General features: G+C 43.6%; 1 protein-coding gene and 1 long non-coding RNA gene across 6 annotated transcripts; one reads left to right on the plus strand and one right to left on the minus strand.

The window, feature by feature from the left end:
• Positions 1-2247: 2247 nt before the first annotated feature.
• LOC310704944 lies at positions 2248-20501 on the minus strand. 2 transcript variants are annotated; one of them, XR_014525106.1, is made up of 3 exons: positions 20377-20480; positions 13017-15037; positions 2248-4122 (listed from the first exon to the last, which is right to left on the minus strand). It is a non-coding gene; the product is annotated as an uncharacterized lncRNA (long non-coding RNA). The 2 variants fall into 2 exon arrangements; XR_014525107.1 differs by lacking the exon at positions 2248-4122 and adding an exon at positions 16735-17365 and having other exon boundaries at positions 14078-15037; positions 20377-20501.
• Positions 20140-55158, plus strand: KATNAL1 (katanin catalytic subunit A1 like 1). Of its 4 annotated transcripts, none has more exons than XM_083498934.1 (12): positions 20266-20470; positions 21479-21583; positions 25905-26080; positions 29080-29240; positions 30422-30587; positions 35056-35183; positions 36787-36892; positions 42941-43099; positions 44774-44900; positions 46352-46486; positions 51009-51135; positions 52605-55158. In XM_083498934.1, exons 3-12 carry the CDS (start codon positions 25919-25921, stop codon positions 52801-52803), a joined length of 1470 nt encoding a protein of 489 aa, XP_083355060.1. In that variant the 5' UTR covers positions 20266-20470; positions 21479-21583; positions 25905-25918; the 3' UTR covers positions 52804-55158. The 4 variants fall into 4 exon arrangements, with proteins under 4 accessions (XP_083355059.1, XP_083355060.1, XP_083355061.1 ...); XM_083498936.1 differs by lacking the exon at positions 20266-20470 and adding an exon at positions 20594-20668; XM_083498933.1 differs by lacking the exon at positions 21479-21583 and having other exon boundaries at positions 20140-20470.
• The last annotated feature ends 16756 nt before the right edge of the window (positions 55159-71914 follow it).

Genomic DNA, 71914 nt, shown 5'->3' on the forward strand with positions numbered 1-71914 from the left:
TCATGGCGAATCCAGATTTCACTCTCTCAAATTCATATGTAGGTAACACAAGCATTCAGCCGACTGAATATCCTGAGGACATGTCAAAAATGGTAGCTTCCTATGCTCTTGTCTCAGCATTGCAGTGTCCAACCAGAAAATCACTTTGGGGGAAATCCAGATACCATCCCTCCTGGGAAAGGGACACTTCCATGATCACTGTGGGAAGCCAACCATTTAGACCGCACAACCTGCTCTCAACACTGTAGCTTTGTTGCCCAGCAGGAGTGCCACTCAGTCTGTCCATTGGCACAGCAGGGAGTGGAAAAACTAGAACCACAGACCATCTGATCCCTTGAAGTCCTTTAAGGTTAAGGTTAGGTATTTTGTGGGTTTATATTTTGATTTTATTCTGTGAACTGCCCTGAGACCTCCGGGTATTCAATAAAAAATAAAAATAAAAATCCCCTCCCTACTTGGATGTTGTTTCCAGAGGGCGATGCTTGTGGAGCGTTCTTTGGCCCCATGGAGCCTCAGGGTTCAGTTTTATCCCCTGTGCTGTTTAACATCTATAGGAAACCTCTGAGTGGAGTTATCCTCAGGTCTGGAGTACATTGTCAGCAAATTGCTGATGACACACAGCTCTGCTTCTCCTTTGCATCTGCAGGTGAGGCAGTGGATGTGTTGGACCATTGTCTTGCCTGGGTAATGTACTGAATGAGAGCCAATGAACTGAAGCTCAATCTGGTAAGATTGAGGCACTGTTAGTAGGCGGTTCCCTAGACTTGATAGATGGGAAGGGACTGCTCTTGATGGGGTTACACTTCCTCTGAATGAGTGGGTATGTAACTTTGGGGGTACTTCTCAATCCATTACTGTTGTTTGAGGCTCAGGTGGCCTCAGTGGCGCAGAATGCCTTCCACCAGCTTTAGCCGGTGGTCCTCCATTGCCCCTATCCGGATAGAGATTGCCTAACGTCTGTCCTCTATACTCTGGTAACCTCTAGCTTAGATTACTGCAACATGTTGCACACAGGGCTTCCTCTGAAGATGGTTCAGAAGCTTCAGCCATTGCAGAATTCAGCGGCCAGGCTGCTGACCGGTCAAGACAGTTTGAGAATGCTACACCAATCCTGGCCTGACTGCATTGGCTACCAACTGGTTTCCAGGCTCAATTCAATGTGCTGGTTTTGACGTATAAAGCCCTGAACAGCTCAGGACCACAAACCTCTCTCCATAGGAACCAACCCAGATCCTGCAATTGAAGGCCCTTCTTTGTGTGCCTCCTCCACAAGAGCTCTGGAGGGTGGCAACACAAGAACGGGCCTTTTCTGCAGCGGCTCCTTGCTTGTAAAATGCTCTCTCCAGGGAAGTTCAGCTAGTGCTTTCATTACATATCTTTAGGCGCCAGGTGAAAACATTTCTCTTCAACCCAGTGTTTGGCTGATAAATATTCTATGGCTTTTAAAATGTGTTTGTGGGAAGGGGTTTTTTGATTTGTTTTTATTATGCATTCTGTATTCTCATTTTGTATTTTTCTGTCGTGAACTGCCCTGGGATCTTCAGATGAAGGACCGCATACAAATTTTTACAACAAACTCAGTGACAGAAGTAATCTGACCTCATGAGTGAATGGCCCAAGAGCTGCAGCCAGTGCAAACTGCAGTCACTAGGCTGTTGCACCCATCTGTTGCCATGTAACACCTTTGCTGAAAGACCTGCACTGCCTGCCAATTTGCTATGAGGCCTGGTTTAAGTTTTGGGTATTAACCCACAAGGCCCTAAACAATTCAGCGCTGGGGTACCTCAGGACTCTAGACCTGTTTGGCCACTTTGGTCATCGCTGGAGTGCCGCAACCTGCAGATGTCCAGATGGCAACAACCAGGATGTGGTTGGTGGAGTGGGGGTATTTGCCTGACCCCTTATCACCAGTGTTTCCAGTCTGGCTGCGCCAATCTGGTGCTCAGTGCCAGTGTGGTGTAGTGGTTAAGAGCGGTAGACTCGTAATCTGGTGAACCGGGTTCGCTTCCCTGCTCCTCCACATGCAGCTGCTGGGTGACCTTGGGCCAGTCACACTTCTTTGAAGTCTCTCAGCCTCACTCACCTCACAGAGTGTTTGTTGAGGGGGAGGAAGGGAAAGGAGAATGTTAGCTGCTATGAGACTCCTTCGGGTAGTGATAAAGCGGGATATCAAATCCAAACTCCTCCTCTTCTTCTTCTTCCTCTTCTTCTTTCCCTCCTCCTCCTCCTCTTGCCAGCGTGTTTGCACTGTGCTGACCTCTGCCACTTTCTCCCACTCCCTCTCCCTCCCAGTAAGCTGCAGCAGTGCAGCTGTCAGTGGTGACAGGGGGTCGGGTAAATGCCCCAAGCCCACTGGCCACAACTGGGGCCTTTTCCAGGGTGGTGCTCACACTCTGAAACAGCCTTCTCCCTGTGCCGAATTCGTTAAAGTTTTGGCAGATGCTGAAAACCTTTTTGTTCGCCTTCGCATATGATGGCTCGTGATACCAGCTGCTATGGCGTTGAATGCCTGCTGTTTTTACTTTAGATATTTTGGCTGCTGATTATGTTATACTGCATTGTTTTTACTTACGCTGCATATTTGTAACTGTTGTGTTGTTTTTCTTCTTGTTTATTGCCTGGATATGATTACATGGCAGGCAGTATATAAATATTTTTTTATATTGGAATACATAGAATAAAATACCCACCCCACCCCCCATTGCACAGCTAACACCAGTGAAGCTAACAATTGGAAGATTGGACAGAAACACCAAGTGAAATATTATGGAATGTATCTTTGGCATATTGAGGCTATTGTATTCCACAGAAAGGAAATATTTCTTTCCCTACTCTGCACATAGCTGCTTCGAAAATGCTTCTTTTCAACACGTTAGTGCTGGCAACTGAAGAATGAAAGAACTGTCTCTATAGCTATAAACACCACTACAACTGCTGCTGATTTCTGCATCTAAACCAACTTGGAAATTAAATGTCTTCCTTCTGCGGGAGAACCTCTTAAGCCTCAAACTGTTCGCCCACAAAGAGCATTATTGGACTCCTTTAAAACATACATCAGAGGGAGAGTAATGAGTCCTATAAAAATAAAATCCGGAATTTAATTAAATTGAAAGAAGAGAAAACAGAGACCATTATAAGCCCGTGCTGCCTTCACCCTGCCTTGAACTACTGAAAGACATACAAAAGGCAAAATTGCAAAATTAATCAGAAGTCTTTAGAGATGAAGTTGGGTTTGCATTATGGTGTTAAAAAAGAAATGTGCTGGAGGAGAAGGAAAAAGGTTAAGCTATTCATTTACCAATGAGGCAAGCATTCAGGCATTGCTCACTATAAGAACTATCACAGATACACCAGAGCTGTGAGACCACTCATTCAACTCAGCCCACAAAACCAGCAGGCCTCTCATGTGGTAACGTGAACCTCTGAAGCATGGCTTCTGTATCTGTGAAGGCTTCCCATGAGATTAAGACCCCTGGTTTTGGCTACGAACACATTAACATTTACTCTGGCTCCAGTGGGCTCCCACCACTGGTGTCTGAAGCAACGTACACATGGCATTAACCACAAGGCATATCTCTCCTGTAGTTTCTTGATAAATACTACGGTTTGATGTGTTTTCCCTCAAATCAGCTTCCATCCAATTTGAAAACGTAACCCACATTCACTTGGCAGTTAAGCTGAGGTGTGTGCATTTGAGACTACCACTGTGCATGCACAGATGGCTGCTTCCTTAAATGGGAGTTTGGGGGCAGAGTTGTTTGCAGGGGAAACCCAACAGGTAATGTGCGTCGATTTTGAGCATCTCAGAGTTGTGCTCCTCCAAGCTCACATTCCCAGCACATTCGCACTCCTATCTCAGCGACGTCTACGCTGGTTTGGTCATGTCCACAGAATGGAAGATGGTAGGATCCCCAAGGATGTGCTCTATGGGGGGGGGGGGCTGACTTCAGGCACCAGGTCTGTTGGCAGACCAGTTCTGTGTTACAAAGATGTCTACAAATATGACATGAAGGCTGGCAAAATCCACCCTGCCGTGCGGAAATCCCTTGCAGATGACCGCAGTGCCTGGAGACCGTCAGTCAGATCTTGCATCCACAGCAGTGACCAGAGGAGGAATGGCCGCTGGGAGGAGCACAAAGAGAAGAAACGCCATGGTGCAGCTGCAGCAGCACAACCAGACGCCTTCTTCTGCCCCAGCTGCAACAAAACATGTCTCCCATATTGGTATCTACAGCCACAGCAGGAGCTGTAACTCTCCAACGGTTTGACTTCACCCTGAAAGGCACACCCCTCCAATGTCTCCTGAGAGAGATGGATGCCAACCAAAAATGTGCATTGAGTGAAGACATCCCTGCCCCCTCACTACCTTGAGATACATTCTCCACTCTCCTCTTTATGCACTCCTTGTCTGAGGGGACAATGAGGATTATCAGAGGCTGTGGGGCAGTCCTGTTGTTTCCACAGCTCCTCCCAGCCTTCACCCTCGCTTTAGGCACTGACATTTGAGACCAGGAAGCCTATGGACATAGGAAATAAATCCATCAATTCCCTCTGCCTGCCACTTGTATAAAGGTCTACTTTTACCTTTTGCCAGATGGTTAATGTAGCAAACGCTGCAAAAGTTTGTTAGCTCCTGGAAGTTGAATAAAACAACTCCCACTGACAAGCCTTTAAAAAAAATTTTTTTAAGACACTGGAAAGCAAGACACCCCATGGGCAACATCAAGCACCACAGCTCACTGTGTAATGTGCCAGGGCAGTGTGCTGCACTTACATGTTGCATACATGTTCTTCCAGCAGGCAAGGTTTTAATCATTCTGCCTGAAAACAAGTAGTAACAGCTCAGTGTCAGCCTAACCTAAGCCACGTGGCACAAGAAGCAATGAAAAAACCTGAACTGTTTAAAATAAAATATCAGGCAGGAGCAATAACAACTGAGTGAACAAGGGGTGGCATATTTCGTATTTTCTAATTCTAGGTAACTGCACTCTCCACTCAGTTCCTTATATTCTGTTAGAGAAGAAGAAGAGTTTGGATTTGATATCCCGCTTTATCACTACTGTAAGGAGTCTCAAAGCGGCTAACATTCTCCTTTCCCTTCCTCCCCCACAACAAACACTTTGTGAGGTGAGTGGGGCTGAGAGACTTCAGAGAAGTGTGACTAGCCCAAGGTCACTCAGCAGCTGCATGTGGAGGAGCGGGGAATCGAACCCGGTTCACCAGATTACGAGTCCACCGCTCTTAACCACTACACCACACTGGCTCTTTAGAGGAACATAGGAAGTTGCCTTATACCATTGGTCTATCTAGTTGTCTACATTGAAGGTTAGCGACTCTCCAGGATTCAAAATAGAGGACATTCTCAGTTCTGCCAGGGATTGAACCTGAGATCCGCTGAATGAGAAGCAAGGGCTGTAAGACAGCGCTATGACCCTTCCCCATGTTGTGAACATCAGACGTCCGTGATGTGTGTCCGGACTGCAGTTTTCCAGAGCTTCACAAGCTAACACCAATTCCCAAATGCTTTGCAAGGTTTCAGTTACAGATTATGCCCTGAGGCTCCCCTTCTGACATGAGCTGGCCTCACTGCCTCCACTCCATCACTTTCAGCACCAAGGACATTCCTGAGCATCCAGACATCAACTGTGTGAATTAAAGCGCTCGGCCCTTTCTCCAAAGGGAGACCTTAGGCGGTGTGTCGTGTTGGACCCACACCTTAGCTTCTGCCTAGTTCTGTCATGCTTGCCGACTGTGTACCTTATGTCTGGGTGCCGTAGTGAATTTTGGAACAAAGCTTTTAAACCCAACAGCTGAGTTGAGAGTCCGAGGAGACCCAGGTCTGCGAGTGGGAGCCAGGATGGTTGGTGCACCAGATGTACCCAAATGCAACCCTGCTGTCGGCTTGGACCCGCGAGGCTGATCCTGATAAGGATCTGCTCTGTAGCGCCAAAAAGGTTCTCCACCCCTGCTCTAAGCAAGCAGCTCTTTCCAGCATGGGTGGGTCCAACAATTAGGATCCAGCTGTGGCTGCTACTGTATGGGGCCGAGACCTAGTTTGTTTCTTGCCAAAGCTGTGTTTGGAGCTCTGCGTTTCTAGAATTCTGCATCCAGCCTGGACCCCTCTCTACCTTGTCTTGTCGCAGTGTGCCCTACACCTAGCCTGAACCTCTCCCTTCACCCAGTCCGAGTTCTGCCTTTCCATGCCACACTGCAGAGCAGGACACAGTTGTTTAATTTAAACACATGAACTGGAACTAGCTGTTTTACGGTGAAAGGAACAAGCTGTGACGAGCCTCCGGTATACATGCTCCCCTCTCCTGTGAGGCTGCGAGGAAATTGGAAGCTTCCTCTTCTGTTTTTAGTTAGCTACAGTTTAGTGTTACGTCAGAATCCTAACTTGCAGTTAACTATAACTGTGGCTTATTGAAAGAAGCCGGCTTCATAATTCATAGTTTGAAGTTGGCTTGTTTCAAGCAAACCACCGTTACAACCAAGCACGGTTTGTCAGGTTTGGATGAAATGGCAAGCTGCGGTTCATCAAAAGAAAAGTGGAAATGTCCAAACTCCTCATCATGCCACCCTGCAGGAGGGAGGGCTGGAGGGGCTGGATCTGCTGTCCCTGTGGATCTTGCCACCCGAGGCAGTCGTCTCAAGTTGCCTCATGGGCAGGCCGGCCCTGTGTATCTGCCATTTTCATTACATAGCTTCTAGTGAATGCTGAAGGAACACACCTTTGTGTGCATTTTTTAGGACCCACCTCATTTTTGTGATTGTAAGCGGCTTTAAGCTGCTTTTAATATTGCGTTTTAATGTTGTAACCTGCCCTGAGACCTTAGGGTGAAGGGTGGGTAATAAATAAATAAATAGGTAAATAATAATTAGTTCCAGAGGTCATATATTGGAGCTGTTTCCACTATGACCTTTTTTGGAGGGGTGTGTGTGTGCAAAATCCTACAGAAATACAAAAATATCTTAACAATGATTCCAGTTGAAAATTGCATGTAATATCTTTTCAAATTGCTTCTAATTTCAGGGCTCATAGAACAAAACTCCCTAATCAACAAAACATAGTAAATAATTGTATGTAGATATGCATACTGTTTATTGTTGTTGTACACAGTATTTCAAAGCTGTTATCAGAGCCAATTCCCCCCCCCCCCCCCGAATACAAACAGCACATCCATCAATGATATTCATTCATTCCTCATGAACTGGTTTTCTTTCGTTACTGTATAATTTATTTCTATCAGTGCCATCATTCACTAAATGATCTTTATTGAAAATTGCTCAGATTAAAGATCCATATACTGTATTTAATTTGCTATTAACGATTGATTTAATTGTACTCATTAAGCCATGTAACCTTGTTTATTTTCTTTGTTTCATTAAAATCCCCTCCCTACCATGAATTAGTTTTCTAATTATGTTTCCTCAACAGGTTTTATATCCATAACTGCTTCTTATTCTTGTTAAAGGAAGGCTGTGCTCGCGAGGTTTCTTTGTGTAACAGACTCTACACACTTAATGCTCCAAAGTATCATGTTTCCAAGGCTTAGCAAAGACACAGAAATAAAAGCAAAGCAGCCATTGGCTGAAAATCACCTTGCTGATGAAAACCAGAACCAAATAAAACCTTGCTATTTCATGAGCAGTTAAATGTTGGGCAAAGGGACTGCAGCTCTTGAATGAACTTGCACAGGAACAATGGCTACAGACAATAACAGCTCCTCGTGTTATGGGTGAGAATTTTTGCCAACATCATCGCTCCTTACTCATCTCCTGTCCTGATGGGGTGGAAACCCTTTTATGATTTCCTTTTGATAAGACCAGGCAAAGAATTAAAATGTACAGACATTATTGGGTAGGATCCAAGTTATTTCACATGGTGCTTCTGCAATTTGAGTGGTTTTTATGTTCGGGAAATTCCAAACATATGGCAACCCTACATTAAGGCCCCGTCTGCACCATACATTTAATAATAATCTTAATAATTTATTACTTATACCCCACCCATCTGAATGGGTTGGTCTAGCCACTCTTGAGCAACTTCCAACAGAATATAAAAAACACAATGAAACATCAAACATTTAAAACTTCCTGATACAAGGCTGCCCTTAGATGTCTTCTTAAAGTTGTATAGTTGTTTATCTCTTTGACATCTGATGGGAGGGCATTCTACAGAGCGGGCACCACTACCCTCTGCCTGGAGAAGGCCCTCTGCCTGGTTCCCTATAACTTCATTTCTTGCAGTATCACGCCACACCACGCCCCAAGAAATCTGGGAACTGTAGTTTGTTAAAGGTGCCAATAATTGTTAGGAGAACTGTATTCCCCTCACAGAGCTACAGCTCAGAGTGGTTTAACGATCTCTCTTCCCAGGGAGCTCTGGGAATTGTAGTTCTGGTCCATGAATGGTTATGCAGGCATGGCCAAACTTGGCCCTCCAGCTGTTTGGGGACTACAATTCCCATCATCCCTGACCACTGGTCCTGTTAGCTAGGGGTGTTGGGAGTTGTAGTCCCAAAACAGCTGGAGGGCCAAGTTTGGCCATGCCTGGGCTACAGTGATAAGATACTGTTTAACTAGGGCCCTTTGGTTTGCGATATTACAGCTGTTTCTATCCACCTGCTGGTTAATACATTGTGTGCATTCATAATTAAAGCCTCCTGCCTAATGATACCCAAATATTCGCTTTAGTGCAGGAGTAGCCAATGTGGTACCCTTTCAATGTTGTTGAACTCTAGCTGCCATCATCTGTCTCTGCCACCTAGCACAGCCAATGGTCAGGAAAGTTGGGAGATGTTGTCTCACAAAATTTGGAGCAGTGGCAGACTTTGGGCTCTTAAATTTCAGTGGTGCCCTGAGAGATGTTAAAATTTGGCACCCCCTGCCTCTCATGCTGCATTCTATCCACAGCATTGCTGTGACACCCCCTGCAGCACAATGACCAGCGCAACCCAGTTCCACCTGCTTTTGTACATGTCCTTGCTGTCCTCACTGATGGTTAGTTGTTTTCCATCCTGCCTGCCTGAGGAAGTGCTCTATATAATTCTCTCCCCTTGAATGCCCTCGCTTGAATATTAGACAGCTGCCGTCTTTTGGGCAATATCTTCCTCTTTTCAACAAGTTGTTTAAGTTGAGATCTTTCCAAGTCTGCAGCTGTACTGGAATTGTTTTTAAAGATGCCGTTAAAAGTGTTTTTACCGTTCTATCACTAGTTGTTTGCCTCCAGGGGCTCCTTTGGGAAGATTGGTGGTGGTGGGGATATAAATTTTATAAATAAAGGATCAAAATCTCGCATAAGCAAATATTTTGGCCCAGTAACAGGCATCGACCCTTCAGGAAATGCTGAGGAACAGCCCCATTTGGAGTATACTACAGTGGTACCTCGGGTTACATACGCTTCAGGTTACATATGCTTCAGGTTACAGACTCTGCTAACCCAGAAATAGTACCTCAGGTTAAGAACTTTGCTTCAGGATGAGAACAGAAATCATGCTCTGGTGGTGCAGCAGCAGCAGGAGGTCCCATTAGCTAAAGTGGTGCTTCAGGTTAAAAACAGTTTCAGGTTAAGAACGGACCTCCGGAACGAATTAAGTACTTAACCCGAGGTACCACTGTATCAGCTTCTCTCCTGCAAGGCTTGTGCACCCACTGACAGACATTTCCCTCTCTTTTCAACTCTCTTGTGTCTCAGAAGACTCCCTGTCTGATTTCTTGCTCTGAGGAGAATAGTGTCTTGGGGGAAATACACATTGCTCAAATGCGCCACCCCCACTGCTTCAGAAGCCTTAAAAAGAAAAAAAGGAAGGAAACTTGAGGTTGGTGGCTTGGCAGGTGCAACCCTTTTCAGGCAAACATCTGTTTTAGTGGTAGCCTGGAACCAGTGCATGAAAGCAGAAAGCCTGCCTCCACTCCCTTCCCTTCCCCTTTTCTTACTGTTTTTACAGACATCGAGGTTCCTGTAGAGGAGAGGCACTCCTGCTGCAATTTCACTCAAGCTTGCACATTGAGACTTTGCACTGTCATACTTGTAGAGGGGGGTTACCAAGGGTGAGGACGACTTCCTTTTAGACCAATAACTGTTTAATGCAGCTGTTATTGTTCTACATAACAGCCAGACTTTAGTTACAGCACAAAACTGCTGTAAAAAAAACCCTAAGCTGGGAAAACTTTGATCACATTCGCACCATACTTGAAAGCTCTATGATACCGCTCTAAACAGTCATGGCTTTCCCTAAAAAATTCTGGGAGCTGTAGTTTGTTAAAGGTGCTGAGAGTTGTTAGGAGGCCCCAGAGCTACAATTCCCCGAGTTCCCTGTGCATTGGGGGAAGCCGTGACTATTTAAAGAGGTATCATAATGTTTTACATGTATGGTGTGAATGTGGTCTTTGTGAAGGCTGTTAACTTTTTTTTTTTTTTAAGGATACAGGTACAGTTTGGTATAGTGCAGTAAAATTGGTTTAATAATTACAGTTTGCCTTAAGGGGCTAGAAGGATTACTTTGGATTACCAAAGACGATGTCAGATGTTGGAGATGTTGCGCCTGTAATGTAGGACTCCATTAAAAGCATTTTGCAGAAAGTACTGTAAAAGCAAAACAGCTGAACATGCAAGATGATGAAAATGGTTGCTATGTCCATTTAAACACATGCAAAAAACAGTAAAATTAATAAGTGTAACCAATACAAATGCATGCAGATAGGAAAAATAAAATGAAGATACAATGGGGAGGAAAACCTAAAAACAACTGAGAATACAATACAGCATTCAACTATCAGATATTTTAAGTGAGTCAATTCAGTTCTCAATAAAGCCTCTTTACAAGTTTATCTGTAGAACAGGTGGTTTAGTGGGCTGTTCAACTGAGTTAAAGTAGGAGAAAAACTTAATAACATGTTGAATAAAAAATATGTATTTAATGAACCATTAAGGATTCTCCATCCTGAAATATCTTGGTTGATTTCTATTTAACACAAGTGGAAAAGAAACACAAAAAGATTGTTTGGGCAACCGTATCAAACTAGGAACATAGAAAGCTGAATTATACCAAGTTAGATTATTGGACCTCGTAGCTAAATGTTATCTTTGCTGATTGTTAGGTTTTCAAACGGCACATTCCAAGCCCGTCCTGAGGAACCAACCCTGTAGATGCTTTCCCACTGAGCTATGTGCTTCCCATAAATGGCCCCTTTAAAACCTTTATGTAGCCTCTTCTTTTACTACCTCTATTTATTACCCAGGCAGCTGACAGTTTAAAATCATGGCTTAGATTTGCTCAGCAGTATTTCCAAATAGGCACGCCAGCCATTCCTTCACAGATGCAGGCTCCACACCTATTCAAAAATAGATTTTCCCATGAGAAGGTGCCCCAGCTTGTTGCTTCATGTGGCACATCCATAGCACATTTGCCTCATTTTCCTCACAGCTCTTTTGTGTGTGTGGTATGGGCTGCAAATACGTGATAAGTTGTGGAACGAGGGAGGGAGAAAAAGAGATTCCAAGAGGCCAGTCAAAGAGAAATCCACTGGAATGAAGAACCTATGAAGCAGAGTAACCCCTTATGTATGAAAATAAAGTAGATCTTCTCATGCTGCAACTTGAATCTCTACACAACTTGCTCTGTGTAATTTATTCTTCACAGATTGTATGTCTTCTTGAAGTCACTAGGTGGCGTTTGACTATGACAATTGGTTGAAAAATTCGACTAACACCCTATCCTACCCTTTTTACATGGGAGCCAAGGGTTAAAGTAACTAGATGTGAGAAATGTATAAATGCAACTCAAATGGATAAAGAGACATAAGAAGAGCTCTGCTACATTAGACCAAAGGCCCATCTGGTCCAATATCCTGTTCTCACAGTGGCCAGCCAGATTATTTACTTATTTTATATGCCACTTAAATGTCAAAATAAGCTTCTTAGCAATTTACAAAGTATAAAAAGCAAGTTACACAAACCATTGAAATATAAATATCCTTAATTCAAATACACAATAAAGCAGCATCATTAAAATAATACAAAAATAAAAAACTAATGTCAGGAAATCAAGGGAATAGCAGCAAGCGTCTCTTCAAATGCCCGTGAAATCTGTTGCTCACATTTCCACAGTAGGTATATTTTATTTTTTTAAAGGAATTATTCAGTAAGTTCACATCTAACTTGGCCCTTGGTCCCATTTATTTCAAAGTGACTTCCAAGTGATTAGATTTAGGGTAAGGATGCATTTATTGTATTATCACGAGTCATTTTTGTGATTGCAACAAATTTCCCACTGGTTTCTGAGACTGGCTGATGAGAGAATGGCTCTTTCCATGTCTTGAATGAACCTCCACTTCTGTTGTTGCTGAACAATGTCCACTTTGACATGTTAAGCGGAGATCACCAGGTTGGCATCAACAGGCACCAATATGTCTGCCAGTAATTCTTATGGCACCCACAAAAGGCCTCCGTAAACATCCTCTCAAAAATTCACACTACATGAGAGGTTTGCATTGGCTTGGCCTGACATGGAACATGCATCCTTAAATATGTCCATATTTCTTGGATTCCAGGACTGGACAATCATACTCATTTTGGAGAATGGCAAAGAGCATTTCTCCATGAGTGTGCGTGGCAGTGGCTGATGCAGGTGCCTTTCCCCATATTGATGGGCTCGGGGAACATGTCAACACCATTTTGTGGTCCTGCCTCTTTTCCTGCTCTTTTAGATGTGGCAGCCATTTAGTGTTATGCCACAGACACATACCACCCCCCGGCAGCCATTTTGTATTTGTTACCTATGGCACTATCTCAAAATTCCAGATATGCCCACAGGTCCCAAACGTTTGGTGACCCCCTGGTGGTAAGGATATGTGGCTCAACATAACACATTCTTTCTTAATTAGTTAATTAATTAATACCTACTGGCACAAACAGTTGTTTACTGACATTAAAAGAAATAACATCATTTTGGGTGGCTACGAAAAACCAGCAGGGAAACTGTGTTTGAAGAGAGAGTAACAGAGTATCATACCTCTGAAACACTACATCCACATAGGTTTCTGAGCTCAGAGCTCTGAAATGACATGATGTGAGTTACAGCAAAGCATGCAATCCACTTTTGTCACTGGGAAAAGCAGAGACCAACCACTGATCACCAAGAACAGCTGATGTCTTTTCTTGGCCTAGAGAGTGCATTCACTGGACTCATATGGCCATATGGACTCATCAGGAGAATGTGATAAGAAATTCCACTGTTCTTTGCACTGCAAGGGAAAACAGGTGCCGTGAGAGCCTATCTTTGGGTAACTCTGTGTCTGTGTGTGTGTCTGTCCACCATAAAGCATGTATGATTTTCAGTGGGGAAAGGGAACTTTAATTGCGGTTATTCATAATCCAAGTTATTCATAATCAATACTGGAAAATGTAGGCTATAAAAACCCAACTCTGCTCTCATCTGCACTTGTATAAATCAGCCACTCGCTTGTTGTCCTCATTTTATTATTGATACCTCAATGTTCCAAAATAATCCATCAGGTCCTAAATCAGGCAAACAAAAAAAACACACTTCAGATGGACACCGCTTGCTTTCCAGGCAGGCTTTCCAGGAGGTGATGAATGTTAGGCAGCGTTGCCAGATTACCCATTTAGAACATGCTGTCTCAAATCCTCATGTTTCATTTTTGTTTAGTTTATTCAGACTGTTGCCTCATATTGCCATCCTCTTTCTTTCAATGACCCAGACGTATTAGCTGCTGCCTCTCATACATAGAGGCTTGCAGGCCCATCCCCCTTGTCTCCTGCCCATCTGTTCTCTTGCAAACACTCTTTGCCTTTTTCCACTCCCAGAGGGAACCAGCTGACAATCCACATTGACAAACTGAGGGGGAGAGGAGAGAGGAGCAAGGACAAGGCAGCCCCCACACTCTGTGAGCAGGAGGGTTTTCACAAACATAGCAGCAGCCTTACAGCAGGAAAAAGCAAATCCTGTCCATCAGCTCGTTCTCCCACTCAGCCATTTGTTCGAGTTTCCTGACTGTGATAAGAAATCCTAGTGTGCAAGTTAGCGCCGCGTGGAGCATACCTAAATTCTTCTTTTTAATTATTTTTTTAATGGGCTTCCAGTTTTCAGAATACAGTGGTACCTTGGGTTAAGTACTTAATTCGTTCCTGAAGTCCGTTCTTAACCTGAAACACCACTTCAGCTAATGGGGCCACCCGATGCCGCACAATTTCTGTTCTCATCCTGAAGCAAAGTTCTTAACCCGAGGTACTATTTCTGGGTTAGCGGAGTCTGTAACCTGAAGCGTATGTAACCTGAAGCGTATGTAACCCAAGGTACCACTGTATACAAACTTAGTTGCATAACAGCATAGTGCTTACATCAGTATAGATAACAATAAACGAATAAAAACCGAATAACATTAAAACCCAGGTCTTGTAAAGTGGATGAGCAGCCCGAAATTCTTGTATCTTTTTGTTCAAAAGTGCAAAGCAGTTTTTGCTGCCTGAGATGGGACTGAATCCCTTCCTCTGTTCTTCCACACCGCCAGCAGCCACAAGTCTAATATAGCTTCATCAAGTCAGTGGTGAAAGGCTTTGCCAAGTCTTCTGAGGCTTGGCCAGGCGAGACTTGAAGGAACCTGTAGGAGGGCTGCTGACCAGACCAGTCCTCTGCTGGAAGTGGGGCAGTTGCTGCCCTTCGGTCAAACAAGAAAGGGGCCCAGCAGCAGCTCCCCATGGCCTAGCTGGCAGGCAGAGGTTCCAGTGGTGCAGTAGTCATGCCTCATGGCTGTAATGATCCAGCAAGGCAAGAGTGGGAATTCAAGCAGTGTGGTGGCAGAGACTCAGGCAGGTGGTGACCACAGAATCACTTGCTCAGCTTCCCCCCTCTCAGTCTTATCATCTGAGACGAAGGATCGGGGAGGAATTTGATTCAGTTCACATTTATAGCTGAATTTATCAAATCAGCACTTTCTGAAACCATAGGAGAACTGAAACACAGCCAGCCTTCCAGATTCACACCGATCTGAATGTTGCGATGGAGTTCAGCAGCTGACCAATGTGTACAAAAATCAATGTATTAGGTAAAAGTGCATAAAAAGGAATATATTAGTGAAAATAACAGACAAAAATGCATTATATTGGGAATTTTCTTTTGCAAAAATGTGTACATTAGTCAAAACAGAAGTAGCTTTTATGTTGTGTGAAAGAAAACTCAAAAAGCAGAAATTAAAGGGAACATTGGGAAAACGGAAAAATGTGCTGTCTGGCATGCCCACCACAGAGAGGCTTGCCAAGCAACAGACTTATGAAGTTTTTGGTAAAATATGATTTCTTCTGCCACTCCTACAGAGATAGTTACCAATACTGTTGATGTGAATTTTATAGTGTTCTTACCTTAAGATATTCCATTGCTGAGGATGTTTTATTGCATTGCTTTTATGTGTTTTATTGTACAGTACATTATTGCAGCTGCTTTTGGAGAGACTGTTTATAAATATAAACAAACAGAGTGGCATTTGGCACATACTTCCGGATAAGTTGCCTAGGACTGAAACAGATGTGACACCAAAAAAAGCCATTTAAAACTAGCCTCAGAGGGATTTTAATTTATGTCAAAGCAGACTGGGAGAAGGGAATGTTAACCCTGCTTATGTGGCATTATGAAGCTGCTATGAGATCCATCAATGTGTGGGGGGAAGGGGAACACACACAGGTACTTGTGTGTTCATATTTTTCCACCAACAGGGCCAATAGCTGCATGGGAGTGGGCCAAACTGAACATAGTTTTTCACCAGCTGATGGTGGTATGCACCACACAGGTACCTGATGCACATGGCTTTATTTTGCTTTATTCTGCCTTACAAAGGGGCCTGTCTACTGAATGGAAGTAGAGAGTTGAGAAGCCCCATTTTCTCTGGGAAATAGCACCTAAGAATCAAACTACATGTGCTGCGACCAGATCTCCTGGTGACCTTTTGGCTACATATCCACCATACATTTAAATCACACCTCCCCAAGGAATCCTGTAAGCTGTAGTTTGCTAAGCATGTGGGAACTGGAACTCTGGGGTGGTGGTAAACTACAGTTCCCAGGTTTCTTTTCTTTGGGGGAGGGGAGTGTTCTTCAAATGTCTGGTGTATATGCAGCCTCTATGTATTTGTGACTTGTCTTGGGATAGAACCTCTCTAAGGACTGGGTTAAATACCCAGAAGTTGCTAATAGACTCACTAAGGAGAAAAAGACAGACACTAAACTCGGCGGAGCTTACTTCTAAATGGGAATCCACAGGATTTTTGCCAGCTCATCTATCAACCCATGTCTGTTTATTGTATAACATTTTGCTCATCAGCGCTCCCAACCAGGAAGGACCATCTGCTCAACACCCTCCTCCCCCCTCAAAAAAACCAACCACCCTGCATATAAGAATATGCTGTGTGTGCTTCAGAGATGCAAAAGAACGATATCTTCTGCCCTGAGTGTAGTCAACAGCAGCTTTGAGCTGAGGCGAGGGACGGGGAGGGATGGAGCCAAGTCATTCTTTCCCATATCCACCCACAGTGGCTTTTAAGATTTAAAGAACTTATCGAGAGAGCCAATAATGCATTGCTTGCATTACATCTTACTTGGCCTTCAGGGGCAGCCTTTCATTGGAAGATGACACCCTTAGGAGTGCTGTGCAGCAATGAATAATGGCTATTACATTTTTAGACATTTCCAGTGCCTAATAATGCTGATCTGATACCTACCTGGGAAATTGCCATTTTAGGCCTGGAGCCTTGAATTGAGTCCTTAGCTGCAAGTTACGGCTGCAAATTAATGCTAAGGTTTTCACTGCTATTTTAGATGCTGCAGCAAAATTATGGCGCACTTTGGTGCTGTTCATTGAAAACCCCTTTTTTCTCCTCTTTGCAGATGTTCAGCCGTCTCCAGCTCAATAACTTGAGCTTCTCTCCAGAGAGCTTTAAGTTCTTTAAATATCTTCAGGTTGCCAGATTTCTTATGTTCTCTATCCAGGAAACCAATTTTGTGTCTAAACTCTCGAGATTCGTTTGACAGCATCTTCCGTGTGTTCCATGCAGCCCAATAAAATGCTGCCTAATTGCTGCCTTTGCAGAGTCTGGGGAGTGAGTGGATTTGGCTTTAGACTATCATTGTGGACAATAAATTCTTCTCAGGCTGCCGTTAAGCCTTATTATTGAAATTGGAGCTGCAGTTCTCTAAGTAACCCCAAAGCACCTTGTACAGTTGCTCCCTTCACACACAATGCAAGGCTGTGATTTGCAGGCAACTGATATGATGAATGAAGACAGAAACACCAGCTTTCTTTCCTCTTCAAAATGAAAATCAGTGTTTCTTCAAACACAGCAGTGAGCAGCACTTAAGTGGAAACTGATAGGATTTATGTTAGTAGTGACAAAACTGTTTTGTCACCCACCCACCTAGAGACTTAAACATGACTAAATTTAGTTGGATCTGAGCCAATTTTGTTAAATTTAGTTGTCTATTTTATTTATTTACTCCATTTCAAAGGACTGCAACAGGAGGAAGGTATCTAAAACACCCTGCTTCTGCTTAAATATGTTTAGTATTGTACTGTTTTCTTTCATTACTGCTGCTAATTTTATTTATAATAATTAACAGCACAATCCTAGGCCCGTCTACTCTGAAGTAAAATCCCAGTGAGTTCAATGGGATTTATCCTAAGAGGCTTCAGAGTAAATGCATTTTTTTGTATCAAAAAGCATTGTACGGTAATGATGACTATACAGCTTTAATAATGTACATAAAACTTCAGTTTTACGATGGAGGAAATAAAGATAGGTACTGTGTCCACAATTTAATTTTACCATGATTTGTAAAGTTTAATAGAACACATCTTATTATATAGTCAGAGACTTGGTAAACGCTCAATATGATTTTATTTGTATTTCTTTACTTCATAAAAATTATATACCACTTGATTGTAGGAAAAAAACTCAAAGCGGTTACCGTTTTCCCATGACTACATTAAGGACCCTGGTGGGATCAAAGGTGGGTTATTTAGAAGAGGTAGGGCTGGATCCAGACCCATAGCTGACCTATTGACACTAATGGAACAAGGTAGTCATGACTACCTTAATTCTCATTGATTTCAGCGGCATGACTGTCTGGCTACAAGCCTGAATGCCTATTTTATTTTATGTGTGTGTGTGTGTGTATATATATATATATATATATATATGTGTGTGTGTGTGTGTGTATGTATGTGTATGTGTGTATATATATATATGTGTGTGTGTGTGTGTATATATATATATATATATATATATATGCAGGTTTTGGTGTCTTCGGGTGTCTTCCCGTGTAAGAGTTGGGGTGTCTAGGCGACGTTTCGACGAGGTCTCACTCGTCATCTTCAGGCTGGTGCTTTCGGCTTCTTGTTACTGGAACAGAGCAGGATCTCAGTGTTTGAGTTCCTATAAATACTGTTGAGGGGGTGTGGTGTATAGCCTCCAACGTTCTGGGCAGAGAGGAAGTTCCCAGGTTAGTGTGCCTTTTCTTCTTTTGTTCCTTAATTACTTGAGGGATATCTTGAGTGATTTCTTGAGTGATATTCTGAGTACCACTTAGGTGGGTCATTAAGTGTGGATTAGTTGCTAAAGCTTTCGTGTCTTGATCTCTTGAGCTTGTGAAGAGTTTTTCTGAGAAGATGGCTGTACTGCACTTAGTTGTGCTCTGGCTTGGCTTCGTGTATAGGGGCGAGCTGTGGTTTTGTGCCCTGTGCCAGCCAGATCTGTGTAGGGATTGCAGGGGGGTGCAGCATCCGGAGGTGCCACTATGGTTTGGCTACTGGATGGTGTCTGTAATTTATCTGTGGAGAGGGTCTGGGTTTGGGTCTGGTGTGGTTGATTGGTGATGGCGTTCTGTGTGCCTCTGGTTCTGGTGTCGGTTTTTGTGGGGAGGGCTAATTTCCAGATGTCTGGCAGGCGGGACGTGTCGTCACGCTTGTTCATGTTGTGAGGGTGTTTCTCTATCTCGATGGCTTCCATGATTATTCTCTTGTGGTGATGTTCCATGTTAAAGAGCAATTTGGAATCTGCAAAATTAATTTCGTGTCCTGTTTCTTTCATGTGTTGGAAAAGAGAGGAGACATGAACAAGCGTGACGACACGTCCCGCCTGCCAGACATCTGGAAATTAGCCCTCCCCACAAAAACCGACACCAGAACCAGAGGCACACAGAACGCCATCACCAATCAACCACACCAGACCCAAACCCAGACCCTCTCCACAGATAAATTACAGACACCATCCAGTAGCCAAACCATAGTGGCACCTCCGGATGCTGCACCCCCCTGCAATCCCTACACAGATCTGGCTGGCACAGGGCACAAAACCACAGCTCGCCCCTATACACGAAGCCAAGCCAGAGCACAACTAAGTGCAGTACAGCCATCTTCTCAGAAAAACTCTTCACAAGCTCAAGAGATCAAGACACGAAAGCTTTAGCAACTAATCCACACTTAATGACCCACCTAAGTGGTACTCAGAATATCACTCAAGAAATCACTCAAGATATCCCTCAAGTAATTAAGGAACAAAAGAAGAAAAGGCACACTAACCTGGGAACTTCCTCTCTGCCCAGAACGTTGGAGGCTATACACCACACCCCCTCAACAGTATTTATAGGAACTCAAACACTGAGATCCTGCTCTGTTCCAGTAACAAGAAGCCGAAAGCACCAGCCTGAAGATGACGAGTGAGACCTCGTCGAAACGTCGCCTAGACACCCCAACTCTTACACGGGAAGACACCCGAAGACACCAAAACCTGCATTCCTGTACCCGTGAAAATCTACGAAAGCATATATATATATATATATACACTATTATATTATTACACTTTGTAGCCATGATCGTTATTCATCAACCAAGCTTCCTTGCAATTAAAGAGAAAAGAAAAATGGCATATGAAGGGGGAAAGGGGGCAGCATAGTAACACTCCCCCCCCAAATCTCGGTGAATAGATTTTAAAATGTTTTTTTTTAAAAAAAAAATGCTGACGTGAGCAGAAAACTCTGAACTGAGGAAAAGTTTATTGGGTCGGGGAGGGGGGGGGAGGGGACCAGCAGAAACCGCCCGTTGGTTCGACCTCGAAGATTCAAGTCTCCCTCCAGCAGGGGGAGGAGCGGCAGGAGCTCTGCATACACACGCGTGCGCGCGCGCCCTTCCCCTCCCCTCTCCGCCTCCATGGTAACCAATCGCCGCCGCTACCGCGCGCTCGCACCAACGAGCCGGAGGGCTAAGCCCCCTCCTCTCCCTTCTCGCGTGCGCGAAGAGAGACGCGCGAGCGCTCTCTCTCTCAGGCCGGCCTTTCCATCCTCCCCCCCCCCGCCCCGCGCGTTCTCACCGGGTCGTCAGCCCCGAGTCAGGAGGATGCGAAGCCAGCCCCCTCGCCGCCAGCCGCGAGTCGCAGTGTTTCGTAGTTAGGCGTCCCTCCGCAGGTAAGCCAAGTCCAAAGGGGTCGGGGGGGGGAAGATTTATTTTTTTCTTTCTCCCCCCCTCCCTCTCATTCCTTCGCGAGGCATGATGGGAGTTGTAGTCTCGCCTTCTGGTAGCCCAAGGAGACGCGAAGCTGACAAAAGGACTACAAATCCCAGCGAAGTTCTTGTCTCGGGCTTCGTGCCGCTTCTTTTTTGCCTGTGAGTCTCTTTCAGCGCCCCCTCCCCGTTTCATTTTGAGGGTCGGCTAGAGGGGGGGGGGGAGAGAAAGGCAGTTATGTGGAGGGGAAGGTGGTGGGGAAGCGACCGCACTGTGGGGCGTCGCCCATATAACGGTGTCGAGAGGCCCCTCCCCTCCTCTTCTGGCTGTAGGAGGCCTTAAGATTTCGGGCTCTCAGCCAAGGTTGGGGTGGCAACATTAGGCGGCTAGATCATGATGCTATAGGTTTACGCGACAAGAAGGAGCTGGGAAATTAATGAGATATATTGCCATGGCTGCAAAACCAAAAGAGAGAGGAGGCTGTACTTAGGGCTCTGCAAGTAATGTCTCCTGTATAGATTTCAGTGCAAAGGACAATAAAACCAGATAATTCCTTGCAGCTTTCATGTTGGAGATTGCTGTCCCCCTTCACAACGTGATGGGATGAATTTAACATTTCAGGCTTTATTATTAATAATACTGCCTTATCTCTGCAGGTCTCAGGGCGGTTCACAGGATAAAATTAGAATATAAAACCACAAAATACATCATCAAAATAAAAACAAAAAGAACCCAATAACAACCCACCCCCGCAACGCATTTTAAAAGGGCATAGGATGTCAAACATGATGCCAATCATGATGTAGCAATGGATTCGTTTTGTATTTCAGCTTGTTTTCCTTGAAACACTTAAGATTTTAATGGCAACAATTTAAGGGTTTTAAAAGAAAATCTGTTCAGGTCTGTATTGGATGAAGTATTTTGAAGCATTAAGTTGGGTGAAAGCTAACTGCAGTCTCACCCTTTTCTAGAGCTGTGCCCTTTCAGAGTTCTTCTGCAGTTGCAGTGATGTGGGTTCTCACCTGGATGTGATGCTTTGCATGTTTGAAACTGCCACCATCAGTTGAATGCCACAGGTAGAACACTTGGAGTCTTTCAAACACAGGACGTTCCGATAGAGGCATTTCACACATTGTCATTGTATGATGCTCATGAAGCAGCTATGAGTGGCATCCAAGTTAGCAAGGTGTGCTCAGCATGCTTTCATGTTCGCTTTAAAAATATTATCTCTGTCTCCATGGAGGACCCAGAAGACAAGACCGCATCAATGGGCTTGATGTGGCCAAAAAACGTGCAGAATCCTGGCAAGACTGAGGTCCTATGGGCAAATGGGTATTGATTTGAGAAGCTGCATAGGTAGCCTGTTCTGGAAAGGGTTGCAACCCACCCACAAATATGCAGCCTGGGGCTGTTTCTGTACCCAGCATTGTTACTTGAGGCACAGGTGGCCTCAGTGGCACAGAGTGCCTTTTTCCAGCTCTGGCTGATTCATCAGCTCTGACCATTCCTGGTTAGAGAGAACCAAGCCAGAATGACACATCGTCTGTTAATCTCATGTTTGGATTACTGTATGGCTGCCCTTAAGAACAACCCAGAAGTCACAGTGGGGAATGCTACTGCCAAAATATTGTTCAGGGCAGCATGTAGGGATAATTTAATACCTAACCTGGAAGATCACTTCCAGCTGCTCTATAGGTAGTTAAAAAGAGAAAAGGGGCAGATCTGGCATTCATTCTTAAACCCCCCCAAATCACTCCCTAACATCACCCATGCTTATTAGCATGTGCATCTGTATTGTGGAGCAAAGGAAAACTGAGGAAACGGGTCTAGTAGAGCATAGTGTTTCCTGGAATGGCAGAAAACAGAGTCTGCAAAAATGTTGTATGCAGGTGATTCAAAAAAAGGAAAAGCCTTTCAGAATATATTAGATCATTGGTGTCTTGTTTATAACCCATAGAGAGAACTTTCTTTCTAACCTTGGTTAGGGATCAGCTCAGCTTATGCTGTTAAGAGTGAAGGTTAATATCTTTTGTGACCTCCTTATCTTATCTAGTGTAAGATTTCTAAACCTTGGGCAGGAGCAGCAGCTTTCTGACATGCATATATGAACGCTCTTATGCATGATACATAAATGAAGGAGACTCAAAAGCTACCTGGATTTTGTGATGGACTAATACAGGAGTCAAATTATAGTTTTTGCAAATCATGACAAAACTATAAAAGGGGGGCGGGGCAAGCTGTTGGCATAAATGTAAGTAGCCAAAATGCTAGTTTTAAAGAGCCATGTTCTGCAGGCAGGAAAAAAACATGAAAATGTTTGAAGAAAAAACATTTTTGGTTATATCCTGTGCTGTATGAGCAACATTCCACTAATGCAGTAGGACTTTCCTTTCCTCTTTTCCATGTGCCCCTCAAATTGCTCCAGAGGGTCCCCCAACAACATGAGTTGGGAAAGCATTGCAAGCAGTGCCCCAATGGTATGGGGGCTGTTTGCTTTACATAGCAGAGGTTGTCTTGCATTCATTTCAAACTGAAGAACATTTTATAGAGCCTTTTTGGAGATGGACAGCACTCCTTTGGAGATTTGTGCTCTTGATTTGTGATTTGTGAATACTTAAGACTTAGAAATGTCTGGGCCTGACTTTTAAGACAGGTTTCCTGTTATGTTTGTTATTAGTAGGATACAGTAAGCCTGCAACTTAGGCACATTTTAGTTGTGCACATTCAGCTTTCCACACATGACAATTTAAAAAAATAAAATAAAAAGAGGCAGAAGGGGGCAGAGTTATGAAAAAATGATTTTGGCAATCCCATCTGCCATTGAACCCAGTGAGTTTTGACCACATGTGATTTTGGCTTTAGGCACGACCCCCAGAACATAATAGAAGGTGTGTCCAGAATACTGTCTATTCCTGTTGTTTTGGATGAGTTTCAATTTGGAAGGCTCAAGGATGTGGACAGGGTGCTTGGATCAGTCAGGGCAACCACTTGAGCTCTGGACCCTTGCCATCTTGACTGATAAAGGAGGGGACAGTTGGCTGGGCCTGGGAGGTGATTAATGTTTTCTTGTGAGAGGGGGTGGTCCTTGCCTGCTTGAAGGAGGCAATGGTAAAACCACCTCAAGAAACCCTCCCTGGATTTATTGGTTTGTTTCTGTTTTAGTATATATTATGTATATTGTGTCCTCATTTTGCACTTTTCTGTTGTGAACCTCCCTGTGATCTTTGGATGAAGGCCAGTATACAAATTTAATAAACAAATTGTGTTTTCCTTGTGCCAAAAATAACTAGGTGATATCACCTTCTCTTCAACCATGTTTTCAGAAGCGTCCTGGAGGGCTTTACTGTATCTCAAGTGCATTAATTTGTTTGGGTTGTTGTCTGGAAAGAGGCCAGCTTCAAGTAATCAGTTCTGTACATTGAAGCAAAAGAGCATTGCTTGGCCAGAACCTGCAGTGTAGCCTATGTTTTGACTGCTTTGCAACTGTCATTCAGCAAGGCATCTTTTGTGACGACTAGAATGAATAAAAAACAACATAGAGCCAGCTTGTTGTGTGGGTTGATTTTTTTTTGAAAGATCTGAAGAACCTGCTTCTGTATGGATGAGCAGAGGGTTGGAGACTATTTTTATTGATGAGATGCAGTACCTTTGTAGCAGAAACCCGTATCCTTGCCATTATTGGGCCTCACATGCATGAATACTGCTGTTGGGTCTTCATTGTGTAAAACATTGCTCTATATATTTTGGCCTTATTCACAAATGACACCTTTTCAGTGAATTTATCTTTAAAGGTAATATGTGAATGATGGCTGGGAATAAGTGTACCACAAGATGTATATATCAGAGAGCTTGAATAAGATAAGATTTCTGGTGGTGGTTGGAGGCTCCATAGTTAGCAAACCAGCAATAAATTGTGCAGAACAGTAAAAGGTGAGATTATAGGCCTAAATTGCAATTTTTTAGATTTGTTGTTTTTCACACACAGAAAAATGTCCCAAAGTGACTTACAGCATAAAATACATTAAAATTGTTTTTTAAAAAATGCAGATCCTAATTGTGTTCATCCAAGAATATTCATAGAAGGACAAATTCTACCCACCTCACTAAAGGATGAACACTGAAAAGGCCCAAAAACAACAACTCACTACCCTCCCTACGAGGTCTGGGTAAATGGATGTTTAAGCCTTGCACCTAACACTGGCACTGGGCATAAGTCCCTTGGGAGAGTTTGCTGCAAACAGGGAGATACCACTGAGAAGGCTTGCTTACATATTGTGGATCTCTGCATGTTGAGAAAGCCTGTTGAGAAGAGCCTCTAGTGGCTACCACAAGGTCTAGATAGGTTCAGATGAGGAGTGGTATTGGAGCCCTGAGCCATATAGAGCTTTTAAAGGTCAAAACAGGACTTTGAACTGAGCTTAAGAACTGATCAGTGGCCACTGCAGTTGTGCAAGAATTGGACTCGTGACCTCCGCAATCTTGCTACTGAAGTCTGTTCTAACTGAAGTTTCTGAGCCATCTTCAAAGGCAGACCCATCCATGTATACAGTGGTACCTCAGTTTACAAACTTAATCTGTTCCGGAAGCCCATTCTTAAATCAAAGCTGTTCTTAAACTGAGGCGTGCTTTCCCTAATGAGGCCTCCCGCCACTGGTGCCCTTCCACCGTTTGTATTCCATTCTTAGACCGAGGTAAAGTTCTCAAACCGGGACACTATTTCCGGTTTTGCGGAGTTTGTAAACCAAATTGTTCTTAAACCGGACTGTTCTTAAACCAAGGTACCACTGTAATGTGTTTCTGTAATCTAACATTGAAGCTACCACAGCACAGACAAGAGAAGTTGTACCTCTGTGGTACAACTCTGTACCAGTGGTACCTCTGGATGCGAACGGGATCCGTTCCAGAACCCCATTCTCATCCTGAACCGAACGCAACGTGCGTCTGCGCATGCACGGGTCACGATTCGCCGCTTCCGCGCATGCGCGTGATGTCATTTTGAGTGCGCATGCGCAAGTGGCGAAACCCGGAAGTAACGCGCTCCGTTACTTCCTAGTCGCCGTGGAGCGCAACCCAAAAATGCTTAACCTGAAGCTACTTCAACCTGAGGTATGACTGTATAGGGTCATAGGTGTTGGAAGACACACTATGCAACAAAGGTGGTTTGTGCCTTGATCAACAGTACATAATGGATTCACAAATACCACCAAGCTATGCACCAGTTTCTTCAGGGGGGGGTAGCAGTATTCAGAGCAAACTGAGCCCCACTCATCTGGTCTAACAACACCTCAGGTTTTTTTGGTCTCATCCAGTCCATGAGAATAACTCCAGGTTACTACTTAATGATTTGTTAGACCGCATGCAATTATTTTCTTTTTATGTTTCCATGCTGTGTTGTAGGTTTCTCGAAGAAAATGAATTTGGCCGAGATCTGTGATAATGCTAAAAAAGGAAGGGAATATGCACTTCTCGGAAACTATGACTCCTCCATGGTTTATTACCAGGGTGTCATCCAGCAAATTCAAAGACACTGTCAATCCATCAGAGACCCAGCACTGAAGGGCAAATGGCAGCAGGTATGAAAAAACAATACTTGCATGACTAGATATTTTATTTATTGGGAAATATATATGCTGCTGGTGGTGGCTCATGTGATGGCCAGACATAGAACAAAAAGATTGAAAACATTAAAATAAACAATACAAAACTTCATAACACCAACAAATTAGGAGCGGGGCAGGCTGCAACATCTATGGAATGCCCTTAGCTATCAGTCACATTAAAGCCCCCCCCCCCAAATGATTTTACTCTTTTCCTAAAATCCATTAGTTGATCTGGCTAGGTTAGCCACACCTAGTAAGTGAACCACAAGAAAATGGGAATATCTTTCAGCAATTTTTAAACATATTGATGGTCATGTATGAATTCTGCTAAATTGAAGTTCATAAACATTTAGTTGACATTTGCAGATTCGGTTTTTTTTCTTAAACAATGGTTTTTTACATCTAATGGAATCTGTTTTCTTTTTATTAATAATATTTTATTCATTCTCTTCTCTTTCTGAATGCATATTCATCATTGTATAGTGGTACCTCAGGTTACATATGCTTCAGGTTACATACGCTTCAGGTTACACACTCTGCTAATCCAGAAATAGTGCTTCAGGTTAAGAACTTTGCTTCAGGATAAGAACAGAAATCGGGCTCCGGTGGTGCAGCGGCAGCAGGAGGCCCCATTAGCTAAAGTGGTGCTTCAGGTTAAGAACAGACCTCCAGAATTAAGTACTTAACCCGAGGTACCACTGTATTCCAAAGAAACACCCCTGTTAACAAGCATGGTTAACTCTTTCTACTTCCTCTGCTGCCCCCGCTTTCCCTTTCCCATCCTTCTCCCCCTAACCCTCTTTCCTGTGTCTTGCTTTGAACCCTCCTTAGTAAAGGAGTGGGTGCTATAGTAGGTGCTATTTTGCAAGTTCTTCTCCTTTCCTGTATCACCTAATGTGCAGGAAGCTTAGACGGATAAGCCTGATTTGCTAAAAGCATTAACTTAGCCTGGACATTGTACAGTGCCATCAAAAATTTTGTGGCATATGTTTTGTGTTGATGTCAGATGTTTAATTTTCTACAATTACTTTTTGGTTGGTGTCAGTTCCAGGTAATACAAATTAAGAACAAAGCAAATAAGAGTCATAGAACTTGGTGAGACTATATATGAGGAAAATTTAGAGTTGGGCTACAAGTCACATCTTCAACCACAATTCTGTTTCAGAATTTTGCTTTCTTGGGGGGCGGGGCGGGCGAATTGCACCCTTGTGTATGATGTGCTAAACTAGAACAAGGATAATTTCATTGTTACTGTGTCTTTTTATTTAAACTGGCATTTTACATGAATCCTCTTTTCATATAATAAAAAAAAACCTTAGCAGGATTTCATCTCACTATTTCAAAATAGATTTTTGTTTTGACTCATTTAGCCTTCATATTTGTTGGGTCCATTATGGCAGTTGCTCATTGCCTTGTCATTAATAAGAGCATCAATTTCTCCTGACATATTATCATGACTCTGTGACTGTTCAATGTACAATTGGCCCTTTTAATTCAGGGTTGCATTCACAAATGCCATCTTGCTGTACATGCAAGCAGTCCTAATCATCCGTATACATATACAGATGTAACTTGTAAGGCATGCAATCATGGATACAGTCAGCAGCAATGTCCATGATTGCATCAGCACTTTCCAGGGGCACTGATGATGGGCATTGCTGCCTGCTGGGTCCGTGAATGCCTACTTTTCATGTTACTTTGGCCCTACAAATGTGTAGTCATTAAAGTATCTGTTGTTAAGTGCCCTTGATAAAATCAGAGCTTGAAAAATAATATCTCTCTGATTCAGCAGGTTAATTCTCCCTGCCAAAACTAGAAAGTCCAGTGATTTCAGTGGGTCTATACTGAATGTCACTTCCTTAGATATTGCCCAATGCCAATACACCTGTTTAAAGATTTTTGTGGTGTGACACATTGAAGTCTTTCTTATTTGTTAAACTCATGGAATCATACTGTTGGCTTTCTGTGTGAGATGCTTTGATTCTGTTTGAGGTGTGTGTGGAATTGATCGTTTCAAAGGCCACACATCCTTTGATCGCAACAGGAGCGGAAATAGGCCATATGTTTGCTGTTGATAGATATAAGAGCAGGTTCATTGGAGGTTTCCGGTGCACTGTCTGTTCCATCTGTACTGGATCAGTTTTGATTACTGTGTCCTGAGGTTGTAGACAAGCTGCTTGAAGAAGTGTGTCCGACCACCTGCCCCCTTAATACTTTTCCATCTTGGCTTCTTAAAGCTAGTGTTAGGCTATTGATTGGGTGGCTCCAGGAAATGATCAGTGGTTCACTGGAGAAATACCCAGTGACTAATACCCTCTTTTCAGGCAAGGTGCTCCAGAGGGTGGCAGCGGTTCAGCTTCAGGCATGCTTGGATTGAGACTGAATATCTGGATCCATTTCAGTCTGGCTTTAGGCCTGGTCATGGCACTGAAAGAGCCTTGGTTGCCCTGACATTTGTCAGGAAAGAGATGGGGGGAGTGTGACTCTCTTCATTCTTTTTAACCTCTTGGTGGCTTTCCAAAACCATTGACCATGCATGCTATCTTTCTTGAGCAGCTCAGGGAGGTGGGCTTGGGGGCACTCTATAGTTCAACGGTTGTGTTCCTACCTTCAGGGCTATTTCCAGAAAGTAGTTTTGGGAGGCTACTGGGAAGCCATGGGAGCCTTCCTGTGGTGTTCCCCATGCTATTTGAAATCTATATGAAACGACTGGGAGGTGCCATCAGGAGTTTTGCTGATGAAGGGCAGGTAATAAATTTAATGGTGGTAACATAAGCACATTTTTTAAATAATAAATGATACGATTTCATACAGAAAATTGGGCAAATAGGTGTTGGAGAGATAGACTGCAGTCTGCCTACAGCCAGCTGTGCAGTATATCATTCCTTCCTTATCCTGATGATGAGCTTAATTCTTTTGTAGTTTAACTAGGAATGCTTTAGTCAGTGTAATAAACTCTGCTTATTTTCAAGGTTCGGCAAGAACTGTTGGAAGAATATGAACAAGTAAAGAGCATTGTCAACACTTTAGAGAGTTTTAAAATAGACAAACCTACAGATATTCCTATATCTTATCAAGATGAAAATTTTAGGGATCCAACTGTTTGGCCACCTCCTGTTCCAGCTGAGCACAGGTAATTGGGTTTAAAATAAGTTTGCAGTTTTTATTGGTGGATTAATTACCTGTACTTAATATTTGAGAGTGTATGTAGTATAGTGACTTAGAAATTAGGTTTATTTCAAACCTTGTATTACTTCTTTCCCTGTTCTGGCTTCTTTAGACTGTTTTCTGGTAAGGGTTTCAACTTTACTTGTTGCTGGATCAGTTCAGAAAACACAGCAAACAGCAGTGGTCTGTGTGAACCATTGTTCCTAACCCTAAGTATGGTTTGAGCATATAAACATAGATAAAAACTATGATTTACAGTGAGTCCTGCTTTGGGTAGGGATTGGCTGTGCTTCAGAGTTCCCACTTGGGAACTCCATAGTGTAGCCAGTCCCACTGTGGCATGTTGTCAGTGCTGATCAGCTAATTGGGGCTGACAGCAAGGCTTGCTTGCCAAGTAACAATTTGGAATGTACTTTAAGGCTCACAGTTTTTCCTTTGCAACGGTACCTCTACTTGTCCCATGCCTGACAACAAAATTGGGACCCGTGTTGAGTCTAATTTGGCTTCCAGGGAAGAGGTTCCCCCTCTCTGCTTTACAGAAATACAACCATTATGATTTTCATAGCCGTAGAAGGGGAGACAAGCTAGTATGGGGCTAGGTAAACGTAAAGGGACCCCTGACCATTAGGTCCAGTCGTGACCGACTCTGGGGTTGCGGCGCTCATCTCGCTTTATTGGCCGAGGGAGCCGGCGTACAGCTTCCGGGTCATGTGGCCAGCATGACTAAGCCGCTTCTGGCGAACCAGAGCAGTGCACGGAAATGCCATTTACCTTCCCACCGGAGTGGTGCCTATTTATCTACTTGCACTTTGAAGTGCTTTCGAACTGCTAGGTTGGCAGGAGCAGGGACCGAGCAACGGGAGCTCACCCCATCGTGGGGATTTGAACCGCCGACCTTCTGATCAGCAAGTCTTAGGCTCTGTGGTTTAACCCACAGCGCCACCCGCGTCCCTAGTATGGGGCTACAATGTACTTTAATTCCGCTCTCTGCCCCAAAGCATGGCCACCCACCCACTGGCTTCTCACAGATCAACTTGCATGATCTGAACATCACGTTTTCCCCACCGAATTGGGTAGCAAAACACAGCAGTAAAGCATTTTGTTTCTCTCCAATGCTAGCTGCATCATGTTTCCTTTGCTTGACAGAGCCCCACCTCAAATAAAACGACCCAATCGAGAAGTGAAACCTTTGAGGAGAGAATCGCCAGGATTGCAGCGTGGACCTGTGGGCAGAGCTCAACCAATCTCAAAAAATGAAAAACCTGCCAGCAGCCGAGAAAGGGAATCTAGAGCAAAAGGAAAAGATGAAAAGGTAAGAATTTAGGGGGCAGCTGGCAGGTACCTTTCTTTTGTGGAAAAAAAATGTATATTTTCTGTTGGCAAAAAAGCATGAATGTGTAATGAATGCATACTTACAAAAATATAATTTTCCTCCCAATATTTACAACTGGTTCAGATATTAAGAGAGAGAAAGGAACAGACTGTGAGAGTTACCATATCCTTTGAACAGCTGATACAAGATACAATTTTTAAATCGATGAAATTTAGAATGTTGAAAAGTTTAGTATTATATTCTTTGCTTCCCAAGCCAAAATATGTCTGAGAGACTGAACTCCCCCCAAAAAGAAGAGGGGAAGATATGAACAGTGAATCTGTTTTGCTGTGTCAACACAAGAGAACTGCATTTTAAAAATTACTCTGAAACTATTAAGTTGTATAATACAAATGTAGTCCATGGAGGAAGCGTATTCTCAGATAGCAGTTTTCTGCATGTCTTATGGTTTTGTCCTTGAGTTCATTATTACCTTGACATGAATAACCAAATAATCTAATTTTGGGTTAGGCTACAGCTTTTTAAAACTACTTGGTACAAGCAGAGGATTTTAACACCAGCTATGCATAAAATTGGAAGTTTTGCTCTGCACCAACAGTGGCAAATGAAAGCCTGACAGATTTTTATTTTGGAAAGGCTTTAAAGATAAAGTGAAATTGGCTCAAGGAAGGAAAAGCAATAATGATTTTCTTGAATTGTAATGAATGTAAGGTAATTATAAAGAGGCAGGTTTTTTAGGCTATCTAAATACAGAACAATATTTTTGTATTAGCAAACTGTTTTACTTTGGTACATCCTTTATAGGTTGAGGGAAGTGCCTTTTGTTAATATGATTATGAGATTGTATCTCTGCCACAGTTTCAGGTTTGTAAAAATTCTATGGTAGATAGCTTTACTTTGTAAAGTATTGTTCTTTGTGACAATTTGATTTAACATCTGGAATTTAGAATCACATTTTAGCTTACAGGGTGTGTAAAGGAACACACACAATGTTCTCTGTACTAAGATTTTAGATAATATCTTTGCGGTCAGCTTGCAGAAGTAGGAAGTGCCTGTCTCTATTTCTGGTTTTATGCCAATGATGGCAGTGTTCTTTATTATTGTTGTCATTAGCTGTTTTTCCAAAACTTATATAAATAGTAGGAAATGATTTCCCCACAGATCTAATTCCAGTGTGATGTTGTAGAAGGTAGAGGATCAGAGTTACAGTAGGGCAATCTGAGTTTCAATTCATTCTCATCCATGGAGTTAATTGCAGGACTTTGGGCTAGCAATCTGTCCCTTAGGATTGCTGTGAGGATAAAATTGGCTAGCCCCAGGAATGTCATTCTGGGCTCATTGAAGGTGGAGAAGTATACAAATGGAATAGAATAAATGGCGTAGTTAATCATACATGATGTGTGCGTGCTTTCGCTTAAATGGAAGTGACCTCTGTATAGGAAGACGCTGTATGAAGCAGCCATTAATAGCAGTGTGACAGATTCTTATGCTGAATGGATCAACAGTGCCAAGGTGAAATTAAAGGTTATGGTTAGAATGGAAAAAGACATGATAAAATGAAAATGCTTCGTGGAAGTTAAATGCATACCTGTCATTTGCATATATGGAAGATGGCACTTGTCATAAAACCTTTATGTTCTACTAGGAAAGAGCTAGGGCAAAGAGGGGAGGAAGATTTCCTTTTTCTTTTTGTCCACCTTCTCCACATGTTCATGCACACCCATTTTCTCTTTCATACACCTACATTCTCTTATAAGCATGCAGATATATATTCTCTTTCTCTCTTAATTTACATACATGGAAGTATACATACATACATGCCTTTGTTCTTTCTCAACCCCCCCCCCATGCATTATTTCCCCATTCATCTTCACTGCTGCTGCTTTTCCACTCATCATTCTTCTTCCGCCCTCTGCCAGCAAGATTTGCTGGATTCTCTGGATCTAGGGAGGCTCCTTGCCACATCCCGAGTGCTCTTGGACAGGATAACTAGATAGGACAGAGAGACCCTTTGCCTGCAGTGTTTCTCAAACTCTGGTCCCCAGCTGTTGTTTGACTACAACTCCTATCATCCCTGACCACTGGTCCTGCTAGCTGGGGATGATGGGAGTAATAGTCCAACAGCAGCGGGGGACCCAAGTTTGGGAAACACTGGTAGATGCCTTGGGGCAAAGGGACCCTGCAGCTGAGAGCTCTTAGAGTTAACCCATCAGTGTTCACTTTGCGTAAGATAAGATAAGCCTTCTCCCTTTGGGTGTAGGTCTAGCTCAGGCATCCCCAAACTCAGCCCTCAAGATGTTTTGGGACTACAATTCCCATCATCCCTGACCACTGGTCCTGTTAGCTAGGGATGATGGGAGTTGTAGTCCCAAATCATCTGGAGGGCCGAGTTTGGGGGTGCCTGGTCTAGCTGTAGTCAGGGCGTGGGTCTTGATTTTTAAAGCAACAGGAATGTGTTTTCCTGTAGCCCATCCCCAATATGTTTTTTGTCCTCAGCCAAACTGTTTATTTCTCAGTCTAGTTGCTTCAGACAGTTTGAAGTCATGTTGTTTCCTCCCTTTTTCCACTGGGAAGTGTGGTCCCCAAGCTGAAGGAGCAGCACTTTTTTTTCTACTTCCCAGTAAGCATCTGGCTGGTTCTAGTTGTCAGAAGGCCTTTGAGTGTGCCTTTCCTAGTCAGAGCAATTTATCTGACATCACATTGATGTCATGTAGGAGTTGTTTGCAGAATGTCTAGGGGCGGGGCCTAATATCACCGCAACGTGTAATGCACCAGGATTATATATCGCCCTCCAAGCACTGCTTGTAACCAGCACAAAATGATGAATTCTGGGGGTTCAGGTGCGATGCATTACAGAACTTGTACATGGGTTAAACTTCCACTGATATGCAGCTATTGCTGGGAATAGTAATCCTAAAGCAGTGGCATTGTGCAAAGGACCCTTTATTGTACAAAGCAGTTCTGCTTACCTCTCAGCCGGATATTTTTAATGCAAAGAATCTGGTCACTAGGTGGCAGAAAGGAAATACTTTATACTTTATATTGCAAAATGGAGCACAAAATGTGAAGATGCATAGCCTGGGCAGCTGCATGAAGAAGTACTGTCGTGGGTTACAGTACTATATTGTTTCCTGCCTGCTGAGCTGCTGTAGGGCACAGAGGATCGGTGGGCTTTGTGCGAAGGAGCCAGCACCCAGAGGACAAAGCTGCGGGCAGCCTTGCACAAGTTTAATGGTCTTCTTTCCTTTCCTTCTGAGATTTTGCACCCTTTGGCTACAATCTTCTGATTTAAATGAAATTTTCAATGTTGCTTTTCTGTGCAAAAGGAAAGGTTGGTCAGAGATTTATGAATATCTCTGCTTACTCTTTTTTAAAAAGTGGGCTTGGGAAGGAACCAGACAGGAGTATTCTGCTTCCAAAGGGACTTGGGAAGAAATCCCTACACAGGGAACCCCATAAATTACCACTTCCGTACCCTCCTATTCCTCTGCTATCTTGCTTACCTGTGCCACCCAATTCCCCAGCTGCATCTGTTCTCTTTCTCATTAGCCGCTTATCCCAAGCAGCTAATGACACTTTCTGATTTGATTTGAAGTATGTAGAGAACAAATTGTTTCTTAATTCTGTCTAGCTTGGCTAAAAACAACCAACCTGCGGACGTTTTTCTGCATCACTGGGTACTGTAAACTTGCAAGGCATCTAAAAGGTTCTTTCTGAACTATTTGTAGTGTAGTATGGAGCTGCTGCTGTCTCATAAACTTCATAAACCTAAAGTATTTATAGGAACACTGAACTGTGTTGGTTTAAAAACAAAATGAAGAGATCGTTGGCATGTAGGGATGAGGATGAAATTTGATTCAGTTCATATTTAAAGGTGGATTTATCTGATTTGCACATTCGAAAATCAAACTACAAAAACTGAAGCATAGCTACCCTAGGTGGAGCTTAGCTCAGAATCTCATTCCTCCCTGAAAACAGTACCCTCAAAATCCTCTCCAACTTGCAGCACCGTTGCCAGTTCTAGGACTTCCCTGGAAATCCTACGTTGTTTTCAAGAACCTTTAATTTGCCCCTTGCTTTTAATTAAATGCAACCTTTCCCTATTTTCAGAGTTCATAATTCCCTTTGAAACAAAACAGTGGGATCAGGAGACATAGTGCTAGCAATTCTCAGTTAGTGATCCCAATTCCCCCCACAATGTATATTGATCTGATGTACCTGCTTTTAACCCCCCCCCCTTGGCATTTTCTTGAAATGTGCTTGTCCTCCCCCTCCCCCTGTGTGTGTGTTGGGGGGGCGGCTTTTTTTAGTCTTTTGCTTTCATGTCTTGTTGAGGTATGATGATGAAGGGAGTATGGCACAGAGAACAGCTCAAAAGAAGAAAAAGAAATGTAGCTGTAGAATTCTTTTAACTTTCAGTTGATTAGCTTTCAACATCTTGATCTAGGGAAAGAAGATCCCCCAGGATGGTGCCGGTGATGGTGAAATTCAGAAGTTTGATGGAGCAGGATATGACAAAGATCTGGTTGAAGCTCTCGAAAGAGACATCGTGTCAAGGAATCTAAGTATTCATTGGTACAGTGCTTACTTTGTAAAGTGAGAAATGCTAGAATTCTTTTCTGCCCAAGAAACCAGATACTTTCATCCTGAGGTTGTGGTTACTGCATAGTAAGTAAAACTCAAGGAAAAATCAGGAAAAGTGGCTTGTGGCCCCTTAAAAACCAGCATAAGCTGTGGTGGACTAGAGCTTAGTTGCAAAAACAGAATGCACAGCTACCTTTCTGCAACTTGTATTGTGAGTGCATTTTCTTCCTACACTACAGCCATTCTCTGCACATTGAGTGCTCTGGATATATTCAAAGGCATTTTCCTGCCCCAAAAGTACAAGGTAAAAACTGATTTCGTAGTTATGATCCCCAATATTCAAAGTTAAGTTCCAGTGAGCCAAGGCTCAAACTAAGCTCAAACTGGCATCAAGTCTGGTTCACATGACATGGTAATCCAAGCTTTGTCTGGCTGTTGGAAAGCAGCTCACAGGTGATTTTCGCCTCCTTGGTCTTTTTTGCTTCCATTTGGCTTGTGGTTAGTGAGAAGAGAGCTTACCCCATGAACCTAGGCTTAGCTCAGCATAGTGTGTGGATGCAAGAGTAAAGAAGATGAGGGACTGCAAGGACAATTTCTGAAGCCTCCCTTTTCCCACCTATGGTCATATAACCAGTAATGGACAAGGCATGTAATCCACCTAGAAACAGAGGATCCAAAGTTCTCAGCTAACTTTAACTGAGGTCCTGCATGATGCTGTCTTACCCAGCCCAAATAGTGTGGACCTTACAGTTTCTTTTAGGATCCTACCTCCTGAAAGGTGTTCAGTGATGTTCCTTGCTGTTAGGGCTCTCTGAACGTGTTCAACTTCACACCCTATCCCTTCCCCCCTCCCAAAAGAGCAGTACTAGCCTAATCCTCTCCAACCTGCAGGACTGTTGGCAGCCTCCCCTTTTTGCTGGGTCCAGGCTACCATTTCAGCCTGAGATTGAACTAAAGGAGAGTGTTGGAGTCTAAAATATTTGGGGCATCTGGTACAGTTGTCTCAGTCACTCAGTGGATCTCATATATTTCATAGACTCATAGAGAGCTAGCTCCGTGTGTCATGATTTAGACAGTGGATATTTCTCCTATATTGGGACCACCTGGTCCACTATTGTAAGCAGACATGTAACTAGCCTCTTCAGGCTTGACAGCCTCACCTCCCACCTGGTTGAAGTGGTTCATTTGTGTTTCTGTTTTATCAAGAGAGCTGCTTTTGCTAATGGTGTACTGTTCAGAACATAAAGCAAGATTTTCATTCTTAGTACCATGAGCAAAAGCTTCATTACAGGCACTCATTAAAATGCCCTTGAGCGTTTTCTCACATTTAAAAATGTTTCCTTGGTGATCATTCTTTCAGGGAGCCTTTATTATTACTATTCTTATTATTCAACATCTTGTGGCAGGGTTAGTTGAAAGTCATTCTCCCCCACCCATGTCTTTCATGTAGAAAGCCATTTTCAGGAGGCTGGCTTTTACTTGCATCCTGCTTAAGAAAATGCTGTTACTTATTTTAAAATAAATGAAAGATGTTACTTTTTTGAAGCAGAATATATTGTGCATGAATCTTCTAATCTCGGTTGATCTGTCACAGGGATGATATAGCAGACTTGGAAGAAGCCAAAAAATTATTAAGGGAAGCAGTTGTTCTTCCAATGTGGATGCCGGATTTTTTCAAGGGGATCAGGCGACCTTGGAAGGTGAGAACCATCAAACTATTGTATTCATGTCTATGCAGTTGTAAGTACAAATATGTGTATATGCGTAATACTGCATTGTGTATTTAGATGTTTCCTCCTATAATTGGCTGCCCAAAATTGCAGGGCTGCGTGTTAAATTTGATCATTTGTATTGGTTTACAAACAGTTAATCTGGTTATTGGGTGTGTTTTGAGATGATGCTGTTGTCACTGGCAGATGACCTCATTTTATTTGGGAGTCACAACTGTGGACACAGTTGAAACTTTGGGGATATTTGAGGCTTAGTTCTTTTTATGTGGATCAGGTTCAGTCACTCCATTCTTTTAGATGATGGGTCAAGATGCATCTGTCCCTGCCAAGCTTTTGGAGAAGGATGGGATGTTTTAGATGGATTTGTTTATTTATTTAACTTTTTGGTCACTTGTTACCCGAAGGCCTCAAAGAGAATTACAATAAAGAAAATATATATACAAATACATAGTAACAAAGGGAAAAGGAGGGGTTTTGAGACATATTTCCCCATTGTACCATTTTGTGTATTGCTTTTTATGTTGTTGTCATTTTAATTAGGGTTGTATTTGTCTAATTTCTGTGTGCTGCCCTGTGACCATAAGGCAAGGGTGGCATATAAATATTCCTGGATTTCTGCTGATCTCATTTTCCATTTGGATATTATGATATAGCTTATTGTTTTGATCAACAATCACACATTAGAAACCAATGTGGAAATTGCAGCCTGTAGATCCTGATAGACCTTTCTTCTGCCATGTATATCATGATCAAAGGACCTAACAGGTGTTTGGGAACCTGAAAAGTGCAGAATGTTGGCTAAGCAATAAATGCAGACGCTGGGAAAAATATGGAATGATGCGCTCGCTCGCTCTCCATACATACATACATGCATGCATAATTTTGTTTCTATGCCACCTTTCCACAGTTCAAACCATGCTCAAGGTTTACAACATGAAAAAATACAAAACCGCAACTTAACAAAAGTAGTCAATAAATGAAGCATTAAAAATATACAACCAAACGGAACAATTTCCACGTATCTCACAAGATCTAAAATAAAGATACAGAAAACCACAGCATCAACAATCTCCTCATCCCCTGGAACAACACCCCAACCCAAGTGTCTGTTCAGCAGCCTCAACTTTTGTAGCTTCAGTCAGTTAGGGCCCTGCAGGCCAGGTGGCGAAAGGCCTGCAAGGCAGGGAACAGTTCTTCCAAGACAGTCAGTATGGTCTATTCTCCTCCATCCCCTCTTGACCTTTGTTTGCATTATGGAGGGTGATTTTTCACCGTTATTGGCCGAAATAAGCAGCATTTGGTGTCAGTCATTCTGAGTAATAACTTGGATAGCAACCAGCCAGCTCTTGTGTGTTCAGGCTCTCTCGAGAACAATTCTCAGGACAGCTGCTTTTATTTCCAAAGTAGGCCCTCTGTATGAAACAGACAGCTATGGGTAGATATATTTGTGTGGACATCAGAGAGGTTCCGGTTTTGCTTCCTTTGAACTGTACTTAGAGCTAAGAAGGGCCAGGCGCCAGTTGTGCTTCCCACTGTTCAACTAGCAATGGTTACAACAGCAAGGCAAACCCCGCTGTGCTCCCATCAAAACACCCACCCCTTGCAGCGCACTTGAGCATATGTGGAAAATTCCTAGAGCCAGAAAGAAAAGATAAGTTTTGTGTAAAGGATTTTAACTAGCCATTCATTGCTGGAATCTAATTCTCATAAAGAAACATAGCAAGGCGTTTCATAAATTCACTTTGTGCAACTGCTGAGTTTTGAAAAATAGGCCAACTGTGTGGAATGGAATACAGTGCAGATTAGCCTCTGGGTTCCTATAAAGCAGAGAATGGGAATCCATGGCTCCCCAGATGAAGATAGATTCCCATCAGCCAACAGCAGGTATGGCCAGAAATGATTGGAGTTGTGGTGCAGTGACATCAGGGTGGGGCAGAGTTTCTCCTGCTATATAGGTATGAGTTTAAAGAGTCAAAACATGATTGGATCTCATAGCGCTTTCACTTTAATTTATCTAGGGTTGTTTATGTCTTTATGACTACTACAACCACCATGGAAATATCCTAAATGGTCTCTTATTTATTTATTAAATAAGAAGAGGGGGAGGAAGTGTTCCTTTGTGCAAGCAGAAATTCTTGCACTCGTGGAAGCACTTCATCAGATACTGCCCCATTTTTGTTCTTCCGTACTTTCTGGTGGGTTTTTTAATCTATGTTTGTTTTCTTTTTTGCCTTTGTTTCTAAAGAGAGTATTTAATTTTTTTCAAAAACGAAATATATTTTTTTGCGTGTGGATCAGAGCCCATTTTATTACTATGGCCAAGTATTTAACGATATTACAAAATACTATTTTATCTTCTGCAGCTTTTACCTTTGATTTCAGGAGAATGTCTGCAGCCATAGAAATGCCATTTAAATACCAGCTGTATAGAAATAATATGAACACTTGTGATTTAATTACCCATAAACGTACGTTGGAGCCTACATTAGGAGAGTCCTTAAATGGCTATAGAGGTAGTGAGAGTTAATGGAAAATCTAGACACAGTGAGTCCATTATGCCCAAAGAATCGGGGAGGGGAAAACAATTTTGAATAATTGCATTTTCGGTTGATTTGTTTTTATAAGTCTTCTCCATGCCATTCTTTCAAAGTAATCTCCACCCCACTCTGAGGAGCAGGCAATTTTTAATTTGCAGAGTGGATAGCTTTTAACTAGTTATTTTATTGTGGTGGTGTTTTATGTAAGATATTAATTGCATAAAGTCTATTGTGATGTGCAATTCTAATTTCGGCTAATTTTATTACCCTGAAAAAAAGAAATTCTTGTTAGAATTTAATCTGGTCTTAGGTTTGCAGGGGAATGAAATATGTGCAGTAACAGCAGAGTGTCTGATGAGAGCATGGTGGCAACTGCTCTCCTTAAATTATTGCTGTGCATTTCTGATGGTGAAAATCCTCTGCAGTAAGACCCCAGCCTTTCCCAGTGATGGCTAAGTTCTAGCTCCTAAGCTCTTCAGGGGCTCTTTAAAAGATCTGAACATTGTCAACAGTTCAACAACGTAAATAGGAGAAAAGGGGGCGGGGACCCGCATGTGAACAAAGTGTGACATTCTTCCCACCTTTCTAATTCCCATCTTCCCAGCAGATGAAGGATTAGTTTGGTAGGACAGGATAGTGAAACCTTGAGAATCAAAGGGCAGGGTTAGGTAGGGGCAAATTTTTAGCTTCAGGCTAACTTGGGTAGGGTGAAGAAGTGAAGTGGGGTTAGGGTTTTAGAAAGGAAGGACATGGTGGCAGTTGAGACTATTATCCAGTAGCTCTTAGAGATATATATTTTTAAAGTACAGCTCTGGGTCCTCATCATCCAAAGGTGAACAAGCTTTAATATCTGTCTTCTTTCAGAGTACTTTGAAGATGATATTTCTACTGTTAGATAAGCTCTGTCCCTGAAGACAGAGTTTGTGAAACACAGACGCTTACTAGTTTATCAGAACGGCTTCTATTCCCCTTGCTCCTGTCTGTCAGTTGAAACACTTTGGATATTCTTTTTTACTTTGTACTATGCTGATATACAGTGGTACCTCGGGTTACAGATGCTTCAGGTTACAGACTCAGTATCTTGGGTTAAGAACTTTACCTCAGGATGAGAACAGAAATTGTGTGGTGGCGGTGCAGCAGCAGTGGGAGGCCCTATTGGCTAAAGTGGTACCTCAGGTTAAGAACAGTTTTCAGGTTAAGAACGGACCTCCAGAACGAATTGAGTTTTTAACCCGAGGTACCACTGTATTCCTTTCAACTTTCATTGCACACTAAGAGGTGACTTGTATTTTCTTTAGGTGTGCAGTATCTTCCTGCAGAAGTGCTTGAAAATATTGGATGGTTTGAACGATGGTTCCAGGCTTCATAAACCATAATGTGATCCTGACTTATTTTCCTGGTTTATTAACCAACATTAAGCCAGACTTCCTGGTTCAAGTGTAATAGGGAACTCTGGCTTAATACAAGCCAGAAGCTGGTGCATGATGGGATTGAGGGGAGGAGCGCTTGGCCCTGATGCTTATCTCTGGCTTCGTAAACCGTGGAATGAGTGTCCAAAGCAGGCCACTACATGGGCAATTGCATCTGTGCATAGGATTTATAGAAGAAACATTGTTTTGCCCCGAACACTTGGCAGAAGCTAAATCGTGTGCATGCCGATGGGTGCTTGTGAGCTTTGCTGGTCAGGACGCAGGAGAAACAACATGCAGGATATTCAGGAAGCCAAGTCATATTGCATGCGTGCTTGATGAAGCAGGGAGGGCCTTTGTATTGTAGAAAGGTCACCTGATTTATATATTTATTAAATTTGATAGTTGCTTTATCTTACCAGGACAACCCAAAGCAACATAAAACCAACCAAACAGACTGAGAAAAAAACCTCACAGAGATACTTTAAGATCAAAAAGAAAAAGAAATACATTAGAAACACCCTGCCCACTTCTAAAAGGCCACAGATAATTAAATGCCAAAAGCCTGGTTATAGAGGAAAGATTTTGCCTGGCACCTAAATACATATATATAATGATGATACCAGGCAAATCTCTCTGGCAGGGGTCAGCAACCTTTTTCAGCAGTGGACCGGTCCACCGTCCCTCAGACCATGTGGTGGGCCAGACTATATTTTGAATAAGAAGAAGGAAAAAAAGAACAAATTCCTATACCCCACAAATAACCCAGAGATGCATTTTAAATAAAAGGACACATTCTACTCAAGTAAAAACACGCTGATTCCTGGACCATCCGCAGGCTGGATTGAGAAGGCGATTGGGCCGCATCTACCCCATGGGCCTTAGGTTGCCTACCCCTTCTCTCTGGGGAGAGCATTCCACAAATGAGGAAGCACGGCAAAAAAAGGCCTGTTCTTGTGTTGTTGCCCTCCAGACCTCTTGTGGAGGAGGCACATGAAGAAGGGCCTCAGATGCTGGTTTCAGGGTTCAGGTTGGCTAGTATGGGGCGAGGCAGTATTGAATCTGAGTTTGTGGCAGGTTGTTCATTGTACACAGTCATCTATTAATTTCAGTGTAAGGTGTTTTCTCCATAAAGTGGCAAACTTAATTTGGGGTGGGAGGGGAACCTGCTACAGTGGTATTTATTATCATTATTTATTAAATTTATATACCGCCCTTCATCCGAAGATCACAGAGCAGTTTACAGAATAAAAACACAAAAGGAAAACACAAAATACATAACAACAAAAACCAACAATCCCTTCTCACAAACACATTTAAAAAGGTGATAGATAGTTTAATCAGCCAAAAGTCTGATTAGAAAGTTACTACATCCCACAGATTAGAGCCAAATACATTCTGCTGGCGCCTGGATCTTGGCACTTTTCTGATCTGTGCTGCTGAAAGGGAAAAGCCTCCAGGTAAACTCAACCTGTGGAAGCTGGAAGAGCAGGTTGTTCTCATTCTCTCTTCCGCAGTCTCTCATTAGTGCCTACAAACTCCTCTTCCTTTCCTGGGCACCCTGCCAAGAAAAAAACAGTGCTGGTTCAAAATGTATTGCTCTGGAGAGCCCACTAGGGTGAGTGTTTTGCTGAGATGCACTTATGTGCTGGGACTCTGACCCTTGGACCACAACTAGCACACTGCTTGCTCATTGTAAACTGCTGTACACCATCTTAGTATACCTCCAATTTTAAAAAAACAACAACCCATGTCTTATCATTTTATCCTGCGGCAAGACTTCTAGGCTCAATTTAGCTCAATATTTCTACAATAGTATCTACAAAAGGGTTAAACTATAGGAGATACTCTCTAATCTTCCGTTGCCTTTCAGGTGTCAAGTAGCAGTCAGCTTTGCGTTAATGAAATCAATTACGTTTTTTATGAATCAACAGCAGCAGATTATCGTAATAGCACAACTGGCTTTGACAATGCTAGACTGTGTTTAGACAAGTTCATTTAATTTTATTATTCTGCACCGTTGTGCACTTGTACCCGCTTGTGCTTCTTCAATTGCCCTCATTTAATTTTAGGGAGTGTTGATGGTTGGCCCTCCCGGGACTGGTAAAACTATGCTAGCGAAGGCTGTCGCTACAGAATGTGGAACGACTTTCTTCAACGTTTCTTCCTCCACTCTGACATCAAAGTATCGAGGCGAGTCTGAAAAGTTAGTTCGCTTGTTGTTTGAAATGGTAAGCATTACTGATGCTCATGTCTCACAGTTTCTTGTTGTATAGTGGGCATCTAAGTCACTCCAACACATTGGATAGTATCCAACTCAGTTTTATTCAGAGCAGACCCATTGAAATGAATGAACCTGAGTTTGTTGTGCCCATTGATTTCAATGGGCGTACTTAGAAGTCCTGGAACTATCATTACTAATTGGGGTAATAAGGCTTCTCAGCCACATTTGCCAACCATGTTATACCATCCAGCAACATTGTGCTACAGAGTGCCTGTAATATCCCCAGCTTTTAGAACTAATGGCATCTGTTTCCAAAATGACTCATTATGAGTGTGTTGTTTACCTGTAGTATGAAATCTTTCACAGCTTCCTTTAATGTTTTGCATTTATCAGAGTCAAGGCCTGATATTTCTTTAACTTTCCGCCTTTTGAGGTTGGTTTTTGTTTTTGTTTTCTTTTTGTTTCTTATTCAAAATGTTTTCTTCTTTCTATTTCATATTTTGCATTTCCCCCTTTCATTTTCGTAGCACTTGTAATTGCAAAATGCTTTCTAAACAACATGTACTCATCTTTACACAATTCTTGCGAGGTAGGCTGCTTTGATACCTGCTTTACAAAAGAGGCTCATTGATTAACATGCATATGTAAAATATAATGATTCAATCACCACAGCTCCTTAGAACGTTGTGTCAGAGCTATGTCACACATCTGACTGATTCACGGTTTGCAATGTTTTAGAAATGACTCCAACAGTAACTAGAACTTACGTTTGCAGACACACAAACAGGGCCAAATCTTTCAAGTTATATAAGGTGCCACAATACTTTAATTTTTTCAAGAGATTTGCAAAAATAATAATAATGAAACATTGAGTGGTTTTTTTTGTACATGTACCATTTTAAGTCCATCCCCCCCCCTCTCTCTCACACACACAGAAACATAACAGTTGGCCAACATCACAGTAGTGATCTCTACATCTGCTCTGCTGAAACTTTCCTACCGACAATGCAGCCCTATGTCTTTTGTCTTGACAACCTGACAATAAAAAACAAGCAAGTGTCTAAGCACCTGGAATATTAATAAACATTCAGTAGCACCTTACCAGCTGAGCCAGTGGCTAGGGAGGGCTCATTTACTCCACTGAAGCCAGAGCCCTCATAATCTATAATACTTTGGTGTCCTCCAGATGTTGTGGGACTCCAACTCCCAGTTGCCCTATTCAGCATGGCCAGTGGTCCTATAACATTCGGAGGACACCATGTTGGCCACCTGCTGTCTATAGCTACAAAATGTTAAGAAAACTGCTAACCTAACATTTCCCCCTCTTGTTGATTCCCTCCCCCTCTTGTTTTTGGAGATAAATTGACAAAAACTTTATTTTTCTATATCTGTGTGATTTAATCAGATATATTATTTGCCTTTCTGCAATCATGCAAGTGGTTCTAAAATAATATCCCAAACCAGCTTTGATTTAGCATTAGATACATAGATGCTGTTCCTAAGGCAGGTGTTGTAAGGTAAGCCGGACAGCACATCTTTGTCAAAGGGGCATAGTCAACCAAGCTTTGCTCAGAGTAGACTCAATGAAATGAATGAACATCACTTAAGGTACATCTTGTATGTGATGGAATCTCACAAAAACTGAAATGTTGTGTTTAGTAAATGTTTTCTTTGTTTCAAGGCCCGATTTTATGCACCCACAACCATTTTCATTGATGAAATAGACTCCATCTGTAGCCGCAGAGGCACCTCTGATGAGCATGAGGCAAGCCGTCGGGTCAAATCTGAGTTGCTTGTTCAGATGGATGGTAAAGTTTGATATCTGCACTGGCGCTTCCCTTCCCTTTTTATAAATTGTTTGTACGCTTGTTTTGGAGAATGCGTGCAGCAAGTTAAAAAGCAGCATATTTACCAACTTGTCCTGAACTGTTCTCGTTTTAAGCTGCCCACCTTTTGCTGACATAAGTATTCTGGGCATGGTCAGAGGACACATGATGCAGCCACCTTGCTGAAGCTAAGCTGTTCTGGGTCTGCCTGGGGGACCACGAAAGCTGCTTGGAATTCTATCACAGAAGAAATGTGAAATGTAAATGTAATATAAACGAAGAGCATGGCATAATTACTCAAGTTTTATGTTCATTTTTCTTTACAAAGACCACTTAAAATGCATTTTCCCAATTAAGTGGCAAATTATATATATATATTTTTGAGTATGTAAAAAGTTTTATATACTCTTCTTAAGACTGTTCCCAGGTTACTTAATAAAGATGATTAAATATAAGAATAAAAAATAATATATTACAATACACAAGACATGGGAAATAATAACCATTTTTAATAATAATAATAACCATTTTTTTGTTTTGTTTTGTAGTAATTAGCAGCCCTGCGTAGCTGCTTTGAAAACTGGTAAAGAATTGCTAGGGGAAATTAACCCTTCTGTCCACTCCATTTCCTGGCCATCTAAATGCCTACTTGCCCTCCAGTGCTGTTTGGATGTGTTTTCCTGAGCATCATCAGTTTCCTTCTGTGGACTGGGTTACCTTGTTGTGCTTTGTGGAAGCAAATACAGTGGAACCTCGGTTGTTAAACGTCTCTGTTGACTGACGTTTCGGCTTTCAAACTCCAAAAACCCGGAAGTAACTGCTTCAGTTTTTGAACGATTTTTGGAAGCCGAACGTGCCACACGGCTTCCGTTTTGGGTTTCCCTATTATATTGAGGCTACTGTTTTTAGTTTTCGGTTTTCAGATATTTCAGAAGTCAAATGGTCTTCCAGAACGGATTACTTTCAAAAACTGAGGTTCCACTGAACAGGGTTTGGTATTGGGCCTCGCACACTGCCTCTGTTCTGTACTCATATTATGCCTAGGCAAGTGTCCGTCCCCCCCCCCAGTCACTTGTGTTATGGTGCTGCCCACAATAGGTTCTTAGATTTCTCTGTGCACCCCTGGGCTGCAAAAAGTTTGGGGCCTTAACCTCTTCATTTCATGGTTTTAGGCTGGTGTTCTTTAGTTGAGGAGGATTTAGTGGCTCCCCTGTGTAATGTATTCTGAGCTGGAATCTCTGCTTAGCTTTTGTTGCACTAGTTTTATAGGATCTCTGTGTTATATAAACTAGCTTTATTGGAACTGTGATTTTAATTGTTTGGTGGTTTTGTTTCTTTGAAGTATAGGATAAGCTCAGTTCTTGGATGTCTGAAAAATCTAATAAATAATAGAAATAGTACCCTGTTGTCTGCTATGTCCTTTGTTGATGTAGGAGTAGGCGGGGCTCTGGAAAACGACGACCCTTCGAGAATGGTGCTGGTGCTGGCTGCTACAAATTTTCCCTGGGACATTGACGAAGCTTTGAGAAGGAGGCTGGAGAAAAGGATCTATATACCATTGCCAACAGGTGGGAGGGCCATAATCTTTTCTGTCCAGATGCACTTTCCTTACATTTTGCTATTTGAAGAATTCATTTGACACTTCGGCTGCAAACATTTGGTTGCATTTTCAGCAGCTAATAACTTGCCAGTGCTCTCTCCCTCCCTCCCTTTCCCCTTAAGGGTTGAGACTGGAGAATGAAAGGGTTGCAGTATTCCATTGCAGACCCGGTGAGAGAGATGCTAATGAGCTTGGACCTATTTTGAATGTTTAACAGTCCTTGATTGAGCATCAAAGGCCGCCTTCAGACGTCTTTTAAAGAAATATTGCCAGTGCATTTCCATGCACTTGCCGATTAATGCAGAGAAGCGGATCCATGAATTTTCACTCTCAGGCTGGCGCTGCTGTAAATCAACTCTCGCCTGACCTTTACGACTAGATTTCCAGCCGTTCAGATCGTAGCACGCTGATTGTTCCCCTGCCTGAGGATGCCATATCATATATTGCTTCTCCTTGGCTGTCAGTCATATACGCTATTATTTTCAAGATCCTTTATCATTTTAGCTTTATAAAGTGGCATCTTCTCTTGATACACTGGGATGCCTGCTTGCCTCCATGACCCCTCGAGATAACAGAATAGAAGTACAGTGTGGCTGTAAACTCTTAAGGGTTGAAACAACATATTGGAGCACAGCATGGAGCTACTGGCAATAATAGCATCTCTAGCATACATTCTTCCCCTCTCCCCTTGTAAGGTTGAGGTTGACTTAATATATATCATGATGACATTGGTGTGAGTTTCCCTACTCCATACCTTCGGTTTCTGCTGGTGGGATGGGAGAATCACTACCGTGTGATGTCTTGATACATGAGAAGCGATCCAAAAGGTTACAGAGAAGAGGGGAAATGCTTAACCTAGAGATTTAGTTTTGCTGTGTCAACTTCATGTTATATGTAATGTGTGCTGTGGTGTCTAGAGTGTTGGACTGTCATCAGGGAGTCTCTGGTTCACATCCTCACATAGCCATGAATTCACCTGGTGAGCTTGGACCAGTCACCCTCTTGGCTTTGCTTTACAAGGCTGTTGTCAGAATAAAATAGCTGACAATGGTTGGGGGAGAACCATGCATGCTACCTTGAGCTCGTTGGAGAAAAGACTGACTACACACATTCAATAAATACTAATAGTTCCAGCTTATAATGGGAGCCCTGACTTTATGGCTGATTGGGGTATTACATATGATTTAAATTGCCTTGCAGATCTCTATCATGTTATCGATCTAAACTTCCCCCTTATTGCTAATGCAAAAGAGAAGATGAAAGGCAGACATTTGTTTGCATTTATGGTTTTAATCATTTGAAGCCATAATTGCTTTCAGCCCTATTGGTGGGGCGGGGGAAGTACCTCATCTGAAGTTCTACCACGTTATTGGTTCTGGCTTCTATCTGTGCAGTGCAGAATGGGCACCTTGCGAAGGTGTGTCCTCTTCTCCACAAAGTTACAGTGCCCCTTCCAGATTGCCACTATTTTGTGAGTGGGATTCAGTCACACCAGCAAATTTAGGTTGTGCGGTTAAAGTGGGTTTGGCTCTCTTGCATAATGAACACACTTTTAAAAATAAGACTTTTTGTAGGAAGGTAATTGATGAAAAATTGCACTGAAAAGTGTAGGATAACAACGGCTTGATCTGACATCTTATAGCATCCCCACCTTTTGCAAACAGATCATGAAGAATGTTCAATGAACAGGTCATCTGGAAGAGACTAGTGTTGGAAAAAACATGGAAAAATAATTTTCACTGTTGCCGTTTTAGGTACTCTTAGGTACAAAGTTACCCATGGTGAAACATGCATGCAGAATCTTATTAAAAGATCAGTTATTATTCTGTGTTTTTTGAGACCACTATTTTTAACTGTCAACACAGTACAGAACTCCCAGCTACAATGTGTACATGGAATGTTTTTATACCAGTACACTATAGCTTGCCAAAGGCACATTGTGATAGATGGGAAGCTTGTGTATTTTATGTTTTTGATGTTTATACTATGCCATCAGTGTTCATTGTGCCTTACAGCACCATACGGGCAAATTGGGCATCTCTCTGCTTAGAAAGAGCTTGCACTCGAAAACTAACAACGAGGGGAAAGAGAAAGGAGAGAAGAATGTGGGCAAAGGCCAATGCATGTACTTAATTAAATTAAATTAAAAAGAAACATTGTTCAACTGAAACCCCTGGGTCACTTATATCACCAGGGCAATCATTTTCATTATCTAAAACCTCAGCAGCTGGGGCAAACACTCTTTAATAGGGAGGGTGTTAAATTCAGAAACTGAAGATAATACAACAAAATATATTGGACAGAGGGAAAGGAGGGATCTCTGTGTGTTTGACAGGGGAGAGGGAAGGAATCCACCCATCCTTATTTAGAGTGTATCTGTTCCACTTGGCTTCCCCCATTGTGTAACCACTTCCTTTTTCTCATAATTAAAATGATCCTTCCCTTCCTATTTTTCTGTTTGTCTAAAAAGAATGTGAAAAAGGATCAACCTGGTTTAACAGTAACTTAATACCTTAACCAAATAATTCATTTAATGCCGATTGCTTTAACAAATGCTGTTAGCTAAATAGGACTAACATTTAGGGTGTTTTCTGCTGAGTTGTCTCTTTCTACAGCTTCTTATTGTCCTGTTGTCTTGTAGACCAAAAGAACAATGTGTTTCCATGGTCTCCTGTGAGATGCTCAGTGCAACACCAAGTTTGCACTTAGCATCACACTTTTCATGTTGGCAAGGCATGGGCCAAGGTGCTGCCTTAGGTGGCCTTGCCCTTTCATACCTGGGGGAAGAAGGGGGGTCAGCAGGGGGTGGGGGAGAGGGCCCAACAAAACTTCAGTCTCCAGCAACTCCCCCCAGACAAACTACACTAAAGTTTGGTTTCAGCTAGGCATTAGCAAAGGCTGCACAGAAAAGGTGGTTTTGAGAAATTGTTGACACTTGATACAAGGTTTGCTGAAAAAACTTGGGTAGGATAGGGTAGAGAGTGCATGTTTATGGATGTATGCATATCTATGGATGTTTTCATAGTTAATGGCAAAATGGCTGTTGGAAATTGTGCGCTCTCTCTCTGTCTGTGTGTACACACACGCTCTGCTTCATACAGAATTCACTAAAATTATATAATTGATTCTCTTTTAAAATGCACTTTTTGCAGTTAATACAGTGGCAGTGTCTTTAACATTCAAGAGTCGTCACCACCGAAATTGCTTCCAGGCTGCTTTTTGCCTAGTAACCCCCCGCCATAAAACCAAATTACAGGGTTAAGAGTTATTGAATACAGTGGTACCCCGCAAGACGAACGCCTCGCGAGACGAAAAACTCGCAAAACGAAAGGTTTTTTCGTTTTCGAGTTGCCTCGCAAGACGAATTTCCCTATGGGCTTGCTTCGCAAAACGAAGCTTGCCCCGGGGACAGCGGATCTTCTCTTTGAAGCAAGGGGCCGCGGGGAGATAGCGATCTCCCTGCAGCCCCTTGCTGCAAAAGACCGGGGGAAGCGGGGAAGCGAAGCGCTTCGCTTCCCGCTTCCCCCGCACCTCTTCTAAAGCAAGGGGCTGGGGGGAGATAGCGATCTCCCCGCAGCCCCTTGCAGCGAAAGATGTCGGGGGAAGCGGGAAGCGAAGCGCTTCGCTTCCCGCTTCCCCCGCACCTCTTCTAAAGCAAGGGGCTGGGGGGAGATAGCGATCTCCCCCCAGCCCCTTGCAGCGAAAGATGTCGGGGGAAGCGGGAAGCGCTTCGCTTCCCCGCTTCCCCCGACGTCTTTTGCTGCAAGGGGCTGGGGGGAGATCGCTATCTCCCCCCAGCCCCTTGCTTTAGAAGAGGTGCGGGGGAAGCGGGAAGCGAAGCGCTTCGCTTCCCGCTTCCCCCGACATCTTTTGCTGCAAGCGCCTGAAGGGAGATCGCTTCTCCCGGTGCTCCGATGCCGGGCGGGGGGCATGGGACACCTCCCGCCGCAGCGGGGACACCTTTTGAAGGCAGGCGGGGGGGGCAAAGACTTTGGCCCCCCGCCCGCCTTCAGAAGAGGTCCAGGACCTCTTCTGAAGGCTGGCGGGGGGCAAAAGTCTTTGTCCCCCCTGCCTGCCTTCCCAGGGGCTTTTAAATCGCCCCGGACAGCGGAGAAGTCCTCCGCTGTCCGGGGCGATTTTAAAATGCCGCCCGCCAGCATTTTAAGATCGCCCCGCACAGCGGAGAAGTCCTCCGCTGTTCCGGGGTTTTTTAAAATGCTGGGGGTGGGAAGAAAAGCCCTTGTCCCCCCCCCCCCCAGCCTTCAGACGAGGTCCGGGGACAGACTGTCCCCGGACCTGGTCTGAAGTCGGTTTCCCTAGGAACGCATTAATTGATTTTCAATGCATTCCTATGGGAAACCGTGCATCGCAAGACGAAAAAACTGCAAGACGAAGAGAATTGCGGAACGAATTAATTTCGTCTTGCGAGGCACCACTGTATCTACATGTTTGCAAGCCCTGCTCTGATCAAACAACTTTTATTTTTGCAGCAAAAGGCCGAGCAGAGCTGCTTAAGATTAATCTTCGGGAAGTAGAACTGGATCCTGACATCAGCCTGGAAGAAATTGCTGAGAAGATCGAAGGCTACTCTGGTGCTGACATCACTAATGTTTGCAGGTATCCTATTTCCTGGGTTTGCAAGCTAAAGAAAAATGGAATTGCTAGGCAAACTACACATACTGAATGCTTTTTTGAGTACATTGCGGACGACTCAATCTTTTGCCTTTACGTCAGTGCTTTTAAAATTCTCCTTCCCTGGAAACCCTTTCTGCATCAAATAGTTTGCTGAGGAACCAGCACGAAGCCCAGAGTGTTGCATAAGATCTTGGAACCGTTTGGCGGGCCATACACTCAGTTCACACAGAAGGCAGATTAGGTTTCTTAGGTCTTACTGTTGTTCCTTGTGAACTGATAACCCGAAAAGACATGTATTGCAGGGGAAGCTTGTTTGCCACTATGGATCTTCTCATTGAAGGACCCTTAATAGGTGTCTGAGGAATGTAAGTTTCTCCTAGCACTAGAACTCAGGGTATTTCCAATGATCAAGGGAATGGAGCAACCAGTGGCGTCACAATGGGGGGGGGCGGTAAACCCCGGGTTCCATGCCTGTGGGGGTGACAAGAAGTCACCCTGCGGGGGCTCGTGGCGGCACGAGCAGCGATCGCGCCACCGCAGCCGCTTTTGGAGGATCCTCCATTCATGGCTGGAGCCGCGAGCAGAGGATCCTGGCACTGGCAGCAAACCGCTAAGTACAGCGCATGTGCAGCGTCGCACGCATGTGCGCTGTACGTAGCGACGCCGCACATGCGCTGTATAGCTGTTTGCCGCCAGCGGCATACGGATGGTGCTGGGATCCTCCGTTCGCGACTGTAGCGGCGCCAGAGGGATCCTGGCACCGTCCATACGGCGCTGGAGTGCTGGCGGCAAACCGCTATACAATGCATGTGCGGCATCGCTACGTACGGCGCATGCGTTGTACGTAGCAATGCCGCACATGCGCCCTACATCGTGGCGCCTGCCCCGGGTGTCACGACTCCTTCTTTTGCCCCGGGGAGCAACTCCCCTGTAAGGGTTGCAGCATTGGGGGCTTTTTAGTTTAGAGAAAAGACAAGTAACAGGTGACATGATGGAAGTTAATAAAATTACACATGGCATGGAGGAAGCCGGTAGAGAAAAGGTTTTCTCCCTCTCATAACACTAGCACTCATGAACATTCAATAAAGCTGGATGCTGGGAGATTTGGCACATGCAAAAGAGTAGTTCATGAACTGAACAATTGCCTCAGCATCTCCATAAATCCTTGCAAAAAGGGGCGGGTGGGTCCTTTTTATCGTTTTAATTATCCTCTGCACATTTACCAGATGCCTTAGTGGATTTCCGTTCCAAAGTGTTGTTTTATGTTACATTAATGTTGGGGGTGTTGGAAATGTGCAAGCTTGTTTCGCCACAGGGGAACGCTGAGATAGCTAAGAATAAATGCTTCTGCATTTCTGCTAGAGGCCTGCAACACAAGAGAGGTAATCAAAATCCATATAGTTCCTAGCACACGGTGTTAGTAATTAGTTCTTGTGAATTTTCCTTTGCAGGGATGCTTCTTTGATGGCAATGAGGCGGCGCATTAATGGCTTATCCCCAGAAGAGATCCGTGCGTTATCTAAAGAAGAGCTTCAGATGCCTGTTACCAAGGGAGACTTTGACCTGGCTCTGAAGAAAATCTCCAAGTCTGTTTCAGCGGCAGACTTGGAGAAATATGAGAAGTGGATGTCAGAATTTGGATCTGCTTAACAGACATCATCTCACAAAGGATTTTAGCTTTTCAGTTATAAAATATTACAAAGACTTAGAAATCTTTTAAGGCTTGAGTTTTTCCTACGGACAAGGACCCTTTTAAACTTTTTTTGCACTTTAAAGGGAACAAAATAAAATGTTACACAATGAAATCATGGTATTTCATGGATGAATACGAAAAGCTGTAAATGTAGCAAGGGAATCCTGTGTGTTTCTGGTTGTCTGCACTTTTTTTTAACACTAGTTCCCAGTGTCCTGATTTTCACGTTCTAGTCTTTCCTGGCTTTTATCTGCCAATCAGATATAGGACTCTGCAGGAAAACGTTGACAAAACTTACTGTTCTGTACTCTTGTTGTTGGGTCATTTTGTTTGTCTAGTTAGAACCTGATTCCTTGATCGTAGGACTGGCATTTTTATTCTTTGCCTCCCCCCCTCTGTTTAGAGAGCTCATCAGTATGATCTAAGTTGAAAATACCGAGATCACTTTACACTGCAGTCACGTTGTCATGGCTACAGTCGTATTTGCTAGAACACTAATAATCATATAAAATGTGAAAGGGAGGTGCATACCTCCAAAATATACAGTGTGGCCAGTTACAGCTCTTTGCCATCTTTTGCTCCCAGCTCTGAAGAAATGCACATGTACTTTTCTCTCCTCTTGTGTTCGCTGCAGATGGCATCAGGGGAAGTGCAGTGAATGCAATCGCTGCTTAAAGCGTGGAGCAGACCGTCATAGAAATCATGTTGTATCACAACCTTGATGTTTGAAATCTCAGGGCCAATATTGCTCTTGTTTCAGTTTTACACTTGTGTCAATCTATGGATTTCGCTGGATCTACTGCTGTCTTTGATTTCTCATTGTATACCACTGTCAGCAAAAGTTTCTTGATATACTTCGGCCTGGTAAGGGCAGATAAATTCCAGAGGTTATAGTGGCTTAACTCTCCAGAGTAGGTCATGTTAAATGAGTGCACATCTTGCACTTCATCATGCTTTAGACCAGCCTTTTTCTAATTGGCTTTGTTAGTGCCATTTCCACCTTTGCAGTATAAGATACCAAGGTGGAACACTTGTGGAAACTAAACTTGAAGATATAGAGCCGTCATCCTTGATATCCAGGAATAATCTCTCCCCCCCCCCTTATTTCTGGTGCTTTCTAGCATTTACACTTACTTTTGCATATTTCAGCTGTTTTTTCAGATATGGCAAATTGGTTCTCATCTCTGCATAATATTACCAAGGGTCCACGGACATGAAAAGAGGCACGCAACAGTGGCTTGTTCTTTGGGACCCTTCAAAAATAATGTATAGCTCACTTCTTGAACTTGCTTTGGGTGTAAGTGTGTGGAACTCGTTATCAAAAGTTATGTATTTGGAGATGAATGTTTATGATCAGAACTGCAATTGAATCTGGCTGTAGCAGAGTTACATGAATCACCTAAGGCAAGGTTTCCAGTTTAGAAAACAAAACAAAACAGGAATGTCATGTAAATCGGTCTTAGACATCTTGAAATGATCAATAGGCATTTCCAAGCCACCTGTTCATTTGGCAACTCATCCAAAATAATTTGCATTTCTGCTGTGCTTGGAAATTTCTCTCCATTCCTTATCCCCGTACATCTCCTAAATTTGCTCTAGATTAAGGTAGGAAAAAAAACCAGAACAGATTTAGGGGTCACACAGAGAAGTTCTATGGTGTAGATAAGAGTTCTTGCACTGGCAGAACTGTTCAGTTGGATATTGCTCTCTGACACCAGTGAGTCACCTGGGAGTAGAGCTACTCCCTGTATAGATCTCTACTGGTCTTGCCACCACCAGCCATGTTAAGACCAAGGACAAGTATGTTCTATGCTGTGTGGGTGGCACAGTAAAAAAGAAAGAAAGGTCAAGACATTGCATTACCTGGTGTCTTTTCCTGGAGGTGTCTTTCCCCCAGTTCAGTACTGCAGTGCTAAATCAGCTATCAGAAAAACGTCCGTCTAGGCCCGGCCTTAGTTTAGTTTCCACCTAGATCTCCAAGTTACTGACACAACATCTCAGGGAGCTTTTCCTTATAAGGGCTCCCTGCATTGTTACTTATTCGTTGTAATAGCCACCTCGTCAGCATAGCACTTGCTAGACATGTCCAGAACTACAGATGTGACTTGGTTCCATAAGAGAAGCAAGAGTGTTTACGTAGCAGAGTCCCATCATACCATATGCAGCCAGCTATAAAGGTTGTGTTGTGTTTCTTTACTTTGTTTTAACATAGAAGATGATGTATTGGGTCAAGACTGTGAATGATGCACTGTGTTCATCTCCAACAAAAGGCAGCTCTACTTTGGGGAAAATAATAAATGTCCTAATGGTGACTCGCTTTTTTCTTTTTATGTGGTGCTGTGTGTTCTGTGTACATATTCTGTTGTTTTCCTGGTGTGGCTGAGTTTGATTTCCTGCTTTGGGAGCGTAAGAGGAGCACGACATCTCATGGAGCTTTTGCCAGCATTATCTCCAGTAGTTCTTCTTGCTGTCTCCCTTTGGGAAGGTAGCTGGCAAACATCATCAAAGTACTTAAGGAATGAAAGGGCTGTCATGGAAAAGGCAACACTCTCTTGGGACCCACCACTTTCCCTCTCGCAGTACCATGGCGCGACTCCCCTGTGATGAAAAGTTCCTGTGTTTGGGGCGTTTTAGAGAAAAGGCATGTAAGAGGTGCCATGATCAAATTGTTCAAGGTATAGAGAAAGTGGATAGAGAAAAGTTTGTTTCCCTCCCAAGCACTAGAACTTATAGACGATTCACAACAGATAAAACAATTTCTTCATGCAGTGCATAGTTAGTTGCTCCCACATGAGGCAGCGATAGCCACCGACTTGGATAGCTTTAAAGGAGGATTGGATAAATTCATGGAGGGGAGGGTTGTTGATGGCTACTAGCCAGGAAGGATATGTTAAGCCTCCACTCTTGGAGGAAGCAGTCCTTCTGAACTTCTGTTGCTGGACACCAAAGGAGGGGAGAGCACGGATCCTGCTTGCTGGGTTCCCAGTGAGGACAGGACTAGATGGGCCTGATTCAGCAGGTGTCACAGTCTGGTTGACGGGCGATCAAAGTCCCGGCAGGGGACATCAGGACCGGGAGCAAGATGGCAGGGTGGGAGCAGGAACGGGGATCCAGAAGCCAGGAGTCAGGAAGCCAAGAGTCTGAGGTTCAGACAGCGGGGAGGCATGAAGTTAGGGGTCCGAGGAGCAAGAAGCAAGGAGCCAAGGGTCTGAGGATCAAGAAGCAGGGAGTCAAGAAGCCGAGGTTCAAGGTTCAAGGATCAGGAAGCAAGAAGCCAAACGCAGCAAGGCAGGGAGCGTGTTGCTGTGGCAAAGAGCCGAAGGGAAATGCTGACCTTATATCCCTTCCCAGCTCTTGCCACCAGGTGCTGTGAGTTACCAATTGGCCTCAGCTGTGAGGCTGCGCCTTGCCTCTTCAGAACAAACTTAGGAAGGCCCCAGTCCTGCAAAGCCCTATTGGTCACAAGGCCTGGCTCCTGCACGCACACCTGACAGCAGGCACTCTGTTATTAATGGAACTAATTACTTAGAGGGGTGGTGAACTCTCCCCTGCTGGAGTTCTTCAAACAGAGGCCGGTTGGGGGTCCTCTGTTTCTGCACCAGATGGAGTTAGATGAGATGATCTGTACGGCTCCTTCCAAGGGAGGGTTTGCCCAAGACATTTTGGCACCTGAGGCAGACCCTAAAATGCTCCCCACCAAGAAAAAATGGGACCAGGGAAGATCTACATCAGGAGCAGGGGCGGGTGAGAAAGCGGCTGTCCCTGCCGCCTGAGGTGGTTGCCTCACCTTGCCTCAAATGTGGGCCAGGACTACATCCAAGTCTCTGTCTTGTCCGCACAAAAGCATGAAAAAGTATCACTACTTCTCGCTAGGAGGAAGTCAAAATCAGTTCTAGGTTATGTAACTTAATAGGCCAAAGTGGTGTCCTTCACGAGTCACTTGTTTGTCTGAAATTACTGAAATTTTCTATTTCTCATCACCAGTGTTCCTTCTCTTACCTATTGGGGGGGTGTCTAACGTTTTCTTAACTGCGGGTGTGCTTGTATAGTCTGTGGCAACGATTATACCTGAACGGACAATTGCATGCAAGAGCTGAGTGAGGGGGTGGGTGGGAGTCATTGTGATGATGAAAGTGAGAGGAAATGAGCCGTATGCCAAATGGGCTGCATGTAATGGAAACCATAGCAACTCCAAGAGAGGTTTATAAATACCATATCACACAGGCTAAGTGAATTACTCCAAGGATTTGCAGGTAGCACTTCAGGACCCGGACAGAGAAAATGAGTGCAACATACAGGAGTGCCAGCCGGGAAGATGTGGTGTTACAAAATGGTGGATCAGACCAGTGGCCCCTCTGGTCCGGCATCCTGTTCTCACAGTGGCCAACCAGATGCCCGTGGGGAAAACCTGCAAACGGGATCTGAGCATGAGAGCACTCTCCCCTTCATTAAAAAAAAGGTAAATGTAAAGGACCCCTGGCAGTTAAGTCCAGTCACGACTCTGGGCTTGTGGCGCTCATCTTGCTTTACTGGCTGAGGGAGCTGACGTTTGTCCACAGACAGTTTTTCCGGATCATGTGGCCAGCATGACTAAGCCGCTTCTGGCAAACCAGAGCAGCGCACGGAAATGCTGTTTACCTTCCCGCCGGAGCGGTACCTATTTATCTGCTTGCACTTTGTGCTTTTGAACTGCTAGGTTGGCAGGAGCTGGGACCGAGCAACAGGAGCTCACCCCATCGCAGGGATTTGAACCGCCGACCTTCCGATCATCAAGCCCTAGGCTCAGTGGTTTAGACCACAGTGCCACCCTCCCCTGCTTTTTTCTGTCCTGTGTCTTGCAACATTCAGCTTCGCTGGGTGCCCACGAGTTCTAGTGTTATGAGAGAGGGAGAAAAACTTTCCCTGCTTTCTCTATGCCATGCATAATTTTATAAACTTCTACTATGTCGCCTCTTCCTTGCTTGTTCTCTAAGCTGGTTTAGAGAGCAAAAAAAGAGATGATCCATAGTTACTACCCCTCACCTGCTTCTTTGCCCATGCTCCTTTGAATGGATGACATGGACTGGTTGGATGCAGAGGAAAGGTGGGAGGTACCAGCTCTTGTGACAAGCTTCCCACTCCACTGGCCTCCCAGAACCAGGAGAGGTATGAAGCAGGAGGGGTAAAGGCAGGCAGGCATGCAGGCTCAGTCTCTGACTGCTTGGGGGGGGGGAGAACTGGAGAGGAAGAGATCTAGACAGTTGCGGGGACGAAAGACCTATTGGAGATGGGTTGCTGTGCTCCTTAGGTCTGGCACTCCTGTGTAGATCCTATTTTGCTAATAAAATCAAACTTGCTTGGTGTGATTTACTGCTGCCTCACTCCTATCAATGCTATGCTTAATTGGATTACTGGGTTGTACTGGTTGCATTGTAGGGCTCGTTATCCTGCTGTGACTGTGCTCCTAGATGTTAAACGTGTGTGTGTGTGTGTGTGTGTGTGTGTGTGAGAGAGAGAGAGAGAGAGAGAGAGAGAGAGAGAGAGAGATGCTTGAAGCTGCCAAACTGGAGACTTGGATTCAGCTTCCTGTTCCCCTCTCTTTTTTAATATAATAATTTTTATTAATTTTTCCATTAATAATTATCCAATATGAGCCACATTGATAAAATACCAAATCGTAATACAATTAAATGAGCCAATTATTCCATTCCAAATTAAACATGTTTGGGTGACTTCCCATGTTCTGATTTTGGAGAGATGCTGTTGTTATTCCTTCTTCCTACTTCCATTCTTATTTAATCCAAATAATACAGTTCCAATGTTAATCCTTTATCTTAACAGCCACTGATGTAATGACTTCCGTTCGTATTTAACTGTCCCATATCTGTTAATTTGCCAGAGGGGTTTATATCTTATAACTTTCTATATTCTAATGTTTGTCTTTCCTTTCCTGTTGCAATCCGTTATTTCCGCCATTCCCCGCCCTCCCCACTCCGAGAACTTAATTCTTACTGCACAATCCTCTCCACCATCTTTCTTTGGCATCTAGCTTTTGCTCTGGGCAGACTTCCAGCATTTCTCTTTGATCTCTTACCGTCCGTTAACAAGATGGTATCTCTCCCAAGCTGTAATAAATTAAAGTCAGGGTCCTCATTAGGGTGGTATACAAAACATCCCATATTCCACACAGTTCTACTCTTTCAATTAGTCCATAAAAATTATGAAGTTTTTGTTGATTCCCTCTCTCATTCCATTAATAGCTGCAATCCATTGATAATTATATTCCATTAGAATTTTTCTTTCTTTCTTCTGTGAAGGGTTGCAAAATCATAAAACAATGTAGTGCATATATAGAGAAGAAACAAAGGCTTCCCTCCACCCACCTTCCAATCCGGTTATGACATAGTCCTCTCCAGATCGAGACCTTGGTGCTCAGTGGCTGATTCATTTAGCAGGTTATCTAATCTCCAGAACATGTCTGTTTCTTAAGTCCAAATTCATATCTATCTTAAAAAACAGGAACCGCCGCTGATAGTGACTGCTTTGGAGAGTTACCAATGCGTGCAGTGCTATGCACTCAGCGTCTCCTGCCCCTGCATCGTAGAAGCGAGAAGCAGGTATCAGATGATCTGTGAGTGAGACCTCAACCCCCTGACCCGGGGGGGGGGGGCTTGCAAGGATAATTACTCTCAGATTATCCTTAATTTTGCTGCACGCCCAGCCTCCGCTATCATGGGAGCTGCTGTTCACCATGACGGCTTGAGCCGGAAGTCCCTGTTCCCCTAACTCTCAAGGAGACCACCCTAAGGCAGTGGGAATCCTGTGCCCCCTGGTCTTGGCAACAGAAAGAAAGAACTGCCCAACCCTACAGGGAACCAGGGACTGCCTGACCATTAACCCGTAGACCACCCCAATGCCATGAATGCACAATAAAGAGACTGTCTGGAGACCCTTCCGTTGGTCTTTAACCACAGGACACATTGAAGTTTAATATGCTTCAGATTGAGCTATGTTCAACATTGAAAACTCCAAAATGGCTGCCCTGTTAATTTATAGTTCTGGTTGCTTCCAGAATGCGGAACACTCCCCTGCAGGGACGTTGCATCAAAGCAAGGGTCATGCAACACTTTATTGGGTGTTTCTCCATCACTTTCCTTGTTGCAAAAAGTCTGACGGGGGAGGGGGATCATGACTGTTACACAAGACCTCCTAATCAACATCAGTTGTGCCACCTGAATTTTCTGGTCTGTGATTGAATCCCACCCAAAAATAGCACCAGTCTGGAAGTGCTCTTTGCCAGCTTGTTTGGTTCAGCTTGGCACATGCAGCCCTCTGGAGGGGACTTTGAAGAATCTATTTCCAGCCTGCGAAGATTAAAGGCAATGAAGATTAACACGTTATCAGCATATGGCACCATCGCTTGGCTTCTTCTGATGTGATATGTTGTGTGTGTGTTGCTGCTAAAGAGCTACGTGCAAATATCCGTTTGCTCTAATTATCTTGGCTCTTTCTTCCGCGATGCTTGAAGCTCAGGCCTTGCAATATTATGTTCCTCATTTCCTAGTGCCGGCTCCTGAAAAAGTGCTGAGCTGTGGGGTGGCAGCCAGCAAACACAGAATAGACAGTTTTGTGGAAAATGCAGCAACCGCAGCTTTCGTAGAGCTGGGAATTGCAGGCACATTTTGCTGTACATAACAAGCACACCAGTGCGACTTGGGCTTGAACGAGGAAGGGAGAGGACTGTAGCACTTCAGACTGCAGGTCACAGTTCTGCATGCTTGGTTGTGTCTAGTAATTCCTTGCAAGTGGAAAACTAGCATAATGGAGAGGGCTGGCACCTTTTCTGTGGTGTGCTGGTTCTTGCCTTCCACAATGTTTTGGTTTTTAACCCAGCACAATTGGCAGCAATATGCCACACCTATAGTCTGAAGTGAAATGCTCCATTCTGACTCCTCAAGTGCCTCTTTGCACAGCCTGTGTGCACCAGGCCTCAGTCAGCTTACTTTACGGCACATTCTAGAAGCTTCTTGAGCAATCCCCTGACCAGGGGCCAGACCAAGAAATGTTGGCACCTGAAGCAAGCCACAAAATGGTGCCCATCTCAAGCCATCAGGGAAGAAAGGAGAAGTGAAGCTCTACATCAGGAACAGGGGAGGAGAAAAGCTCTACATGTGATGTGTTCCTTGGAGGCCAGATCTTCTGCCCCGTAGGTCCTGCCACCTGAGGCGGTCACCTCACCTTACCACATGGGAGGGCCGGCCGTGCCCCTGACCAAACTGCAATTCCCTGGCCAGCAGCTATGAGCGCCTCTCATTAAATGATTGAGAGTAAGAGTGAGGTGTATATTGCCTTTCCAATGTTAAAACCATGCTCAACTGGGCTTAAAGGTAAAGGGACCCCTGACCATTAGGTCCAGTTGTGGCTGACTCTGGGGTTGCAGCGCTCATCTCGCTTTATTGGCCGAGGGAGCTGGAGCGAACCAGAGCAGTGCATGGAAACGCCATTTACCTTCCTGCTGGAGTGGTACCTATTTATCTACTTGCACTTTGATGTGTTTTCGAACTGCTAGGTTGGCAGGAGCAGGGACCGAGCAACGGGAGCTCACCCTGTCGTGGGGATTCAAACTGGGCTTACCACATATTAAAAAAACACAAAATTACAAACAAATGCAGACATAAACAATTAATAAAGCATCCAAAAGTACGCAACCGAATTGATCAATTTCCGCATACATCATAAGAGGAGCCAAAATAAAGATAAAAAAATTAATATCATCAACTGCAACAACCGCCCCCCACAAACAATACCCCAGCCCGAGTCTTGTCATGAGTTTGTGGGTGCTAGACATTTCTAAATTCCTGGATTTAGTAAGTGTTAGAATGTAATCAAATTTGGGGGTGTTAAGATGTGTGCCAGACTACTGTAATTGCTGGATCTAACAACTGTTTAAAGCTAATTAAGCCAGGCTAGCTTCCTCTTGAGGTGATAAGACTCAAGTGTTGGTCCATTAAGAGAACAAAGCATCAAAGGGGTCTCCATGCTCCAGGAGCATCAATCCCACTATAAACACCCACCTGGAAGAGCTGAGGCTGCAGATTTCTTCACATGAAATCTCAAATAAACACAAAGTCCTTGTCTTTCTCCCCTGATAAAATTTTTCCTCTCTCAGTTGGTATTCTAGGTTCTCTTGGCAAACACACACATTCTCTCTCTCTCTCAATCTCTCCCTCCGGGTTGTCATGACAATTCAAGATATTTTACTGTGTAAAGGAGACAGCATCAGGAAAAGGAGAGTTGTGCCTGAGTGGCTTACACACAAAGCATCTACTCAGCAGGCTTGTCAGTGAGCTCTCAATTTAAACTATTGATTCACCCATGGCCTTGTTATCTGTCGTTAAAGATTCTCGGAATTCCCCTGTGCATAAAGATTTAGGCTGCTTCCAGACTAATCTTGCAGGTATGATTCAATCATATGCTGGCAAATTTAGGATGCACAATTAAAGTGGATTTGGTGTGCCAAACAAAGCTGATAATGGATGCTCTGAGCCACTGAGCTCACCTGGGCCTCTAGTGACAGCAATGGATCTAGGAGCACCCCCAAACTACATCCATGCTCTTTTCAGAGAAATTTAGTGGGTTTCATGACCACCTGGCAGTGTCAAGAATGACTATACAATCTGTGGGGAACTGCAGTCAATCATAAATATTCATCAGTACTAGTTAGTTCATGAAGGGGATAAGACCACAGAATTAGATTCCTAGACTCAGTTGGATCACGCCCCCTCTTCTCCAACAGAGCTCTGAAATATACTTTCTGAAATATATAGTAGATGAGGAAACTTCACAAGCTTCACCTCCAGGAGTATAGGGTGAAATCTACACACATATTAAAAAATGCTGTGGAAAATGCTTTAAAAAAAAAAGTTTTGAAAAATACATTGAATTTGGCATAGCTCACTGTTGCCATCTAGTGTCACATTTGTATATTGCACATTTGAAACGTTCTCTTTGCAGCTGTATAGCTGAGTCCTAGGTCTCCTTCTGGGGCAATGCAGAGACTGTAACACAATGCGATTGTGCTAACAATACTCTTTAGTGTCTGTCTATGTAAACCACAGCACTGGGAAAGGGGCTGGCAACGAGAATCACGGTGGTTGTTTGGAAGTTTTTCCTATTGCACTTTACGTATGTAAAAAAATGAATGTGAAATGTTGACTGTTGGCTGTTAGTAGCTATGCTGGTCCCCGGGGGGGGGGGGTGTTACCGTGCGGCGTGGTCTAAGTCTGGTCCTAGGTCGAGGGTAAGGAGGCTGTCCAAAGCGAGGAGGTCCAAAGCGAGGAGTCGGGCGTGGTCAGGAACTCGGGAGAGCAGGTCAGGGTGCCGGCAGGAACAGGTTACCAACGATGTTGCTCCCACAACCTGGGACTGGGCTGGCTGGCCTTTATCTCCTCCAAGGCATAGGGTAGCCCCGGTCCACAGGTGCCTCGCCCACCTGGCCCGGAGGCAAACACTCCTCCTGAGAGAACTTAGTTCCCTCCGCCTCTCTGCCCTGAGCCTCTGCAGCTCAGGAGAGGCTGGAGGGTTACTGGACCCAGAAGCAACCTCACCTTCCCCTGACAGGGCTGGGAGAGGAGCATCTGCAGGCAATGGGTCCTCGATCACCTCCAGAGCCAGAGCGGATTCAGCTGGTGTCTGCTCCTGAGGATCCGGCACAGGTGAGGGCCCTTCAGATTCAAGCCCCTGCCCTGGAGGCGGGGACTCCTGTGCAGGCTGGGATTCCTCAGGTTCAGCCTCTGAATCAGATTCCCAGGCCATCACAGTATCTCTGATAAACTAGATCTGTTTGATCCCATTGATTGCAGTAGGATTAAAGAGCCTGACACTGAATCTTGCCCAGTTAACAGGTCTCTGGATCTGCTGCAAGCAGCTGCTGCTCCATAAACAATTATTCTTTGGGTGGAGCTGCCCTCTACTGTTCTGGTTATGTAAGACTATGCAATTGTTTATTGTTTCAGAAACTATCTGCATCATTTTTCACAGCTGCCACCATCCTCTAATACTGAATCAGATCAATGGAGCAGCTATTTGCGGTTATGCTCATTCTTGCCTTGAAGCGAAGTCATATATAGGTCTCTCTCCTGTCCCTGGTCCCTGCAAGAGATGTAAGAGAGATGCCGGGATCAGACCTGGGAGCCACATGCATGCCAGCAGGGTTGGATTAAGGCCCTTAGGAGCCCTAAGCACTGGAAAAATTAGGGTGCCCTTCCCCCATGTAGTTCAAAATAAAAACCAAGTTAAACTATAAAATTTAAAAATTCCAAAATGACACAAAACTTAAATGTATGATGAAACATATGGGCATGTGTGTCACGTGCAACCTGTCTGGATCTCATTTCCTTGCATTATTTTGATCTATGTCAGTAGGATGCCCCATAGTTTAGGTGGAGATAAGTAATAAAAAAGTGGGGATAAGTAATAAAAAGAGAACAAAAAAACTGGGGAAGAGTGTGAAGCGTAACAAGGTTCTGATTTCCCCCCTGATGGCTACTTTGGTGATTTTTTTTCTTTTTTGAAATATCAAATCCCAATTTTTTCTTTTTAAAAAAGTTTTCAAATCTCTTTCTCGCTTTCTCTCCCTCTCTCTCCTTTGGGTTCCCCTGCTTTGCTACTGCCCTAAGCACCATGCTTAGACTGCCTAGTGGGCAATCTAGCCCTGTATGCTAGACAATTTACCTCAGTGTATGATTTTTTATTTTTATTTTTGTACACATTAGTTGACAGGAGAAGTGCTTTGCAAAATCTGGAGCCGTGCGAATTTCAAACGACGGCTGTGTTCCTGTTCACACATCTTTTCATAAGCTGCAAATTAGGTAGATTCGCCTTTAAACATGAGCGGATTTGAATTCCCACCCCCACCCCCCGCCAGTTGTAGCCAAAGGCCACATTTGCACTATACATTTAAAACACTATGATATCACTTTAAACAGTTATGGCTTCCCTCTAAGAATCCTGGGAGTTGTAGTTTGTTAAGGGTGCTGAGAGTTCCCCTCACGGAGCTACAATTCCCAGCGTGGTTTAACAATCAATCCCTCTTCCCAGGGAGTGCTGGTAAAACACAGTGCATTACTAAAATACCACCATATTGCTATGCACAGCCCTGATATTATGCCAGAGGGTGTTATATACATACATTAGCAAATGCTTGTGATTTAAGACAACCTTCCCTTATCTAGTCCTCTGCAGATGTTTTTGGACTACAATTACAACCATCCCCAGCAAAAACATCTGGAGAGCACTAAATTGGGGAAGGCTGGCTTAAGACAAAGCTGTGGGTTTGATGCTGATCGCCCCATCCCAAACCCAAGGTGGGGACAGGTGAAACTGAACTGAGATGTTTTTGGGGCCTATTGCTTGTCTTTTTTCACAATGTGAGATGTATCTGCCTTTTGTAAGAGCTTCAGACAAGAGGAAGGGAAGATGTAGGAACTGCATGAACAAGAATGTCAGGAAATGAGTTGCCAAAATAAAAAAGTTATTTTTATGTAATACAGTTCCTTAACTACCCTTCAGGCTATATCCCAGGATGTGGGGGGAAATAACATACCACGTGGAGGTGAAAGCGCATGCCAGCTAATCAATAAAAATTAATTCACAAATCATGCATTATAAAACACGGATTTTAATTTGAGCTTCTCTGGTCACAGGGAATTTAGTGCCAACAGCATGCATTTCAACAATCTGTGTTTACGATTCAAGCACTGCATTTAAGATAGTCTTACCAAGGTTAATGATGGATTGTCCATCACTTATTCAAGAAAAACGCTTTCCTATATCTTGTCTGATATCTCCTGCTTTGAGACCACAGAGTGTTGAATGGAATGGCATGGTTAGCTGAATGGATTTGAAGAAAGGCAGAAGACATGGATCACCATCATTCTTAAAAAGAAAGTTTTAGCATGCAAGGAAAAACTGATTGGGACAGAAAACAATTCAGAGAAAAAGCAATGAAATAACCATTTCAAATGTTGGTTAACTATGGACAATAAGCTCCACTTCCATGAAATGTACTTGTGCAGTCCAAATATTAAATGCTTAACACAAATTGAGATCTGCTTTTGTTTATGTAAGTTTCTTTTAAGCAAACTCCTTGTTTCCCCTTCCGTTGTCCTACAATCAGCATTAAAATATTGCTGATTAATCCCATTTCTAGGTTGGCCATTTATGATTCATCTAAACTAACTAACTAACTAACTAACTAACTAATTAACTAACTAACTAACTCATCACCAATCAAATATGCATATGCTAGTTTTTCCATCTAGCTGCAAATGTGAAAACAATTATTATAATTTCCATAGAAATACAGGCTGTGGACCAGGTGCCTTGTGTGTCTGCTCTGACTGCTGCCCGGGTGCTAGCCAGTGATGGGCAACTTTAAGGCTCTTTTCTTCCATCTTTCAGTGAAGTTGGTTAGGCTAAGATACAGAGACTGGCCCAAGGTCACCCAGTGAGCATACTGTCTAACTGAGGATTTGAACCACACCACCACTCTCAACTCCAGCTCACATCAACCTCAGCCAGTGTGGCCAATGGTCAGGGATGATGGAAACTGTGTTCCAGCAACATCTGTAGACAAGTTTCTTCTAAATCCTCTTGAATTCACATGTCTCCTGAGCGGACCAGGCAGGGAAGATTCTGGAGCGCTGGATATTCTCTCAGGCTATTGATGCGGCTGATTTGGATGTGGGTGGGCAAGCAGCAACAGATGTTAGTCATTTATGTCATGTTGGTGGCTGAAAGGTTATTGAGAATCAACACCTCCCCAATTTTCTTCAGTTTCCCTGTCTGGCCAGTGGCCACCTAGAGACAATTTTTGCTCATCAAATCAGCAGAGCATTTCCCCACCCCCAAGCCTGTTTTAGCTCTTTGGTATGCACTTAGAGAAGGACACGGGTGGCGCTGTGGGTTAAACCACAGAGCCTAGGACTTGCAGATCGGAAGGTTGGCGGCTCGAATCCCCGCGACAGGGTGAGCTCCTGTTGCTTGGTCCCAGCTCCTGTCAACTTAGCAGTTCGAAAGCACATCAAAGTGCAAGTAGATAAATAGGTACCGCTCCAGCGGGAAGGAAAACAGCGTTTCCATGCGCTGCTCTGGTTTGCCAGAAGCGGCTTAGTCATGCTGGTCACATGACCCGGAAGCTGTACGCCGGCTCCCTCGGCCAATAAAGCGAGATGAGTGCCGCAACCCCAGAGTCGGTCACAACTGGACCTAATGGTCAGCAGTCCCTTTACCTTTACCTTATGCACTTATAGAAGGTTAACGTATTTCCTTTATATTTCAGCCCCATTATCTTGGTAATGGTACAGATTGATTATGGATTATATCCAGACACCCTTTTTTGTATCTTTACACTGAATACCACTGTGCAAGTCACTGTGCTTAGATCAAATGGCACAAATTTGTTTACAACTTGCAAATTACATCAGGTTCAGTCTCAGTAAAAGCTCAGTGGATGTATCACATACCCTGTAGCAGGACATCGCCACTGCCCTGAATTTGGCAGAGGAAGACCCAGCACTTTGAAGCCTCTGCCATCAATCACTTGGGGGGAGCCAGAGCGAAAGGACTAAGGCACTTCTTTCATTGCTTTGTTGGAAACAGAAATTGTTCGATGCAGGGATGATGTAGCCCCGTCAGGGTGGTATTGGGGTTTTTTGCTTTATTTGTTTCCCTTTTAATTTTCCTCTGATTGATGATAATTGTACAGGACAACAGCAATTTGTGCAAATAGCTTGCTGTAATTTCAGGGAAATGTGGGAATTTTCTGTTGCCCCCGTCTGCCAAATTGCTCGCAGTTATTGAAAAGCGTAAATAGATATGTAAACTACTCTGAGGCTGTTTCCCACTTCAGTTCCCAAGGACAGCAGTGTTTGGCTTTGTTTTGTGGAAAGTATAAAATGAAAATATTTTAATGGGAAACATTTTATCTAAACCTAGCTAGATTTAATCACAGTTATCATATATTTAATTAAAAATTCTCCCACATGCTACTTTGAGAAACTGTTACTGGTTATTCGACTGTATTGTTAATAAGCTATTCTGCTTGATGATATTCTCTAAATCAAATTCCCACTGAAAGATTGGATTTTTAAAAGTCTATAAGGCTGATCACCACCTCTTCAAAATAAATGCATCAGCCTAAACTTGGTGACTTTGCCATTTCACTTATGTGTTTGTATGTGTGACAAAGAGATTTTTGGAATGGAGCCAGACCTGAAGTATGGGACTTAAGTCACAACTAATTTAAGTCCTATTAATTTAAGTGGATATTCACTAAGCATGACAATGCCTGGATCCATCTCTTTTTCAGAAATAGCCTTCTTACATGAGAATATTAAGAATGCCTGGTTAGAGAAAAGGCTAGTTTTGAAAATTTTCATATGATGTGGTAACGAGTGATGGTAACAAATAGTTAAATTACAAGTAGTTAGATTATTAGGTTAAACTCCTTTTCATGTACAGTGGTACCTTGGGTTACATACTCCTTGGGCTACGAACACTTTGGGTTACAGACTCCACTAACCCGGAAGTAGTACCTCAGGTTAAGAACTTTACCTCAGGATGTGAACAGAAATCACATGGCGGTGTCGCAGCAGCAGTGGGAGGCCCCATTAGCTAAAGTAGTACCTCAGGTTAAGAACAGTTTCAGGTTAAGAACAGACCTCCAGAACGAATTAAGTTCTTAACCCAAGGTACCCCTGTAATATGTTATGCCCCCTTTTTGGCATAAGAAAATGCTATTTCCCTAAGAATAAAAAAAAATAGGATTGCACAAAACCAACTAACCAACCAAACATGCTAAAAAAATCCAGTCATGTGGACCTTTTCAAAATAAGTACAGTGGTAGCTCGGGTTATAGACTCTTCAGGTTACAGAAGCTTCAGGTTACAGACTCCACTAACCCGGAAGTAGTACCTTGGGTTAAGAATTTTGCTTCAGGATGAGAACAGAAATCGCATGGCGGCGTCACAGCAGCAGCGGGAAGCCCCATTAGCTAAAGTGGTTCCTCAGGTTAAGAACAGTTTCAGGTTAAGAACGGATCTCCAGAACGAATTAAGTTCGTAACCAGAGGTACCACTGTACTTGAGTGATAATTTTAAAGATTTATTGAAAAGTAGATCAGGCTACATAGCTGAAGTGTTTTTACTGGTACTTAGCTACTGTTGGTCAGAAGTTCCAGACATGGCATGTGAATTGGAATTAATATATTTCTCTTTTGAGTGTCTGGATGATCTAACCCACACCCTGTAACCCTCCCATTACACCTCATTAAATTTCCATACATTTTCTCAGCGGGTAAAATCCATGTTGTATTTCCCCCATGATTGTGGTGCTATGTTCACCATTGTGGTTGTTCCAGAGTGCTATTATATTTCATCCTATAGTGCTTTTATATGTGTGTGTGGTTTTGACATTTGTGCTGACGTCAGGTGAGCTATGCTCTACAAAAATATCCTCTAAGTTCCAGTGGCTTTGCACCTGGAAATACATGGATCATTTTGTTTCCAGTTACCCTTGTTACAAGCCTTCCTTCCAGTCCATTACGCATGTGGGTGGCACTGTGGTCTAAATCACCAATCTAATTTAGAGCTCCTTCACTTTTTCTGCGTTTGTTATCCATTGAATTTCCCAAATGCTTTCCCTAGATGTTTGGGCCAGGGGTAAGTTGGGGTGGTGGAGAAAGAAGGAGTACAACCAGGAACATCTACCCTGCTCTCCTTACTGTTTAGGCTGAGATAGGATTAGCTTGAACTAGCGGACTAACCCTGCTCAGGACAATCTGATTACATAATATGCAGTTCTAGGGAGAGGGGCAGTACAGTGGTACCTCAGGTTAAGTACTTAATTCTTCCCGGAGGTCCATTCTTAACCTGAAACTGTTCTTAACCTGAAGCACCACTTTAGCTAATGGGGCCTCCTGCTGCTGCCGCACCACCGGAACACGATTTCTGTTCTCATCCTGAAGCAAAGTTCTTAACCCGAGGTACTATTTCTGGGTTAGCGGAGTCTGTAACCTGAAGCGAATGTAACCTGAAGTGTATGTAACCTGAGGTACCACTGTAGTGCATTTGAGAAAGTACCAAACTCCCTCCCTTCTGTACCTATCAGCTTCTGAAGGCCAGGCCAATTTTTTTGGCTACCTGGGCCAAGGACGCTGGTCTTGCAGTGGCCAACCAGATACCTATGGTTTCCTCCTCTGCCCCCTGAATTCTCCAGCTCTGGTTTTAATTTAATTTGAACCACCTCTGTTTAAAACCCAGAGGCTATAAATTAAAGACGGCTGTTAAGAACAGCTAAACAAATTGACTTCCTCATTTATTTATTTTTTAAAATGGCTTTCTCATTTATCCAGTTTTGTCCCCTCTTTTTTATGGGTGCCGAGTCAGCACTCTCCTGAGCTTGCTGGTGTGTTTTCCCCTTAGCTTTTATCTCTCCCCCCCCCCCCCCCAGTTTTGATGGATCAGAGCAATTAGCTCTGTGCACATTGATCTGTTTCCTGATATTTCACTTCTATCTGGCCCAGGGGCTTTCACGCCCTATGAGCATGACAGTCGTTGTGCAACAGTAAATGTGATTTCTTCTATATTCTATAAGAAGTGCCTTGACACCTTCCAGCCATGTCAGAATCAAAGAATTGTAGAGTTGGAAGGGACCCTAGGAGTCATCTAGTCAAACTCAGGAATCTCAAATATCTTGCCATAATGTACTCATCCCCAAGAGCACACAAATATCAAAGTGGGGTTGTTGTTGTTGTTGTTGACAGGTGGGTGTCCAGCTGCATAGGGGAAGCCTGCAAGGAGGACCTGAATGTAGTGGCAGGCCTACATTTTGGGGGCGCCTTTGCCACCAGCAATAAGGTCTGGGTAACGACTGTTATCTTCTTCCCTTGGGCTGTTTCACGACAGATCACCACACCTTTACAACATCTGTACTATTGGCTCTCAGACTTTGGGATTGTTGAAATACATACAACAACAAAATAATCAATTTGAGATGTGCAACTCAAACTGGGTCTACTAGACCCCATTTTTTAAAGCGATGTGGCCCAAATTTGCTTCTGGAGCCCATCTAGCTGGACTTTTTTTCCAGATGGAACTCAGTTTGGGCACCTCTCAGGTGGGGGCCATTGCCATTGTAAGAAAACAAGGGAGGTGTTTGCAGTGAGTCCCAGCACCTCTTTTTCTAGAAAAATAGCAATGCCCTCTGGGATTAGGGGCCATGAAGCTTTATTTTCATAAGTTTCATAGTAGATCCACCCTTGCCTGAGTGCAACAACACTCTTCCCGCTTGTGTTTCCCAGTAACTGGTATTCAGAGGCATAGTACCTCTAACAGTGGAGGCTAGTAATCACATTGCATACCCTCCAACATTTCTCCCACGAAAATAGGGACTTCCTAAGGAAAAGGGGGGTGTTCTGGGGTCAAATCAGAAACCGGGATGGCTTCTGTAAATCCAGGACTTTCCCTGGAAAACAGGGGCACTTGGAGGGTGTGATATTGGTAACCTGACCCTTCATGCGTTTGTCTAATCCTTTCAATGGTCATTTAGACTTCACCATTTAAAATATTATTGCTACTTCTGCTTCCCTTTCTCCCTACATTCCTGGCCACTTCACACACTGAGATACACCTAAGATGTTTTAAATGTACGTCTACCATATAGTGGGATGCAGGTGGCGCTGTGGGTTAAACCACAGAGCCTAGGACTTGCTGATCAGAAGGTGGGCGGTTCGAATCCCCGCGATGGGGTGAGCTTCTGTTGCTCAGTCCCAGCTCTTGCCAACCTAGCAGTTCGAAAGCACGTCAAAGTACAAGTAGATAAATAGGTACCACTCCAGTAGGAAAGTAAACGCCGTTTCCATGCGCTGCTCTGGTTCGCCAGAAGCAGCTTAGTCATGCTGGCCACATAACCCGGAAGCTGTACGCTGGCTCCCTCGGCCAATAAAGCGAGATGAGCGCCGCAACCTCAGAGTCGGTCACGACTGGACCTAATGGTCAAGGGTCCCTTCACCTTTACCTACCATATAGC

This window comes from Podarcis liolepis (assembly GCF_965112155.1).
Source record: "Podarcis liolepis genome assembly, chromosome: 4".
NCBI lineage: Eukaryota > Metazoa > Chordata > Lepidosauria > Squamata > Lacertidae > Podarcis > Podarcis liolepis.

Excerpts from the sequence above, each read along its gene's own strand:
- KATNAL1 (XM_083498933.1), top strand. The coding sequence starts at position 25,919 with ATGAATTTGGCCGAGATCTGTGATAATGCTAAAAAAGGAAGGGAATAT. Across the intron at positions 36,893-42,940 it reads GGATCAGGCGACCTTGGAAG|GGAGTGTTGATGGTTGGCCC; the intron begins GTGAGAACCATC and ends ATTTAATTTTAG. Across the intron at positions 43,100-44,773 it reads TTCGCTTGTTGTTTGAAATG|GCCCGATTTTATGCACCCAC; the intron begins GTAAGCATTACT and ends CTTTGTTTCAAG.